Source organism: Ovis aries, chromosome 3 (genome assembly GCF_016772045.2).
Source record: "Ovis aries strain OAR_USU_Benz2616 breed Rambouillet chromosome 3, ARS-UI_Ramb_v3.0, whole genome shotgun sequence".
In the NCBI taxonomy this organism is placed as follows: domain Eukaryota; kingdom Metazoa; phylum Chordata; class Mammalia; order Artiodactyla; family Bovidae; genus Ovis; species Ovis aries.
The window spans coordinates 89875149-89947237 of NC_056056.1; the positions used below are offsets into that span (position 1 = coordinate 89875149).

Consider the following 72089-nt stretch of genomic DNA (forward strand, 5'->3'; position numbering starts at 1 on the left):
GCCTTTATCAAAAGAGGGTCATAAAATGTTCACAGGCCTCCAAGGCCAGAAGATAATGTGCACAACATCATTTGTGGGCAAGGTATGCACAAAAAAATCCTGGTTTTGAAAAGGGCAAAACTGCTGGAGTGTTTGGGCTGATTCTGCATGACTTTGCATCTTTCATTTCCCTCTATGTACAAGTCAAGGTATAAAAGTCCCTTTTGAAGATAAAGTAATGGGCCTCACTCACCGAAGCTTGGTCACCCCATGTCTTTCTTTTTTTTCTTTCTTTCTCTCTCTTACTCTCTTTTTCAGGCTGATCCCTTGGAGCATAGAGGCTCTCTGCGTTCACTCATCTGCCTGGGTTTCTAAGACCTGAACGGGAAGGCGTTCTGCGTCTTCACTCCCTTGGGAGACCAGGAGGGCACCTGCGGCCTCCGTGAACAGAGCAAGCTCCTTGTCTTGGGGCTTTATTGGCTTTCTGTGTAAACTAAGGAATATCAGCCTCTTTCTCTCCTCTATTTTCTGATCTACAACATTCTTTCTTTATCTCTCTCTAAATCATTTGCTGATGCCATTTCTCCTGAAGGTTCCCCTGGATCCTGCAGGGGCTGGACCCCAGCAGAAAAGCTCATGTAACTGCTGTCTTCAGAGTAATTTTTGATAAGTGTGAATGATTTTTAAAAACACTATCTTTACTTGCACTACTTGCACATTAGTAACCAAGATAAAGAGATCATTCCTTAGGTATTAACTAAAAGAGAGAGTGAAAGGAATGGATGTTGGAAGGAGGACCACAAAGCAGTAGCACTTGGGTTCCCAAAACTTCAACTTCCTAGTGTGATAAAAGTTCTTGATTTCACCACCAGAGCTTCTTGGGGCAAACACCACTGACTTCCTGAGAACACATACCCCTTAGTCCATGCTCATGCCAGTGTCTTGTCTGTACCATTCCTGAGACCAGAACCTCAGTATCACTTCTTGACAAAAATCAGAGTACACTTAACAGAGTAACCAATGCCCTCTATTGTCCTGCTTGGTGCCTGGTTTCCATTTCAGAAGCTAGTCATTTTGCAAAGGCAACAGCAGAAACTTCAAGTTGATAAATAGGTCATTTCTTGACAGCATTCTGCTTAGTTAGGGAAAATCTACTTCAAGCTTAGCTTGTATCCCATTATTACACCAGAGTCCCGTAATATATGGGAATTAGAATGTAATATCAGAGTTGAAAAATCACAATTAGAGTCAATGCACAAACTTTTAAATATCAGTTATCTATCCATGTGGAGAGGTGCTCACAGTATGGGAGGTATATGAGAAACGAATCTGAGAAGGTAAACAAAAGATGAACTCTCCCATTTTACTCTGTGAAATCCAGTGATAGCAAATCTAGAAAGGTTTGAAAAAGTTAAATTATAATTTTGACTTTCTAGTCTCTGCCATATATGCTATTGAACTTGAGAATTAAATTTCTATACTAAGCAAGCCCCATGTCCTCACACAGACATATTCCTGCGTCATAATTTAGCTTCCAAGTTTGTTGGTTTGGATCAGTTTCCAGAGTCTGCTGCTTTACAGATTATTAGCTCTATTCAGTGTCCTCAGCCTCTGGTCCTTGATGCAAGTCAAGTCTGACTGAGACACTTGTTCCTCTCATTTCTTTAAGATAGACTAGTAAATGCCACTCCAGTTCACTGGACAAGTTTCAACAAGTGTGAATCACAAGAAACGAATCTTAGATCTTTTCCTCTGTAAATTTATGTGTAGAAGATGAACAATGGATATTTATAAATCTATTTAGGATCATCTAAAGCAGGAGAAAAGGAAAGATATAAGCATCTGCATGCAGAGTTCTAAAGAATAGCAAGGAGAGATAAGAAAGCCTTCCTCGGTGATCAATGCAAATAGAGGAAAACAACAGAATGCAAAAGACTAGAGATCTCTTCAAGAATATTAGAGAAACAAAAGGAACATTTCATGCAAAGATGGGCTTGATAAAGGACAGAAATGGTATGGATCTAACAGAAGCAGAAGATATTAAAAGAGGTGGCAAGAATACACAGAAGACCTGTACAAAAAAGATCTTCATGACCAAGATAATCATAATGGTGTGATCATTCACCTAGAGCCAGACATCCTGGAATGTGAATTCAACTAGGCCTTAGAAAGCATCACCACAAACAAAACTAGTAGAGGTGATGGAATTCCAGTTGAGCTCTTTCAAATCCTGAAAGATGATGCTGTGAAAGTGCTGCACTCAACATGCCAGCAAATTTGGAAAACTCAGCAGTGGCCACAGGACTGAAAAAGGTCAGTTTTCATTCCAGTTCCAAAGAAAGACAATGCCAAAGAATGCTTGTACTACCACACAATTGCACTCATCTCACACGCTAGCAAAGTAATGCTCAAAATTCTCCAAGCCAGGCTTCAGCAACATGTGAACCGTGAACTTCCAGATGTTCAAGCTGGTTTTAGAAAAGGCGGAGGAACCAAAGATCAAATTGCCAACATCTGCTGGATCATTGAAAAAGCTAGAGAGTTCCAGAAAAACATCTACTTCTGTTTTATTGACTATGCCAAAGTCTTTGACTGTGTGGATCACATAAACTGTGGAAAATTCTGAAAGAGATGGGAATACCAGACAACCTGACCTGCCTCTTGAGAAACCTGTTCAGGTCGGGAAGCAATAGTTAGAACTGGACATGGAAAAACAGACTGGTTCCAAACAGGAAAAGGAGTACATCAAGGCTGTATATTGTCACTCTATTTAACTTCTATGCAGAGTACATCATGAGTAATGCTGGGCTGCAAGAAGCACAAGCTGGAATCAAGATTGCCGGGAGAAATAGCAATAACCTCAGATATGCAGATGACACCACCCTTATGGCAGAAAGTGAAGAGGAACTAAAAAGCCTCTTGATGAAAGTGAAAGAGGAGAGTGAAAAAGTTGGCTTCAAGCTCAACATTCAGAAAATTAAGATCATGGCATCTTGTCTCATCACTTCATGGGAAATAGGTGGGGAAACAGTGGAAACAGTATCAGACTTTATTTTTGGGGGCTCCAAAATCACTGCAGATGGTGACTGCAGCCATGAAATTAAAAGATGCTTACTTCTTGGAAGGAAAGTTATGACCAACCTAGAGAGTATATTCAAAAGCAGAGACATTCTTTTGCCAACAAAGGTCCGTCTAGTCAAGGCTATGGTTTTCCAGTGGTCATGTATGGACGTGAGAGTTGGACTGTGAAGAAAGCTGAGCGCTGAAGAATTGATGCTTTTGAACTGTGGTGTTGGAGAAGACTCTTGAGAGTCCCTTGGACTGCAAGGAGATCCAACCAGTCCATCCTAAAGGAGATCAGTCCTTGGTGCTCACTGGAAGGACTGATGCTAAAGCTGAAATTCCAATTTTTGGCCACCTCATGCGAAGAGTTGACTCATTGGAAAAGACTCTGATGCTGGGACGGACTGGGGGCAGGAGGAGAAGGGGATGATAGAGGATGAGATGGCTGGAGGGCATCACCTAATCGATGGACATAAGTTTGATTGAACTCTGGGAGTTGGTGATGGACAGGCAGGCCTGCTGTGCAGTAATTCATGGGGTTACATAGAGTCAGACACAACTGAGCAACTGAAGTGAACTGACTGAAGCACCTCATTATTGGTTGCAGTATTCAATGGAAGGACTGATGCTGATGCTGAAGCTCCAAGACTTTGGCCACCTGATGCAAAGAACTGACTTATTAGAAAAGATTCTGATGCTGGGAAAGATTGAAGGCAGGAGGAGGAGAAGGAGTCGACAGAGGATGAGATGGCTGGATGGCATGACCGACTTGATGGACGTGAGTTTGAGCAAGCTCTAGAAGTTGATGGACAGGGAAGCCTGGTATGCTGCAGTCCATGAGGTCACAGAGTTGGACATGACTGAGTGACTAAACTGAACTGAAGTACCTGATAGAAAAGAGCATGACTCTACCTACATCTACAGTCTCCATTTTAGTCTATTTATTCTCAGTGTAGAGAGAATAAATAGCAGACATTCAATAAATGTCATTCTACATATTTCTTCCTCTAGGTATTATCATGAAAAGGCATGAAAATCTGAACAGGAACATGGGTTATGTCTAGAAGGATCTGTATTAGCATTAAGCTACTGTATTTCTTTGACAATCTCTTTTCCTATATAAAAATCTGTATAAGAAATGATTGAAATCACTCCCAATCAGTCTCTTGCCCTATCCTATCTCTACCCTCCCCCTCAAAAAAAAGACTAAGCAAAAAGCAAAGCCCCCCATAGTTCATTCCTTTTAATTTAAAAATAGCCTATAAAAAATTGTTTCATCTCCTTTGGGAGGCTCATTTTAAGTGGCTATAATTTCAAACTAAAGCTAGAGAAATGAGAAAATATTTGAGTCGTAGAAACATTTAGATTGTCTTCTGACAATGGCCATTATTATGGGTTTTTTTAAAGTATAGTTGGTTCACCATATTATACAAGTTTCAGATGTATTCACAGTGATTCAGTTTTAAAGATTATACTCTATTGATAATTATTATAAAATATTGGCTCTTTCTTGTGATATACAATATATTTTTGTGGTTTATTTATTTTAAACATAGTAATTTGTACCTACTAATCCCCAACTCCTATATTGTCCTCTTCCCTTTTCCTTCTTCCCTTTTCCCACTGGTAACCACTAGTTTGTTGTTTATATCTGTGAGTCTGTTTCTTTTTTGTTATTTCACTAATTTATTTTCTTAGATTCCACATATAAGTAATAACATACAGTATTTGTCTTTCTCTGTCTGATTTACTCCACTGTGCATAATAACCTCCAAGTCCATCCACATTGTTGCAAATGGCAAAATTTCATTCTTCTTTTAGCTGAGTAGTATTCCATTTGTGTGTGTGTGTGTGTGTGTGTGTGTGATTCACCTTAATAATTCAACCCTCATTGGACTGCCCATGATAAGATAATCTAAAAGTCAGTTTCCATGTGAACTAGATCATTTTCCCAGTTTTGTGGAATTCTTTAAAGAAAATGAAAAAGATAAATGGAACTTTGTGCTACAATGGGGTAATCTTCAACTATTTAGTATTTTGGTTGCTCACAAGGTATTAGGATTAGATAGTTCTTTTGAAATGCATCCTTATGAATATTTCTATACTATTTATTCATCAGTATTCATTAATGGAGTCCATGATCATAATCCAAATAATTTTTAGGAAAGCAAGGAGTTGGAAGGTCATATCACTGCTAAAATGAAATCCTTCAAATTTTAAAAACTGTCAGTTTCAAATTTTAAAAATCTCAAAGAATATTTAAAAGAACCAGTAAAATATAAAGTAATAGGATTTTGGAGCTGCAAAAAGCCTTACATTTCTTTCATAAGAGGAAAATATGAAAGCACTTAGAAACTGTATCACACAAATCTATAAAATATGTATTGTCCTCATCTATTGGTATATAAAGTCTCACATTTGACAAGTAACAGAATAGATTGAGTGATTTACAAGATTCTTCAAAAGCCTTTTCAATGCTTGTCAAAAATAATTAGGACCATTAGCACCCGCCCTCAGGCAAATTCCCATTAACTAATCCACAATTACTGGTCAAGCTTCAGCAGTTTTTCTAGCCATTCTCATTTAACTCAACAGTTGCAATTATTACTAAACTAGCAGAGAGAATATAAGAATATGCATGGAACAGACTTTTTTTTTCCCCAAATTCCCCACAACTGCATATTTTTTCAAAAAGGAAATGAAAAAGAACACTTAAAATATATGCTATTTTTCTTAATCTGGCAAATAAAATTCTTCTAGGTTCTAATATATTTTATTTTATAACTGATAGCATTTAGCTATTTAAAAATATAGATCTAAAATTAACCCCACACTACAAGCTTTTAAGAGAATCTGGTCAGAAACAAACAAACAAAAATTGGCAAATTTTACCTTAAGAGCTCAGCCAAAGATGCTATTTGAGTAATGAGTGAAAATGTTACAATACTCCCTGGAGCAATAGTTCTCAAATGTATTTTTATTCACACATTTCTTTCTATGAAAGAAACTTTCCATAAAGCCAAGGAAAATAAATAAACAAGGAGTTTCTCCAATTGATATATAAGTAGGAAGTCCAGACAAGGCTCTTGGGGTCTCTGACAAGGGCTCCACTGAGTATAGTTTGAAAATCATCCTAGAGGATAAAACCCAAACTCCCTAAACAGATATTTTTGGCCCATTCTAATCCAACTTCCACGTTTCTTTTCAATCCGGAGACTTAACAAGCAAAGAGTGCTCTGTAATTAGGATATGAGAGCCAGTTTTTTTTCCAGTATCTGTGTAGGCAAATTAGCATATTAGAAATGTACAAATGCAACTGGGTGGCAACAGGGAGTGGTAGAAATAGAGTAATATTAGAGAACAGAAGATTGTTTTGAGTCTATTCCATGTGGTATAGAGTGAGTCTCTAAACTTCTGGACTTTAACCTAGTTGTCAAATATATGAATGGTATTAAGATATATACTTCTATCAGAGGGCCAGACAAAATCATTTCTTAGTATTTCTTCACATTCTAAGATAGACAATTCAATTCTATAAATTATTATTAAATGATAGTTTCATGATAAGGCACAAAAGCTACAAAAGCAAATATTATAAAAGACAAAGTCCTTATATTTGGAGAGAGTAAGGTGTGGCCACAGGACTGGAAAGGTCAGCTTTCATTCCAATCTCAAAGAAAGGCAATGCCAAAGAATGCTCAAACTACCACACAACTGCACTCATCTCACATGCTAGTAAAGTAATGCTCAAAATTCTCCAAGCCAGGCTTCAGCAATACGTGAACTGTGAACTTCCAGATGTTCAAGCACGTTTTAGAAAACACAGAGGAACCAGAGATCAAATTGCCAACATCCGCTGGATCATGGAAAAAGCTACAGAGTTCCAGAAAAACATCTACTTCTGTGTTATTGACTATGCCAAAGTCTTTGACTGTGTGGATCACATAAACAGGAAAATTCTGAAAGAGATGGGAATACCAGACAACCTGACCTGCCTCTTGAGAAACCTGTTCAGTTCGGGAAGCAATAGTTAGAACTGGATATGGAACAACAGACTGGTTCCAAATAGGAAAAGAAGTACATCAAGGCTGTATATTGTCACCCTGCTTATTTAACTTCTATGCAGAGTACATCATGAGTAATGCTGGGCTGCAAGAAGCACAAGCTGGAATCAAGATTGCTGGGAGAAATAGCAATAACCTCAGATATGCAGATGACACCACCCTTATGGCAGAAAGTGAAGACGAACTAAAAAACCTCTTGATGAAAGTGAAAGAGGAGAGTGAAAAAGTTGGCTTAAAGCTCAACATTCAGAAAATTAAGATCATGGCATCTCGTCTCATCACTTCATGGGAAATAGATGGGGGAAACAGTGGAAACAGTGTCAGACTTTATTTTTGGGGACTGCAAAATCACTGCAGATGATGACTGCAGCCATGAAATTAAAAAGACACTTACTCCTTGGAAGGAAAGTTATGACCAACCTAGATAGCATATTCAAAAGCAGAGACATTACTTTGCCAACAAAGGTCCATCTAGTCAAGGCTATGGTTTTTCCAGTAGTCATGTATGGATATGAGAGTTGGACTATGAAGAAAGCTGAGTGCTGAAGAATTGATGCTTTTGAACTGTGGTGTTGGAGAAGACTCTTGAAAGTCCCTTGGACTGCAAGGAGATCCAACCAGTCCATTCTAAATGAGATTAGTCCTGGGTGTTCATTGGAAGGACTGATGCTAAAACTGATGCTGAAACTCCAATTTTTTGGCCACCTCATGTGAAGAGTTGACTCATTGGAAAATACCGATGCTGGGAGGGATAGGGGGAAGGAGAAAAAGGGGATGACAGAGGATGAGATGGCTGGATGGCATCACCAACTCAATGGACTTGAGTTTGGGTAAACTCCGGCAGTTGGTGATGGACAGGTAGGCCTGGAGTCTGCGATTCACGGGGTCGCAAATATTTGGACATGACTGAGCAACTGAACTGATCTTAACTGACCGCATCACCGACTCAATGGACATGAGTTTGAGTAAACTCTGGGAGTTGGTGATGGACAGGGTGGCCTGCCTGGCATGCTGCGCGCTTCATGGGGTTGCAAAGAGTCAGATACAACTGACTGAACTGAACTGAAGGTTTAATGACAGAGACATATCTGTTATCAGTTTGTTCTTTTTCCTAAAAACTGATACTTGTTAATCCCCTTGTGTTAAGATGGCTCATTCTAGTGACAATCTAAAATCAGACCCCATTTTCCCTATCTTGTAAATGTATTTGGGACAACTGAATTTCTATATACTATGTTGGTCTTGGGGCTGTTTTGTTCTCTGATCCAGAGAACAATATCTGACACAGAAGAATCAATGTCTATGGTCTTAGATATACAGCTAGTCACAAAGTTACCTATGCAGTGGCAACAGATCAGTTTCAGGCACTGTAGTTGACTATCCAATCAGGGAAGAATACACTAAACACTCAAAGCAAAATATACTCCACAGGAGTTAATAAAGACTTTGAAGCCTGCCTGGAAGGGAAAAAGTGATATTTAAGTTGAAACCTAAAGTACAAGAAGAAGGTAGTTCAGTTGTGGGTGGGAGGTGGGGGGGGGGGAGGAAGAGTTGGGCAAGAAAAACCCTTCAAACCAGTCATGAGAAACATTTTCAGTAAAGACTCAAAAATGAAAAAAGGGAGGAGATGAGATTACATCCAGTAGTCATGTATGGATGTGAGAGTTGTACTATTAAGAAAGCTGAGCACCGAAGAATTGATGCTTTTGAACTGTGGTTTTGGAGAAGCCTCTTGAGGGTCTCTTGGACAGCAAGGAGATCAAACCAGTCAATCCTAAAGGAAATGAGTCCTGAATATTCATTGAAAGGACTGATGCTGAAACTGAAACTCCAATACTTTGGCCACCTGATGGGAAGAACTGACTCCTAAGAAAAGACCCTCATGCTGGAAAAGATTGAAGGCAGGAGGAAAAGGGGACAACAGAGGATGAGATGGCTGGATGGCATCACTGACTTGATGGACATGAGTTTGAGCAAGCTCTGGGAGTTGGCAATGGACAGGGAAGCCTGGTGGGCTGCAGTCCATGGGGTCACAGAGTCAGACACGACTGAATGACTTCACTTTCACTTTTCAGTTTCATGCATTGGAGAAGGAAATGACAACCCACTCCAGTGTTCTTGCCTGCAGAATCCCAGGGATGGGGGAGCCTGGTGGGCTGCTGTCTATAGGGTCTCACAGAGTCGGACATGACTGAAGCAACTTAGCAGCAGCAGCAGGGCTTAATTAAAGTCATAAAGTTAAGGAAATAAAACTTGAGCCCATACATAAAAATAAAAGTAAGGACTTTGAAATAAGAGTTCAATTCAGAATGGCTCAAGCATAAACCTGAGGAATCAAATCTAAAGCCTACCCTCTCTGCAATACTGGGCAGGATAAAGAGACTAAAGTCTTCACCAAGATGGTAGAAAGAAATTCAAAGTTTATATCAAACCCTGATATATTAATAAAAGCAGTACTGAATACAGATGATATCTTAATTTCATTACACAATATTTTCATTTACTCACAATTAATGCATTAACTCTCTACCAACTAATTGTTTTTACTGCCTCCCTATAAGTTTTAATTAAAGAAATTCTGAAATTTTCGTAGGGAGACCATTGCAGATATGATTCTTGTCCCAGAATGGAGAACTCCAAATTAGTGACACCCTTTATAGAATATTGCTTACTGCTTCTACAATGCCACTTTTTGTGTATTCTATGTACTAATTGGACTTCCCATGTGGCTTAGTGGCAAAGAATCTGCCCACCAATCCAGGAGATATGGATTCCATCTTGGATCAGGAAGATCCCCTGGAGAAGGAAATGGCAACCCACTCCAGTATTGCCTGGGAAATCCCATGGACAGAGGAACCTGGCAGGGCCATGGGGTCACAAAACAGCCAGACGTGACTTAGAGACTAAACAACAGCAAACAACAATAACAATGCACTAATTAACATCATCCTGTATACTCAATAACTTTTCAATAACTGCTTAGTAACAGCAGAACAGCTCATAACCACTATGGGTTTAGCCAGTCAGGATGCTAAGCATTTAATCATCTTGATTTGCGAAGATTGAAACCCTGTCAGTACAAAAAAAGAAAAATGATAAAAGGGTACTAAGCAGAAAGAGGCAAACTAATCTATCTGGTCTCCTTTAAAGTTGTATCCTCCCAGAAAATATCATTATAAATCAAGGTTAAATATGGAATTGAAAAGGTGTCACATGAAGAGGCTTCCCCAGAGGCTGCAATGCAGGAGCCGGAGCATGTATTCAATCCCTGTGTCAGGAAGATCACCTGGAAGACATGGCAACCCACTCCAGTATTCTTGCCTGGAAAACGCCATAGACAGAGGTGCCTAGCGGGCTACAGTAGATAGAGTCGCAAAGAATCAGACAAGACTGAAGCAATTTAGTATATACATGTGTGCGAGCACACACATACACACACACACACACACACACACACACACACAAAGAGAACAAAAAAGGAAAGAAGATCTGGCTTTGCTATCTCTTCCACAACTCCTGTTGGACTTTGTCATCTTAGACTCATCTATTAAATGAATTGATCCCTGGCATTTCTGAGCACAGGCACTGTATGGCTGACACTTGTTTACAGAAAATGATGATTTTTATCATGCACACACCAGCAGAGCAGAGAAAGGCACACAGCATTCACAGTCTGTCCTCTGTTTGCTTTCACTTATAGTATTTTAGGTGATCTTCCAATTAGTCCAGTAATCAACATGTCTTTACAGAGGGTCATATTGCAGACAGGTGCTCTGTACTATGGATGCTGTGGTGAACAGGAAGACATGATCCTTTCGATTATATTCTGAGTTTTTCCCATCAAATAGGTATGGGTTTATGAACTAGTAAAAAAAATTAAAAGTTTAACTTTTAAAACCCTCCCTTTCTACTATACCACATTTCTGGGTTTGTTGCTTTTGTTTAGTCACTAAGTCTTGTCTGACTCTTTGTTACTCCATTGACTGCAGAACTCCAGGCAGGCTTCCTACTTCACTGTCTCCCAGAGTTTGTTCAAATTCATGTCCATTGATTGAGTCAGTGATGCTATCTAACCATCTCATCCTCTGTCAACCCCTTCTCCTCTTGTCTTCAGTCTTTCCCAGCATCAGGGTCTTTTCTAAGGAGTCAGTTCTTTGCATCAGGTGGCCACAAGTATAGGAGCTTCAGCTTCAGCATCAGTCCCTCCAAAGAATATTCAGGACTGATTTCCTTTAGGATTCACTGGCTTGATCTCCTTGCAGTCCAAGGGATTCTTAAGAGTTTTCTCCAGCACCACAATTTGAAAGCACCAATTTTTCAGCACTCAGCCTTCTTGATGGTCCAACTCTCATATCCGTACATGACTACTGGAAAATCCATAGCTTTGTCATCAAAATGATGTCTATGCTTTTTAACACATTGTCTAGGTTTTTCACACCTTTTCTTCCAAGGAGCAAGCGCTTTTTAATTTCATGGCTGCGGTCATCATCCGCAGTGATTTTGGAGTCCTAGAAAATAAAATCTGTCACTGGTTCCACTTTTCCCCTACCTATTTGCCATGAAATGATGGGACCAGATGCATGAGCTCAGTTGTTTTTTTTTTTTTTAAGTTGATTTTCAAATCAGCTTTTTCACTCTCCTCTTTCACCCTCATCAAGTGGTTCTTTAGTTCCTCTTCACTTTCTGCCATTAGAGTGGTACTTTGTTGTGGCAAAGGGTCTTGGGTAGCTCAGTAAAGGTAAAAGCCATGTTATGCAGGGCCACCCATGACAGATGCATCATAATGAAGAGTTCTGACATTCTGCGTTACACAGACACAAAAGGTCTATATCCCTAAATAAGGGTTAAGAATCAAAGGCAGGAATTAGAAATATTTTTAGAGTAATTGTTTATCCTTTAATGATTTTGTGAGAATTATTAAAATGAGACCCTTATTGGGTCACCATGCTACAAGAACAATGGGTAAGGGGTTTTCCAAGATGACTCTAGAGAATCTATGAGGTGGAACAGTAGGCATTGACTGCTGTCAGCAGAGTAACAGGCTTGGCATCGCTGAACCATAAAGAGAGCTGCGTACTGTTTCTCTAAGTCTGCTGCACACTCCACCAGTCCCCAAAAAGCAATCTGATGTTAAATTAGAAAATGACAAAATTCTCCTTGCATTCCTCTTTCTTTTGTTCACAAAGTGGCCATGGAAGGAGTAAGTCAGTGATGAGTTGCCACAGAATGTTTCACCAGGTCACACCACTCCTTGAAAAAAAAATTGCTATAATGTGACACAATCACTATTCCAGTGACTGAAGCTAGAAGATTGCTGAGTATAATTTGCTGAACAACTGCTTCAGAAAATCAGGGTGCTTCTCCATGAGGACAAAATCACTTCTGATCTTCCAATTTGACTAAAAAGTATACAAGGCTTACTTCTATGGAAAGTACGTTGTGAAGCTTCGCAGAGGCCGAGCCTCCCTCCCTATCCTGGTTATGAAGTCAAGTTCCTCATCCTGATGCCTATTTCTTCCTTCAACTCACTTCAGCCTTATAAGTAGTCAGGGGCAAGAATTATTTTTCATGCTAAATGCTAACACAGTTAATGCAGCAGATGAGTCTGCTCCCTCACTATATACATGTTTGTGCACTTATTATATAACATTAAAAGCGTGTTAAATGTTTACTACTTTGCCAATCACAATTTTTATCTTTGCTATAAAATCCTTAAGGAAAAGCACTGCCTGCAGGGAAAAACATTTCTTATATTCAAGCAAATAGGCTTCCTTCAATGGCAAGATGGCACAATGGATGTTATTCTCTCACTTATCAAATTAGGCCTCTTCCTTTGAAGAGAAACCATCTACTCAAAGTAATATCCTCTAACACTCCTCAGCTTGAAGCAAATGTCCTCTCAACTGTGAGCTCTCTTTGCATAGAGAAAGTGACAGGGTCGAATAGAATAGGGCAAAGCAGCGATTATTTACAAAGTTTAAGAATAACTTCTTCAGCCCAAAAATGCTTCATCATAGAAAGCAGAGATTTTACTTAAGCATGGTCCCATTTGAAAATGCAGGTGAAAGTCTTGGACAACAAGGGATCTGTCTCTGTGACAGCACTGGGTGCAAAGAAAGGAGATGGATCTTCTCCAAGGTGCTGAAAAAAAGGTGCAACAGAAGAAAAACCTCATCCCATAGTTCCTCTTGTAACATAATCTATTCTTATGTCAATTGACTGACAAGTTGAAAAGAGGATTTTCCGCTGCTGGGTTGGTGTTTGGACTGAACACAAAGTAAGTTAGAGAAATTCCTGAAGAACTCCACCACCAGAGTTCATCAGCAATCAGGCCCAGCTTCATTTATTCCCTCCTAAATCCAAGAAAAGTATAAGTAAGTGATGCTTTAGCTACAGACTAGCAAGCATCTGATTGTTTTCCATTGGTTCAGAGCCCACCTACAAAGGTTTGTAGGTGGTTTGTCCTTAAAGACCATCAGAACTAAGGCTGTAATTTATAGCCCCATCCAATTATAAAATAAAACTAACCGTCTACCCCACAAATGACTGAGTTAAAAATTCCATCAGAGTGTCTTAAAATTTGCTGTAATACAAGAACCATTAGATGAAACAAAGATTCATGCCTGGATTGTCCTTTAATAAAGTTTCATTATTTCTTCACATTTATGAGAATCAAAGTTACAGTGAGAACTGACAGCTCTCAGGAGTTTTAACAAACTACTGTTCAATTCCTGAGGACCTCAGAGTCCTTTCCCCAGTCTCCCAGTGAATTATGAATTGGCTGACCTACACTAGTACAGCCTTCAACTTAAAAAAAAAAAATTAAAAGGCAGGAGAACTTGGGAATAAATCAGCCATCCCCTGAGGACACAGAACAGAGATGAAAACTCGCTGACTTCTTTGAGTTCTCCCAGTGCGACTAGGACAAAGAAGCAAAGAGAACAAAGGCTAAAGGACGTAATAAAAATGGTGGCTCTGAATTTTAAGCTGTCACACCGCAAAGCAAAACTGAGATTGGAGAGTGATCTGGTGTGATTTCCGTCATTGCAAAGGTTCTGAGTTGCCAGACAAGCCCTATACAGCAATTGGCTTTAACCAGTGGTGTGTATCAGAGTCACCTTTGGATATCTTTTAAAAACCTATTGTATTTTTGACCCGTATCACTGAAAGGTCATTGGGTCTGAAGTCACTGAAACTGGGGTAATTTTTCAGAGTTCCTTAGAGTACTTGGAGGCACTGATTAAGAACTACTGTGATAGAGGATGATTTCCAGAACAGTGCTTCTCAAACTTCAATGTGCTTGTAAATAATTCTAATATCACCCCCAAATCTCAGGCTCTTCATTAAAATATTCTGACTCAAGGGGTCTGAGATAGGGCTGAATTTCTACATTTATAACAAACTCCCTAGTGACGTCCATACTGCTGGTGTGGGGACCCCACTCTATGAGGCAAGTAAGTAAGCTTTATATCCCAACTTCAGGTCAGTGGCCATGGGGTAGATGTAGGCAGCCTGGGGTTGGTCCATGTACAGTTTATGGATCATCCACCACAAAAATCACCTGAAGTACTTATTAAAATTATTAAAGTATACTTATTAAAATTCCAGGGCCTCACCCCAAACACATCCAATCAGAGCCAGTTAAACAAGCTCCCTGTGTAGTCCTATATACACATTAAAATTTGAGAACCACTAAGAGTTAGAGAATGGATAATTAAAAGAACTATGAGCCCCATAATCATTCAATAATGAATCATAACTTTAAATGCATTATTAATTTAATGCATTTTAAGCCTCTAATTTCCAGTTAGAACTGGAAATAGAGGTAGGAGTTTGAAAACAATAGAATCACCCTGATACATAACTTATATATATATATATATATATGTATGTATATACATATGGGGCTTTCCTGGTGGCTCAGTGGTAAAGAATCCACCTACAATGCAGGAGACATAGGTGCAATCCCTGGGTTGGTAAGATCCCTTGGAGATGGAAATGGCAACCCATTCCACTATTCTTCCCTAAATATGTATATATATATACACACACATATATACATGACAAACAAAATCTGAAGTATATCATTAACTTGCCTATCTCTACATTGGCTATGCTATCACCTATGAAACTATCCCCAGAATTGTCATACCTTGGGGTCACTTATCAGCTATTTTGGTCTATTTTCCCAGCTGTTTTTCCTTTACCAACACCTACTAACTCACTTCTTTGTCTTACCTGAATATTCTATGTATTCTCTATCCCTGCCAGAGAAAAATAACCTTTAATTTCATCCAGAAAATACTGTTCTGTAACTGATATTCTGAACTCCAAATCTTTAAATGTTATTTCTGACACTAGAATATAAATTCACAAAATGGAAGAACCAAAATATTTTTCTTCTTGGAAGTAGTAATCAAAAGGACATCATTTTCTTGCTTATGAAAAAATTTTAAAAATCTGCATTTGCAAAAATTTGAGTATTAATAATTAAAAAATTTTAAATCAAGGTTGTACTAGGCATTAGAAAAACAGGGACCTAGAAATTATGTGTTTAACTGAGTAATACAGGACTTAAAATTTTTCTTCCCCCCATATACAAGCTGGAATTTTTAGGGTCATAGTTGCATGAAATTTCATTATTCTAAATAAATTAAATGTATATAATACATACACATATAATACATTATGTAAAATGTTCTATGTATCTTTAAAATACTTTTCATGTAACTGACTATTATGGACTTGAAAAATATCTTCTAACAGATAATTCCTCACAATTTAATATGGAAAAATGTTTGATGAGATGAGGCTATATCATGCTCATTCATTTGCTCTTACTTTTGGTCATCACATTTCCTGTGTTCATATGTCTTACTAATAATAACATCAGAGATTACTGTGACAAATGGCTAAGGATCAGAAAGCAGTCAATCGAGTCTATGAGGATGAGGGGCATTATGAGTTGCCCATGACTGCATCAGTAAATTACTATAAATTTGGTAGCCTACATCAACACAAATATTATCTTACGTTTATAAACTTAAGGAGTCCAAGACGGATCTTACAGACTAAAATCAAAATGTTGACAAAGCTGTATTTCTTTTGGAACAAATTAAATTTTAAAACAAATAAAACACTCCGCAAATCCTAGTCTTAAAATGAGGGACTTCTAGATGCAGGGGACTGTCTGGATGGTAGTCCCAGCTGAAGCATTCATGTTTCCTTTAGGATATATTTTATGGGGAACTGTTAGCAGCAAAACAAAATTCTTATAAAGTCCTGTCCATTCTTCAATATTCTGACTCAAGCATAGAAATATTCTCTCTTAAGATCCCATAGCACCGTTGGGTCAAACTTAGAACATTAAAGATTGATTTTATAAAATTTTTAGGACTTTTAAAGTACTAAAAACAAAGAACATCTAAATATTTAAATAATTTGCCTTAGATGATCTTGTTTGATCTCTAAAGTTTATATCAGAAATTTGATTTTTGCCCCCTCCTAGATCCTGGTAAATATTAAGTAGGCAATCATCGTGGCCGTCACTCAAGAGCTCACATCTAGACATGTGCTCTTCTCAAAGACACATAAGGCACTGCTGCCAATGTACCTGTCAAGTCCTCCTTCAAGTTCCCTGAGTAAACTTGTGCCTTCACAAGGTGAGAGACACCCGGAACTATCATTCTCAACTTCCCTACCTTCTAGCTATAACAGTCCCTCCACCACCACCATGCACATACTAATACATAAGTCTCTCACATCCAGTAAGTTCTTAGGCCTACAAACTGACATCAAGATCAACAAGCTAGTCTTAATCAAGTTTGGCAAGGACTGGTTAATCAAGATTTTGGTACAAAATAAACAGTATAACTTTAAAGCAGCCCCTATAGAGAATGAGCACATATTCACTTTTGCTCTTTAGATTCCTTTTTCTCTTATTTTCTTAGAGCAGGTGCTGCTGCTGCTGCTGCTGCTAAGTCACGTCAGTCGTGTCTGACTCTGTGTGACCCCATAGACGCAGCCCACAAGTCTCCCCTGTCCCTGAGAGAAGGTGCAAAAGTTCTCAAAAATCGAAACTGCTATAATGTAACTCCTGCCTCTCTCACTAGCCACTTATATCATCAATGGAGATGGAAGCACAATTGGAATTTGTGAGGGCCTTGCATTCAAAAGAACAAATTTCCCCAGGGCAGTAGACCTCTACATCGACTGCACATTGGAATCAATGTACAGTCTAGTTGCTTCCCAAATCATTCTAAACTTCAGCCAAGGTAGACAGCAACTAAGCAGGAGCAGGACTGGCCTACCATTGCATATTGCCAAGTTAGTTGAATAATTTTTTTTAATGAAAGGTCATTCTTAAGTATTGTAGAATGTTTAGCAGCATCCCTTCCCACTTCTCAGTAGATAGCAGTAGATTGGCTATACAGTTCAGTCACTCAGTCATGTCTGACTCTTTGTGACCCCATGGACTGCAGCATGCTAGACTTCCCTGCCCATCACTAACTCCCGGAGCTTGCTCAAACTCATGTCCATCAGTTGGTGATACCATCCAACCAGCTCATCCTCTATCGACCACTTCTCCTCCTGCCTTCAATCTTTCCCAGCATCAGGTTTTTTTCAAATGAGTCTGTTCTTCGCATCAGGTGGCCAAAGTATTGGAGTTTCAGCTTCAGCATCAGTCCTTCCAATGAATATTCAGGACTTATTTCCTTTAGGATGGACTGGTTGGATCTCCTTGCAGTCCAAGGGACTCTCAAGAGTCTTCTCCAACACCACAGTTCAAAAGCATCAATTATTCAGCACTCAGCTTTCTTTATAGTCCAACTCTCACATACATCCATGACTACTGGAAAAACCATAACTTTGACTATATGGACCTTTCTTGGCAAAGTAATGTCTCTGCTTTTTAATATGCTGTCTGCTGCTGCTACTGCTAAGTCATTTCAGTCATGTCCGACTCTGTGCGACCCCATAGATGGAAGGCCACGAGGCTCCCCCATCCCTGGGATTCTCCAGGCAAGAACACTGGAGTGGGTTGCCATTTCCTTCTCGAAATATGCTGTCTAGGTTGGTCATAACTTTTCTTCCCAAGGAGCAAGCATTTTTTTAATTTCATGGCTGCAGTCACAACCTGCAGTGATTTTAGAGCCCAAGAAAAGAAAGTCTGTCACTGTTTCCACTGTTTCCCCATCTATTTGCCATGAAGTGATGGGACCAGATGACATGATCTTTGTTTTTGGAATGTTGAATTTAAGCCAGTTTTTTCACTCTCTTCTTTCACTTTCATCAAGAGGCCCTTTAGTTCTTTTTCATTTTCTGCCATAAGGGTGGTATCATCTGCTTATCTGAGGTTACTGATATATCTCCCAGCAAACTTGATTTCAGCTTGTGCTTCATCCAGCCCGGCACCTCACATGATGTACTCTGCATATAAGTTAAATAAGCAGGGTAACAATATACAGCATTGACATTCTCCTTTCCTGATTTGGAACTAGTCTGTTGTTCCAGGTCTGGTTCTAACCACTGCTTCTTGACCTGCATACAGATTTCACAGGAGGCAGGTCGGGTGGTCTGGTATTCCCATCTCTTGAAAAATTTTCCACAGTTTTTTGTGATCCTCACAGTCAAAGGCTTTGGTGTAATCAATGAAGCAGAAGTAGATGTTTTACTGGCACTCTCTTGCTCTTTTGATGATCCAACAGATGTTGGTAATTTGATCTCTGGTTACTCTGCCTTTTCTAAAAATAGCTTGAACATCTGGAAGTTCATGGTTCATGTACCGTTGAAACCTGGCTTGGAGAATTTTGAGCATTACTTTACTAGCATGTGAGATGAATGCAATTGTGTGGTAGTTTGAACATTCTTTGGCATTGCCTTTCTTGGGATTGGAATGAAAACGGACCTTTTCCAGTCCTGTGGCCACTGCTGAGTTTTCCAAGTTTGCTGGCATATTGAGTGCAGTACTTTCACAGCATCATCTTTTAGGATTTGAAAAAGCTCAACTGGAATTGCATCACCTCCACTAGCTTTGTTTGTCATGATGCTTCCTAAGGCCCAGTTGACTTTGCATTCCAGGATATCTGGCTCTAGATGAGTGATCACACCATCATGCTTGTCTGGGTCATGAAGATCTTTTTTTCATGATCTTTTTTTATGAAGATTGTCTCTCCCTGTACAGACAAGCAAAGATATCTCCAGACATTGCTGAATTTCCTCTAAGGGGTAAAACTGCCTCCAACTGAGATCCATTGCCTTCTTCAGTCTTGATTCTTCTGCGTTCAGATGCAGGCAGTAAATAAGCATCTGATAGGGAGTAAGGTTACTGCCCTCATGTCAAAATGTCCAGGTTAGAATCTAAGTTTTCAACCTACCAGTTGTGTGAACTGGGACAAATTTCTTAATCTCCCTGAGACAGTTATGCATTGGAGCTGATAAGTGCACATAACTTACAAGGTTACTGTGGTATGAGCTAGCACCAGTAAAGCCCCTTAAAGAATACAGTAAGTACTCACTGAATGTTAGCTTCTACTGTTACTGGTAATAGTCTTTCCAAAGTTTCACATCCATAAGGGAAACACACAATGCTGAGACTCTCTCTATAGGTTTTTACTGTAGTTTGGACAGTGTGAGGCAAGTCAGAGTCCTGGAAGATGATGGCTTAGTATCAAGCCTGCTCTGTCTCATAGCCCAGATGGTAGCAGTTTTTGATCAGCTGATTACATGGCCAGTCAATGAAAAAGACAGGCAAGTCCCTATTTGGCTATCAGTTCCTTGAATATAGAGAAATGACTATATTCAATGACTTTCCTAACCTCCTTTATACAGATGAGTGCACACACACACATAGTCTCCACCATACCATTTCTTTCTTTGACTTATGAACAATATAGACTCATTCATACAATCAAAAACAATGTATTGAATACAGCTGAGATTCACCTAGGCAAAGCATTCAAATATCTATGGAATCACATATAATAATTGCTATTATTTATCACATATATATAAACCTCCATTTTCCCAGAGATTTTTGAATTTTAAAATCTAAAATATGCCTATGTCCACATTCTAAACAACAAATAACTTTAGTATATAGTTGCTTGATTATAATAAATCCTATCCTTTAAATTACCATCCTGATTGAGATTTAAATGGAACACAAGAAAACTCCTGTGTTTCATTTCTACACAAACAGACACAATTAACCAACTCGAGTGGGTAGTCTATCCCTTCTCCAGTGGATCTTCTTACCTAGGAATCGAACCAGGGTCTCCTACATTGCAGGCTGATTCCTTGCCAGCTGAGCTACCAAGGAAGCCCAATTAACTTCTAGTTACCAAATATATGTTCTGGTATTACCACATGAAGCAACTTTCTGATTCTCTGGACATCAGCTGAGTGTCCTGTAAGTTAACCCAATTCTGACATTAAGTACCTGGAGACAGAATTAGGTCCCACAGGTTAAGGGCTCAACCCTATAAAATTGCTCTCAACTCCAGACACCAATCACAACTTCATATTACTACCTGTGCTTCTGATGCCTCAGCTATAAACTAGGACTCCCCATCACCCTGTCCTTGGATTCAATCATTTGCTAGAATGGTTCACAGATGTCAACAAAATGATTTACTTACTAGATTAGTGGTTTACTATAAACGAGGACTCAGGAACAGCCATATGGAAGTGGTTCACAGGGCAAGGGATGGAGGAAGGTGCACAGAGTTTCATGCTCTTTCCAGGCATGTTACCAAGCCTCAGCACAAATACATGTTCACCAACCTAGAAGCTATTGAAATCTTGTTCTTTTTGGTTATTATGGAGGCTTCATTACATAGACATGATTTATTAAATCAGTTGCCATTGGTGACTGATTCAACCTCAACAACTGCAACAGTAATTATCCAAGAGAAATAATAATCAGGGAAACATAAAACACTGAACAACAATTGCATATAAGTAGTAGGGATGAAGATCATGGCTTAAAAATTCTAGAAGTCTTATCTTAACCTGGAAGTAAAATGTAAATTAACTTTAGACTTTCATAAACAGGCATGTTAAAACAGCTAGAGTAATCACTTAAAAAATAAAACAGAACACATACTTCCAAACAAACAGAAGGAGAAAACTAATGGGAAAACAACAAGGAACCTCAATTAATGAAATAATGATGAGAAAGGAGAGGTGAAAAAAAGAAATAGAATGTATCATATATAAAGAAAGTATCAAATCAAAGGGAACTCATTATCAAAAGTGTATTTTAAAACTAAGATCAAAGAAGACCTTTAGAAATTATATTCCTTCAGAGGAAGAACAAAAAGAAAAAAATTATACAAAAAGAAAATAATTATAGAAATTCAGAATCATACATGGCTGTTTACATACAAAACATAAGTTAAAGTCTATGAATTACTAAAAACTAAGAAAGAAATACTTCTCTTAGAATTTCTGAATGTTCCCATAAATTTTTGAATCAGTTAATACAGATTATTGCTAAAATGTTTTACTTTGAATGTACAGAATTCTTTCTTCTATTCAAGAGCTTGATATTTAATCATAGAGATGACTCAAAGACCACAATTTCTATAAATAATGTAATTCTGTAAAACATCTAACTCATTCTAAGATCAAATATAGCATAGGTCTCTTTGATTATGTTTTAATACAAATAGTTCTCCAGGGTAACAGTGTATAATTTGATACAAAGAATGTTTTTTAACCCCCTTGTATCTCCAATCATACACTTGAATAATATTTCAGAAAAAAAAGAATCTCTTCTCTGGCACTTTTTTCTATTTCTCCTTGGACAAGAAATATGCTGAGTGTTTTAAAACATGACTATTTCTGTACACTCTGGGTTAAAAGCAGAGGTTATCTTTTCCAAATTAGAAGGAAGGAGATTTACTATTGCTCTTAAAAAAAAAAAGAAATTCATTTCCTAGCATGCATCAGTATCTACTATACTGTTTGAAATTTACAAATACCAACACATGTGCCATATCTGTGACTTTCAAACTTGTGTGTTTATAAAAATTTATATGATATTTCTTCATCGTATAGCTTTCTGATGCCTACCTCCAGAAACTCTGATGAGGGGAAATGACACAAAGAAAGGGAGCTGCATATTTAATGACACCCTCTGCGTCTAAAGTGCTAGTCAGCTGCAGCATCAGCACCATTTAGAGCTTGTTAGAAATGTAGAATTTCAGGCTCCAACCCAGACCTTGAGTCAGAATCTAAATTTTATCAAGATTCCCAGATTATTCATACACATATTGAAGATTGAGCAGCAATGTTTTAAACATAGGAGTCCTTGGTTGTAATTCAGATAAGGACTAGAAAGAATTTATAAAGTCTGATGAATTTAACTTATTCTAGAATAAATATTCTTAAACTGAAACATATTTTAGAACAGAATTTAAGTCATTTTCTTCAACTATACATGGCATGGAAACATTGCTCTCACTGTAGTTAAATCGTGAATTAGGGACTTGAAACAATAATAGGCTTTGCTGTAAGTAATGGAGAATTGGAAAATAGAGACAGGAGTTTCTCTCTCAAGTAAAAGCAGTCCACACATTAGAAGACCAGAGTTGTTATTTCAGCTTCATGCTGACATCAATGACCCTGGATCTTATCCTTTTCCCTCATCTAAATGGTTTCTACATCTCCAGTGATCAGGTCCAAGTTCCAGCAAGTGGACCAAAGAAAGCGAGCAAAGACAAAAAGGCATGCCCTCCCTTTCAAAGTGTGTTTATGAAAAATTCACACAACATTTTGCTTCCATTTCGGTGGCCAGATCTTAGACATATCCTTATAATCAATGGACAAGGAATGACAGAAATGTAAACTTCAGTCTGGAAATACTACCATCCTCAATATACCAGAGATTCTATTAATTAGGGAAGAAGGAGAGAATGGATGTTGGGACAGGCAACTAACATGCTTTAAGCCTAAGCATGTCTAGAGGCAACCTCCAATTCAAAACATCTGACATGTAAAACAACTTGTGGCCTGCTCTACTGTTTGAGAAGATATTGTGAAATTTAATGCTTTGAAGAAAGTTGTGAGGTGCATCATGGGAAAGAAAAAAAAAGAAAATATGGAAGGGCCCTTCCAGAGGCACCTTCTGCATGGTGGCACTTTCTGGAAATATAAAGAGCATAGCTTACATGCTTTGCAGTGGTCCTAACCCAGTGACCCACTTATTAGCCCACCTGTGCAGAATCCATCTCTGATTTGGCCTGATGTTTTGCTTTTTTTCCCCACTTTTATAGCAAGTGTTTAAAAGTCCACAATTAGTAATTCAAACATCCTAGTTTTAAAATATTAATAGCTATGGAGTGGTTATAGGCTACCAGTCATTCATTAGTGTGAATTGGCTTAATTATCTTAATTTCCTAGTGACTGACAAACATCAGCTTCTTTGTAGAAAGGAAACTATAACACATGGCTAAGTGAGGTAAGGAAATCACTTTAGAGGACCAAACCATTGTTCTGTTTCTCAGTTGAAATGGTAAAAAGGCATAGCCTCAAAATTATTAGAGACCAGAAGGAAAGGGGCTTGACAGTATTGGAGTGGGGTGCAGAGAGAAAGGTAGATTGATGGAAAATTAAAAGTTAACTATTTCTAAAATTTGCCTGAAATTGTCAGGGTACCACGAATTGGTAAGGAAAAAAAAAATCCCCTTCTCTCTTTGGTAATAACATAACACTCTTAGTTACCAGGGTACACGACATAGTGTTCTCAGCTAATATTAAAAGCACCCGTGTGTGTGTGTGTGTGTGTGTGTGTGTGTGTGTGCACGTGCGCGTGCGCTTGCGCAGGCGCGTGCCCTTTTCAGTCATGTCCAACTCTTTGTGACCCCATGGACCATAGCTCACTTGGCTCCTTTGTCCATGGAATTTTCCAGGCAAGAATATTGGAGTGGGTTGCCATTTCCTACTTTAGGGGATCTTCCCAACCCAGGGATTAAATCCCATCTCTTGAGTTTCCTGCATTGGTAGGTAGATTCTTTACCATTAGCACTACCTGGGAAGTCTCTTGTGTGGGTCAATTGGCAGTTCAGTATATTTTTAATGATAAGTTACAGATAAACTAGCATATATTGTATTTTATAGAAAATGCATAGAGTCCCAAGCAACTGAAGGGGAAATAAAATTTTTCTTCATAGTGTGTATCTAAATTAGGAATTACCAAATCCAACATTTCCAAACCAACATATTGTTGCTGTTGTTGTAGTCATTGCTGTTGAAGAACTCTTTTACATACACAGTCATCTGTAGAACAATATAAAACATAAAAAGAAGAAAGCAGCTCTGCCTGAATCAGAACCCATGAATCCCGATCTCCAGCTCTCTCTGAAGTCCCCAAATACAAGGCAGACCTTCAAAACCACTGTTCTGAAGGAAGAAGGAACAGTATCTCAAAATAACACAAGGGCTCAGATTTCTTAGTAAGAAATATAAATATTTCCCTCACATCTGCAACATCTGTAAAATACATTGTAGGTGGATCAAAGGCATGGTTGCTGCTGCTGTTGGTATTCACTTAAGAATGAACTACTAGTGTACAGACTGAATAGAATTTTAAACTTTGAAAGAATTTTCACTTATACTAGTCATGAATAATACACATCTTTTATGAGGAAGATAGCACAGGTACTACTGTGATCATCTTATTGATAAGGAAATTGAAATTTGCATAATTTAAGTGACTTTAAGTAGTGACATTGCCAGAAAGTGATGGAGGTAGAACAAGAATTCAGATCTTTGGACTTCTCAACTCTGGCTCCTCTTTATAATCACCAGAGAAACTAATTTTAAAAATCAAGGACTTAGGGAGAATGGCAGTGGGATACTTATTAAATATCCCATAATCTTTCCCCACTCCAACCAAATCTGAAAGAACAAATCTAAACAGCCACCAGCAACAGCCGCAACAAAACTAGGAGTAAACAGAAACCAAAAATATGAGTAAAAAAGTGAGGAAAACCAGCAGTTGCAAATATACACGTGAGCCCCATGTGTGGGGAGGGAGAAAAAGAAGGCAGAGCAGTGTCTAATGGCTCTAAGAACCATAGTGCCCCAAAGTACCAAAACACTCGCTGTGATGCCAATCTGGAAGCAGAAGCTAGGAGGGCTGTTACTGTTGTCACCTGAATGTGGGGCAGTGGGGACCATTGTAAGATTAGATGTAGCACAAGTCATCTGAGCCCTGAATTTTCAAAATGAATAAAAGGAAGCTCCCATGCAAGATAAAAGCCCACCTTAAGAATACCAATTGAGCAGGCAGGTACAATAGAACAAAGGAAAAAGAAATTTCAGATAAAAATGGAAGAAGGGTGCAGAGAAGTCAGATCTCAAAACTACTATTTTTTTTTTATCATTTTGTGGAATCAATAGAAAAGGTAGTTATAAATCTAGTTTGAATCTAGAAAAGCTATTCTGTTTAAATATAGGGAAACATTCTCTTAAACATAAGCAAATAAGAAAGTATTATTAAGTTCCATACAAAGTTACTCTTAAAAAAGTAAGGAGCTGAATATAATAAGGCTCTCTATAAATATACATTCACAAAACTCTATCTTAATATTTTTGTAAAAAAAAGTAAAACTTTTTTAAAAAATTATAGAAGCTATGAAAGAGCATAAAAGAGAATTAGAAACATGTAGAAATGAGTTTACTGGGAAATGGAAGCTATGCAAGAAGAGGGGACATAACTCAGAAATGAACATGAATAGAAGAAATATCATTTTAGAAAAGACTAAAATTGAAATGATTCTAAAGTAAATGAACAAAATACATATGTCTTAAGAGAAAGAGAAAGTGGAAAGCAGGGAAGTTTTAAAAATAATAAATACAAATAAGATTCAAAATATTCTTTTTTTTAACTTTTTATTTTTACTTTATTTTACTTTGTAATACTATATTGGTTTTGCCATACATTGACATGAATCCACCACGGGTGTACATGCGATCCCAAACATGAACCCCCCTCCCACTTCCCTCTTGAGAAAAGAGACAGCTATAGAAGATAAGCAAAGAAGATTTGACATATTGTTATGAGTCCTTGAAGAAAGTTAAAGCAAAGAAAAAAAAAGTAGTACAAAAAGCTACAAATCAGGAAAACTTCTCTGAAGTTAAAATAATAATAAAATAAAAATGCTTGAAATTTTGATTGAAAAGTCATGCCACATGTATGGGAAAGTCATCATGGACAGTCATGATGTATTCTAGTAAAATAATTGTACTTCAAAGAAAAAAGGAGTCTTGTACATATAAGTGTGCCCCACTTTCCAAAATCACCTCTAAGAAAAAGAAAATCAGGTTGTCATCAGACATTTTGACTTTGTGTCAGAAGAAAATGAAGCAAAATATGTAACATACTTATGGAAAAGGAAATGTGAACCAGTGTGTATTAGTCAGACAAACATAACTTCAGGTAAAAAGTGCACAACTATTACTAACCTGCCAAACAAAGAGGAAAACAACAGCTGTCACAAGCCTCACAAAAACAGAGAATAGCACTTCCTCCACTGAAGAAATCTTCAGACAACCAAAACGATGAGAAACTTTGATGCAAGATCTGGCAGTGGATATTAAATATAAATTTATCTGTAGAACTCAGATAAAGTGATAATTACAATGAGAAAAGTATCATATGTGACGATACAGTTTCTGACTATAATAAAATGGGACATAGATGAACAAAAACAGGGCCATATATAAAAAGAGAATGAGCTTACTGATTGCCTTTTGATACTATTTGGGAGTGAAGCTATATTATTCCAAATACATGCTGGAGAAAGGGAGCAAGGAAGAAGTTACTAGTAATGTTCTTGATTTCTAGTAGTAGGGAACAGATGAAAAATAGAAGAATAAGAAGGAATGAACCATTCACAGACACTACAGCAGATGAATCTCAAAATAATAATACTGAGGGCAAGAAGCCAGAAAAAATGGCTCAGTTTTCAAAAATGTCTCAGAATGCATGACTCAATTAATATAAAATTCTAGAAAATTTAACTAATGTATAATAATAAGAAGCCAATAAGTCGTTGAGTGGAGACAGATGGAGGTGGTGGCAATGAAGGAACAGGAGGTAGAGATTATGCAGATCGCAAAGGAGCAGGAGGAAAGTCTTTGGGTGATAGATGGGTTCATTTTCTTCCTTGTGCTGATGAGTTCACAAGGTATACATATATAAAAATGTATTGAATTGTAAACTTTAGATTGTATATGTATTTTTTACATGTCAGTTATACCTCAATTGGAGAAGGAAATGGTAACCCACTCAAGTATTCTTGCCTGGAGAATCCATGGACAGAAGAGCCTGGCAGGCTACTGTCCATGGGATCGCAAGAGTTAGACACGACTTAGCAACTAAACTACTACTACTACTATACCTCAATAAAGCTAAATTTAAAAGGTAAGAGAAAGGGCTCTACTCAGTAGCAGTAAGTCATGAGTAATTAAACACCAACAAAATGACTTTTATTTTGCTCCTGAACCAAATATTAGGGCAGTTCTGGAAATTAAAAGATGCTTACTCCTTGGAAGGAAAGATGACCAACCTAGAGAGCATATTAAAAAGCAGAGACATTACTTTGCCAACAAAGGTCCGTCTAGTCAAGGCTATGGTTCTTCCAGTAATCATGTATGGATGTGAGAGTTGGACTGTGAAGAAAGCTGAGCACCAAAGAATTGATGCTTTTGAACTGTAGTGTTGGACAAGACTCTTGGGAGTCCCTTGGACTGCAAGGAGATCCAACCAGTCCATCCTAAAGGAGATCAGTCCTGGGTGTTCTTTGGAAGGATTGATGCTAAAGATGAAATTCCAGTACTTTGGCCACCTCATGCGAAGAGTTGACTCATTGGGAAAGACTCTGATGCTGGGAGGGATTGGGGGCAGGAGGAGAAGGGACGACCGAGGATGAGATGGCTGGATGGCATCACTGACTCGATGGATATGAGTTTGAGTGAAGTCCGGGAGTTGGTGATGGACAGAGAGGCCTGGCGTGCTGCGATTCATGGGGTTGCAAAGAGTCGGACACGACTGAGCGACTGAACTGAACTGAACTGAAATTAACTTATCTCTACTCCAATTTTTGTCAGCTGGAGAAATGCAACCGTCTGAAGGCTCATTAACAAGTCTGGTGGTTAATATTGTCTGTCAGCTGAGACCCTACCAGAGGTTGTTGGTCAGAAAGCCTATAGGCAACTTCTTCCTGGAACCTGGACTTCCTGAGAGGTGGCTGGTTCCAAGGGTGAGCATTCATGAGAAAGCTCAGTAGAAGCTGCACCACTTTTCATGACCTAACTTCCAGAAGTCACATGGTATCACTTCTGCCTCATTCTGTTTACTGAAGTACACACAAAGGTCTACCCAATTTCAATGGAAGGAAAATAGACTTCCTCCTGATGGAAAGTGACAAGTTTCTAGAAGCACACACGGCATTGGAAACATGTTTGTGCCCACTTTTTTGGAAAATTCAATGTGCCGTAATGGGATAAATAAATGAGCACTGATATTAATATAATTAGGAACTGAGAGCTTGGGGCATGAAATAAAGAAGATTCAGATGTAAAGTGATTATTAAAGAAAAAAAGCACACTTCTGAATTTTAAAATATTTACATATTTCCCAGCTTGCAAGAGTCAGACACGACTTAGCAACTAAACTACTACTACCACTAAAAATGAGCAATTCACTAAGAATAAGCATTTTTAGAATTCAGGTTTGCATCTCTAAATAGATTTCTACATAAAAGGATCTAGGACTCCTTTGAGAAGTGGCTTTTTCCAGGACTGTTAAATATAAACCTTTAGCTGTACCTTAAACTTAGTCCAGTATGTCAATTATATCTTAATGAACTTGAAGAAAAAAAAAAAAAGATGAGCTTCCATACCAGAAAGCAAGAATGCTACCAGTGACTACTAGGATAGTGTCCAAGGGTCTCAGAATTTAAAATGAAGAGGCTACTCTAGCCATTGTTGAGACAATATAAGAATAAATAAGAAAAATAATTACAAAACAATAAAGTATATCAAATATTTTTAAATTCACACGTTTATAATAATACTATAAAAACACACCCAATGTTAGAAAACCACTTCATTATTTGAAAACTGGTAAATAAAGGAGAATGAATCAAGCCTTTTTTTCTTTCTTTACTGTATAAATTATATCTCACAGGAAACAAATAGTTGATGATGGAAAGTTTCTCATTATAGAAATATTCCAGCTAGTAACTAAAGAATAAATAAGTGTAATCAAATAAAGACATTTCATAAACTTTAATTTTAAAAAACGAGTTTAAGTGTTGATAATCAAAGGATACTAATATCACCAAAAGAGGAACAACCAGAAATGTTTTGCCTAATGATTGATGTAACCAACAACATCTATGAAATAGTCTTTCTAAAGTGATCCAATCTAAATTATCTCAAATCCATAACTCTAAATAGCAATTTACAGGAAATACAGGGAACAGAGGAATTCATTCATCGAAGTCACGTACAGACATACTCATACCTCATCATGACATGGGAGAAAATCATACAGGCTGTCATCTAAATGACTGATGGATTTCAGAAGTCATAAATCTTATGAGAAAACTGATAGAGTCTTCATGCATAAGAATATAGTATATATACAAATACAAATATCCTAAAATAATATATATCCTGCCCATAAGAATGGCTAGAATGCATTGAAATGTGTTCTATTGGGTTTTCCTTCTGTGCTTAGTTGTTTACAGAGCTGTTTAGAAAAGGATATATTAGTGTGGTAAAAGTGGTAATCATTCAGTGGTGTCCAAGTCTTTGCAACCCCCTAGAGTAGCCTGCCGGGCTGCTCTGTCCATGGGATTTCCCAGTCAAGAATACTGGAGTGAGTAGCCATTGTCTCCTCCAGGGGATCTTCCAAATTCAGGCATCAAACCCAGGGTCTCCCACTTTTCAGCCACATTCTTTATAGTCTTAGCCATTAGGGAAGCCCAAGTGTGGTATTCAAGTGCAAAGTTATTCAATGACAAGGTCACTGAGGCATTTGCAGTGACTGAAGAAAATATGCAAAAAGCTTGCATCTGGGGCATTTTTAGCTACAAATAATTCAGCTAAAGTACTCTTCATCATTTTCTATAGTAATGGTATTTGGTTAATAGCATAGTGTATTATTTAAAAGCCCATCTTGATTAAATGCCTTGCACGATGGTTGAAATTGAGAAACACTTAGGATGTGGAATGACTCAATACATCATACTCACGGAGAAAATAAATGCACTCTGTTTTTCTTATTGTACAATTTTAAGATATATTAATATTGCTCTCCCTACTAACCAAAATGAATAAAACCCTGAATCTCAACAAACCATCTTTTATTAACACTATTATTCAAAATCACTCCAGCAGGTTATAGCACAGGAACAATTTTTCCCCAAAAAGCATCTAAAATATAGTATTGAGAAGACAGTCCTCAAAATATAGAATATCATATATTGCAGTCCTTAGTCAGCTAGAAATAAGGTTTTTTTTTTCCCCCGGAAAACTTATCAACTATTGCTGATGCATGTGTCAAAGACTGGTTGAGAACTTATTTTTTATAGAGATAATCAAATAGGCACAATATCAATCAAAATCTCAGAAGCAGGCACATATCCAGTAAATATCTAAGTGACAGATTCAGAGCATTGACACCCAGGGATCCAGCTCTTTCCAGGAGCTGGTGACCATCTCATTTCAGAAGGCTAGAGAGTACTTGGGTCTGATATTTAGTTCAACTCTCATCCATTTTCCCAATTTCAGTGCCCTTAACTAACAAAAACACTGATGCATCTCTCCATATGATATTCAAAATCTCACTTGGAGAAATGAACAGAATCTTGATTTTCCTTCAAGGACCTCTGCAGAACTCTTCATGAAAGCTGTACTTTTTAGGTAAACTGTGTCATCAGCAGCTCTGTTTTTCTCTACAAAAAAGAGCATATTAATAGTGGACAGTGCTTTATTTCCTTGAACTCCAACATCTGCATCTGTAAAAGAGGACTCAGATTACCTGTCCTACAGGAATAATTGAAGGTTAAAAAGAGACATGCCATGCCCTACACATAAGTGCTCAGTCAATATTAACTCCCCAATTTACCCACCATGATTAGAACTATCCCTAGAGGAAATGAGCACAATCCTTGTTATCAAAGTGAAAAAGTGAAAGTTAGTCACTCAGTCATGTTCAACTCTTTGCAAGCCATGGACTCTATAGCCTACCAGGTTCCTCTGTCCATGGGATTCTCCAGGCAAGAATACTTCAGTGGGTTGCCATTTCCTTCTCCCAAGGATCTCCCCAACTCAGGGATGAAACCTGGGTCTCCTGCATAGCAGGCAGATTCTTTACTGTCTGAGCCACCAGGGAAGCCCAATCAAATGCCTTGTTAATTTAGAAAGCATCCCTCTAAACAGGAACATTATTTTCTTGAGATACTATGAGGTGATTCCAGAGTCACTAAGAAGAAAAAAAGCAAGGTCTGTGGTCAAATTAGTTTGGAAAATGCTGGGTTAAAACCTGTCTTCATGACTACTAGAAGTTGTTCAACTGCTAATGTACACTCTGGCTCCTTGAATGGAACACAAAGTGTGCTACTTTTCCCAACATTTTGGTCAGTAACCTTTATCAGGAACACTTATTTACACATGAAGAAACTAATATTCTGTAGAACACACTATGGCAACTATGGGTCCTGAGAATCAGACTGACAAGACCAGCAGGCAATCATAGTTGCCTCAAAGGATAACAATGCTTTCCTTCAATTTTTTTCTGTGCATGGGATTACTCTTAGGCAATATGAAGATGAAACACCTTCAGCAAGTAATTCACTATAGAGTTACTGAGCGATTTTTTTATTTTTCACTATCGAGTTACTGAGCAATTTTTTATTTTACATATGGATAACTAAAAGTAAGCTGTCCAATCTTGTGAACAATACTGTGTATAATTAAAGCATCTACTGCTTGACAAATAAACATGACTTCTAAAGGTACAGTGGTCATTTTGGTCAGAAATATAATTAGCTTGACAAAAAAGGAATTCGATGTTTTCCATACTTTTAACAGACTGTTTAAAAGCAGGTTTGGAGAAACTTAGGGTCACAGAAATTCAAATTTTGTATGCACTGATTCAGATGCATAATAAATAGTCATTCTGGAAAGGCAACTTTTATTTGGTTTAACAAATACCTGCTGCATACCTCCTATATATATATAAGGTACATGTGCGTGTTCAGTCACTCAGTCATGTCTGACTCTTTTTGATCCCATGGACTGTAGCCCACCAGGCTCTTTTGTCCATAGGATTAGATCCTTGCCAGGATCTGTCCAGGCAAGAACACTGGAATGGGTTTCCATTTCCTCCTCCAGGGATCTTCCTGACCCAGGGGTCAAACCCACGTCTCCAGCATCTCCTGCACTGGCAGGCAGATTCTTTACCACCAAGCCACCTGAAAAGTCCCACATGTATAAGGTACTGGTTAATAAGGGCATCCCAGGTGGAGCAGTGGTAAAGAATCCACCTGCCAATGCAGAAGACACAGGAGACTCAGGTTTCATCCCTGGGTCAGGAAGATCCCTGAGTAGAAATGGAACCCACTCCAGTGTTCTTGCCTGGAAAAAATTCCGTGGACAGAGGCGCCTGGAGAGCTACATTCCAGGGGATCACACAGAGTCAGACATGACTGAGTAACTGAACACACACACTGGTTAGCAAACCAATAATGCTGAGAGAAGGCATGCATCCTTTTGAATAACAAACTATAATCAGTCTAGACTGTGAATTTATATACTGAACAAAAGCTTGTTCTGCCCTTTCAGGTAATCACTCTCTTTGAGCCTCTTCCATGCCTAGGATTGTGATATGGTATAACATTTTAATTTCAATTCAGCTTAGCAATACCATTGTAAATACCATTTTAACTAGTGCTCAGATGGAACAGAATATGTGTCCATTGCCAAAGCAACCACTTAGTGCATGGTCTTGCAGTTCAGTTCCAGAGCAGCTGTGATCTACTTTGGAAGAAATGGTGAAATAGAAGTGATTTGGAATGGAGTGGCTTCCAGTCCATACACTAAAATGGTTGACATTCAAATTAACCATGCCCAGATGATCCCAAGTATACTCAGGAGGCTGAATCCATCCGAGCTCTATAGATGACTCTGGAACCCATGGCAGGCAGAATTCCAAGGTTGTCTCCAAGATTCTTACCCTCTGTCCACACATTATACATTCTCTTCCCCTTGGTCATGGGTGAGTCTGAATAGGACTGATTTCACTCCCATGATTAGGTTATATCATATGACATAGGTGAAGGGATTTTTCCAGATGTAATTAAGGTCCAAGAAAGAAATGCAAAAAGGCAAAATGGTTGTCTGAGGAGTTCTTACATCAGCTGAGAAAAGAAGAGAAGCAAAAGGCAAAGGAGAAAAGGAAAGATATACCCATTTAAATGCAGAGTTCCATAGAATAGCAAGAAGAGATTAAAAAAAGCCTTCCCCCATGATCAAGGCAAAGAAATTTTTAAAAAAGAAAAAGGAAAAAGGGAAAGACTAGAAATCTCTTCAGGAATATTAGAGATACCAAGGGAACAGTTCATGAGAAGATGGGCACAATAAAGGACAGAAATGGTATGAACCTAACAGAAACAGAAGATATTAAGAAGAGGTGGCAAGACACACAGAAGAATTATACAAGAAAGATCATCATGACCCAGATAACCACAAAGTGTGATCACCCACCTAGAGCCAGACATCCTGGAATGCAAGTCAAGTGAGCCTTAGGAAGCATCACTACAAACAAAGCTAGTGGAGATGATGGAATTTCAGTTGAGTTATTTCAAATCATAAAGATAATGCTGTGAAATTGCTGCACTCAATATGCCAGCAAATTTGGAAAACTCAGCAGTGGCCACAGGACTTGAAAAGGCCAGTTTTCATTCCAGTCCCTAAGAAAGGCAATGCCAAAGATTACCCAAACCACCGCACAACTGCACTCATCTCACACGCTAGTAAAGCAATGCTCAAAATTCTTCACACCAGGCTTCAACAGTACTTGAACCATGAACTTCCAGATGTTCAAGCCGGGTTTACAAAAGGCAGAGGAACCATAGATTAAATTGCCAACATCCGCTGGATCATCGAAAAAGCAAGAGAGTTTCAGAAACATGTTTACTTCTGCTCTAATGACTATGCCAAAGCCTTTGAATGTGTGGGTCACAACAAACTGTGGAAGATTCTTAAAGAGATGAGAATATCAGATCACCTTACCTGCCTCCTGAGAAATCTGTATGGAGGAAAAGAAACAACAGTTAGAACTGGACAAGGAAGAAAATCTGGTTCCAAATTGGGAAAGGAGTACATCAAGGCTGTATATTATCATCCTGCTTATATGCAGAATACATCATGTGAGATGCTGGGCTGGATGAAACCCAAGTTGGAATAAGAGTGCTAGGAGAAATATCAATAATCTCAGATATGCAGATGACACCACCTTGATGGCAGAAAGTGAAGAAGAACTAAAGAGCCTCTTGATGAAAATGAAAGGAGAGTGAAAAGGTTGGCTTAAAACTCAGTTCAGTTCAGTTCAGTTCAGTTCAGTCGCTCAGTCATGTCCGACTCTTTGCGACCCCATGAATCACAGCATGCCAGGCCTCCCTGTTCATCACCATCTCCCGGAGTTCACTCAGACTCACGTCCATCGAGTCAGTGATGCCATCCAGCCATCTCATCCTCTGTCGTCCCCTTCTCCTCCTGCCCCCAATCCCTCCCAGCATCAGAGTGTTTTCCAAAGAGTCAACTCTTCACATGAGGTAGCCAAAGTACTGGAGTTTCAGCTTTAGCATCATTCCTTCCAAAAAAATCCCAGGGTTGATCTCCTTCAGAATGGACTGGTTGGATGTCCTTGCAGTCCAAGGGACTCTCAAGAGTCTTCTCCAACACCACAGTTCAAAAGCATCAATTCTTTGGCACTCAGCCTTCTTCACAGTTCAACTCTCACATCCATACATGACCACAGGAAAAACCATTGTCTTGACTAGACGGACCTTAGTAGGCAAAGTAATGTCTCTGCTTTTGAATATGCTATCTAGGTTGGTCATAACTTTTCTTCCAAGGAGTAAGTGTCTTTTAATTTCATGGCTGCAGTCACCATCTGCAGTGATTTTGGAGCCCAAGAAACTTAAACTTAAAACTCAGCATTCAGAAAACTAATATCATGTCATCTGGTCCCATCACTTCATGGCAAATAGACGGGGAAACAATGGAAACAGTGACAGACTTTCTTTTCCTGGCTCCAAAATCACTGCAGATGGTGACTACAGCCATGAAATTAAAAGACGCTTGCTCCCTGGAAGAAAAGCTATGACCAAACTAGACAGCATATTAAAAAGCAGAGACATTAGTTTGCCAACAAAGGCCCTTTTGGTCAAAGCCATGGTTTTTCCAGTAGTCATGTATGGATGTGAGAGTTGGACTATAAAGAAAGCTGAGTGCTAAAGAATTGATGCTTTTATACTGTGGTGTTGGAGAAGACTCTTGAGAGTCCCTTGGACTGCTAAGAGATCAAACCAGTCCATCCTAAAGAAAATGTGTCCTGAATATTCATTGGAATGAGTGATGCTATAGCTGAAACCCCAATACTCTGGCCACCTGATGTGAAGAACTGACTCATTTGAAAAGACCCTGATGCTGGGAAAGATTGAAGGCAGGAGGAGAAGGGGATGACAGAGGATGAGATGGTTGGATAGCATCACCAACTTGACGGATGTGAATTTGAGCAAGCTCCAGGAGTTGGTGAAGGACAAGGAAGCCTGGCGTGTTGCAGTCCATGGTGTCACAAAGAGTCGGATAGGACTGAGTGACTGAACTGACTGAATTAAGGTCCTAAGTAAGTTGTGACTGAATTAATCAAAAGAGGGCTTGTCCTAGGTAGCCCATTGTGAGCCCATTAAAAAGGAATGGATCTTTCCTAAAGGAATTGATTGGAAATGAAAGAGATTCTCTTGCTAGCCTTAGAGAAGTAAACTGCCATATTGTGGAGGGGGTGAATTGGCATTTTAAATGGCAAAATAGCACCTTAGTTATATACAGGCTTTGAAGCCTGATTGCTTGGCACTGAAGCTTGTTTCCATATATGACCCCGGACAAGTTAATTGTTCCCTCTGAGCCTCAGGTTCCTCAATTATAAACTCGGGTAACACATGTCTGGCCTGCCATGTAAGCTTGTTGTGAGAATTATACATATGAACATAGATGGAGCACTTGGAAGAGTGGCTCCCACATTAAGTTCCTTATAAATGGAAACTGTTCTTATTTTGTGTTCCTAAGTGCCATTGTGAGGACACAACCAGATATTATATCACCATGCCAGGAGAAGTCTCCTTTGAGCACCAAGACCTCTTTATCATCCACCTCAAATCTAAATTCTGGAGTTCCTCAGGACTCTGTAAAGGGTTTTCTCGTCTTTAGCTTGGTTATTTTCTTTCCTAAATGATCTCATCCTTTACTATGACTATATATCATTTATGTGTCATCAACTCCAAAATGTATTTCTCATACACAGATCATTGCTCTCATCTTTAAACATACACATATACCATTACCTATCTGATATATCCACTTTGATGGCTCATAGGTATCTCAAATGTAGCATGCCCACACCTAAATCCTTAGCAGCCCAACCCTTTTTCAGTCTCTTTTCCTCAGGGCTTTCCCTTCTTAGTAAATGGTATGATGGTCCATCCTAGAGGCTCAATTCAGAAATCTGGGAAAATTTAGAATTTATTTCTCTCCACAATATATCATATTCAATTCATTAAAAATTTTCTCCAAAAGATAACATAATCCATTAATTTCTCTTTTCATCATAACATACCTGCAAGACTGTTCCAAATCCTTTTAAAATGATATGTAGCCATTTAATTATTATTTTCATGTACCAAGTCTGTCTTCCCCTGCAAGACTGCTCTGATCACTTTTACAACCACTTTGTACTCTACCACTAGCAAAATGCCAATCCCACAACAGATATTGAGAAAATATTTGTTGAATGAATGAATGAATGAATGATCATAGTTCTCCCCCATGACCATGTTCTGGTGAAAACAACAGAATTAACCACTCAGACTGAAAGCAGAAACAGCAAAACTACTAGAATATTAATGTCATAAAAAGTTTGAGATTCATATTTTCCCACATTTCAACTCCAGATATAAGAAGATTGCTTACAATCTGAACCACAGAGCTTCACATCTGATCGCATTTTCTGTTGCCATCACCAGTGGCTATCGTGTCTTGAATCCTTCTCTTCCTGGAAATAGCTATACTTAATAGTTCTACTTATACCAGGTAAATGCTTGATACTTAGAGCAAAGGCACAAATTCTACTTATGTATTAATCAATAGTCATATCCTTTGTTGTTATTGTGAGGAATCATTCCAGACCCTAAAATGGTTATGTCCAATATCCTGTGCCAAACTCACTATTTTTTCTCATCCCCAGGCTTCTATATTTGACCTTCATCATTACACTTTGCTGAGGTAGGTCTCCTAGCAAATATCATGAAAAAGGTTGGAAGTGCAATCTAAGCAAGACTTTAAAGTTCCAAATCTACATGAACCATTTTTATTTATACCCAAACCAAGGAACAAGGGCTTCCACACAGATCATTTCTGTGGTAAGTCATGCCCACAACTAAATCCTTAGCAACATGACCCTTCTTCAATCTCTGATGAAACCTCTTACCCACAGGCATCTTCCTCAATAATATCCCATAAAGCCTCTCCTCACCAGGACCATGTCCTGAGTTTCTTTTATTGAAAATAAAATTCTCATTTCAGCCCTCATTGCCCTCTAGCTAACACTCTCTCTCTTTCCCACCAACCTAAATTTTCCCTCTGATCTATCTGTCCATTTCCTTTCCTTCTACAGGAGTTAACCTAAAGAATATTTTTAATACACTCACTGTACTTTATTAATCCAGCCTGAAAGAAGCCTTCAATATTATGTTGTTGTTCAGTCACTCACTCGTGTCTGATTCTTTACAACCCCATGGACTGTAAAACACCAAGCTTCCCTGTCCTTCACCATCTACAGGAGCATATTCAAACTCATGTCTATCAAGTCAGTGATGCCATCCAACCATCTCATCCTCTGTCATCCCCTTTTCCTCCTGCCTTCAATCTTTCTCTTTTCCAATGAGTCGACTCTTCACATCAGGTAGCCAAAGTATTGGAGCTTCAGATTCAGCATCAGTCCTTCCAATGAATATTCAGGACTGATTTCTTTTAGGACTGACTGGTTTGATCTCCTTGCAGTCCAAGGGCCTCTCATGAGTCTTCTCCAACACCACAGTTCAAAAGCATAAATTCTTTGACACTCAGCCTTCTTTATGTTCCAACCCTTACATCTATACATGACTACTGGAAAAACTATAGCTTTGACTAGATGGACCTTTGTCAGCAAAGCGATGTCTCTGGTTTTTAATATACTATCTAGGTTGCTCATAGCCTTTCTTCCAAGGAGCAAGTGTCTTTTAATTTCATGGCTGTAGTCACTGTCTGCAGTGATTTTGAAGCCTAAAAGAAGAAAGTCTGCCACTGTTTCCATTGCTTCCCCATCTATTTGCCATTAAGTGATGGGACCGGATGCCATGATCTTAGTTTTTTAAATGTTACGTTTTAAGACAACTTTTTCATTCTCCTCTTTCACCTTCATCAAGAGGCTCTTTAGTTCCTCTTCATTTTCTGCCATAAGTGTGGTGTCATCTGCATATCTGAGGTTATTGATATTTCTCCTGGCAATCCTGGCTTGTGTTTCATCCAGCCTGGCATTTGACACGATGTACTCTCCATGTAAGTTATATAAGCAGGGTGAGAATAGACAGCCTTGACATAGTCCTTTCCCAATTTTTATCTAGTCCGTTGTTCCATGTCCAGTTCTAACAGCTGCTTCTTGACCTGCATACAGGTTTTTCAGGAGGCACGTAAGGTAGTCTGGTATTCCTATCTCTTTAAGAATTTTCCAGTGTGTTGTGATCTATACAGTCAAAGGAGAAGTCAATGAAGGAGAACTAGCTTTTTTTGTGATCCAACAAATGTTGGCAATTTGATCTCTGGTTCCTCTGACTTTTCTAAAACCAGCTTGCACATCTGGAAGGTTTCAGTTCACATACTGTTGAAGCCTAGCTTGGAGGAAGTTGAGCATTACTTTGCTAGCATGTGAAATGAGTGCAATTGTGAATAGTTTGAACGTTCTTTGGTATTGCCCTTCTTTAGGATTGGAATGAAAACTGACTTTTCTCAGTCCTGTAGCCACTGCTGCGTTTTCAAATTTGCTGGCATATTGAGTGCAGCAAATTTCACAGCATTATCTCTCAGGATTTGAAATAGCTCAACTGGAATTCCATCACCTCCACTAGCTTTGTTCTTTCTCATATTGTTCATCTGTGTATTCTTGCCACCTCTTCTTAATATCTTCTGTTTCTGTTAGGTCCATACAATTTCTGTCCTTTATTGTGCCCATCTCTGAATGAAATGCTCGCTCGGTATCTCTATAATTTTCCCTGATGAGATCTCTAGTCTTTCCCATTCTATTATTTTCCTCTGTTTCTTTGCATTGATCACTTAGGAAGGCTTTCTTATCTCTCCTTGCTATTCTTTGGAACTCTGCTTTTTTTCCTTTTTCCTTTGCCTTTCACTTCTCTTCTATTCTCAGCTATGTGTAAGTCCTCCTCAAACAACCATTTTGCCTTTTTGCGTTTCTTTTTCTCAGGGATAGTTTTGATCACCTGCACAATACATAAGCAATTTGTGCCTCCTGTACAATGTTATGAACCTCCGTCCATAGTTCTTCAGGCACTCTATCAGATCTAATCCCTTGAATCTGTTTGTCACTTCCACTGTATAGTCATAAGGGATTTGACTTAGGTCATACCTGAATAGCCTAGTGGTTTTCCCTATGTTCTTCAATTTGAGTTTGAATTTTGTAATAAGGAGTTCATGATCTAAGCCACAGTCAGCTCCTGGTCATGATTTTGGTGACTGTATAGAGCCACTCCATATTTAGCTGCATATTGATTGAATATAATCAATCTGATTTCAGTATTGACCATCTGGTGACATCTGTATGTAGAATTATTCTCTTATCTTGTGGAAGAGAATGTTTGCTATGACCACCGCATTCTCTTGGCAAAACTGTTAGCCTTTGTCCTGCTTCATTATGTGCTCCAAAGCCAAACTTGCCTGTTACTCCAGGTATCTCTTGACTTCCTACTTTTGTATTCCAGTCCCCTCTGATTAAAAAGACATCTTTTTTTGCTGTTAGTTTTAGAAGGTCTTGTGGGTTCAATATTATAGGTATCCTTTAATTTTCATATCACTCTTAACAAATCTGAAATTTACATGCTTATTACGTGATTATCTGATTAAAGCCTTTCTTCCCCATGAAAACTCATTTTTTTTTCACTATTATTTTTCCCATACCTAGCACAGTGTATATGTCACATGGAATATGCTTGGTGAATAGTCAGTTCTTGCACTAGAATGTTAAATGAATAAATGCCTGTTTATTCACTGTTAGGAATCCATTTATTTAAGTTAAGTTACTGGGTTTCCCAATCAAAATGTGATTGACCCTTATATTTAGTCCGTGCATTCTAGAACAAGCACATAAAGAATTTCCTTATGGGAAAAAGCCTTTAAGAAAGGACTTGGCACCATGTTGAGCTTAGAAAAGACCTAAACGCTAATGCAAGACCAACTATCAACATCATGTAGCTGAAAGACTGGAAAAGCATGGGTTTTGGACTCAGCCAAACATGGATTTGAAGTTGGACTTCGTCACTACCTAGGTGATCTGTCATAAGAATTAAAAGAATTCCATTTGGAAAATACTCGGCATAAAATAACGACGATAAATATTTGTTTTTTATCCATATAATCCCTATAATCCTCCAGCTACATTGTAACTTTTTCTGAGAAGAATGCTGCCCATTAAATCGCTTATCTGAATATCCACTGAGGATAAAAGTAAACATGAAAATGTATTTTGGCCACTTCAATTATTTTGCTCTTTCTTTGAAAATCTTTTCCAGTCTCAAATTTATTTCAGTAAGCTAGTCATCACAGAATCCTTGGGATGGTTGCTATTGGATCTGGTTTAAAAGCAATGAACTGAAACAAAGTATCATGATAAAAGTATGCAAATTGACCCAAACTTAAATCAAACTAATAGGAAGACTTTTCATCCACTGCCAGCTAATTTACTTCATGCTTCTGGATATCGATTCTACTTCGAGTGGTGGGAAATCTGTCATGCTTAAGATGCCATCTGTTCCAACTGCCAATGAAAGTTACTTCTGTCTTCCAAGGTCTGTTGGCCAACAGCTCATCTCTTATTTCCCATAGTTTTTTGAAAGCTTCATTAGGTTCCTAGTCAACACTAGACAAGAAATCCAATCTATTTATTTTCATTACTTCTAACAATTGACTAATTTATACTTTCAGTCAGGAGCTTCCCCTCAACCACAGACACAAAAATCAATGAAGAAGGGAGTGTGGGGACATGTGAATTTTGTGGAAAAGATATTGGAATTGCAGACAAAGAACAAGTATAGAAGTCTCCATGAGGCTACAGAGCAAAGAAGGGATTAAACAGCAAATATCAGTTTGTTAGAGGAAACAGTCAGCAAAATTTCAAAGGAAAGTATGTTTCTGGAAAAATTAGGCCAAGCAATCTTCCCCACGAAACTATGGAAATTCTGTTTCTTGGAACACTACAGACGTGTCAAATGCTGTGGCCTGTGCTGTAGTAATTGAATACTCATTTGTATTGATTCACGCATGAATTGGTGATGCACTTTTCATACTGATATTATGGAACCAAATGAATAAGGGGTTTAAAGAAATCAACTAAGAATGAACTAAGTCTAACTCTAAATAGTCAAGTCCAGCAAACATTTTAATGGTTGAGAAATTTTTTAATTATGTGAACCCACTTATTTCTTTAACATAAATTCACTTGATTTAAAATTTTTCAGTCTATTCAGGATACACATGATGTTCCAGTTTTGAACAATGTTCACTGATTCCTCAGAATACAAAGAAAAATAAAACACGTTTCTGATCCATGGGTTTTAGACTTTCCACCTTTCCATTGTATCTGTCAATATAAAATTGACAGTATAACTAGCTAATAATACCTAGATTAACTGTGGTTGGTGAATTTTTTTTACATATACTTGGAAGAGTGAAAAACAATTCACCTAGTGTTAAAGCTTTGGGGTTTTTTTGGAGCCCAGGTCGAAACAGGAAGAAGTAGATTTGAGGAATGTATAATAAATCAAAGTTAAGACATGCAAAGAACCCAGCCATTTACTTAAACAAGGTGTTCATTCTCTTTGGAATAAATAAATGTTCAGCAGTATATGTTCTAGAATGCCTTCTCTGGACACATATCTGCTATTTTAAGTCTCTGAGCTCATTCCCTGTAATATTTCCATGTTTCAAAAGTATGAGAGAGGGACTAATCTGAAAAGTACTCTCAATGACTTTTCTTCAGTCAATTCATTCATATGTAACTAATTTTTATTTATTTATAATGTAATAAACATTCACTATAGAAAGCTGAAGAAAATTCTATTCACTCACCTTCTTCCTCACAGAAATAAGATCTTGCTGAATGCATATAAATCCTTTTCTGTACATACAGACATATATACATAATATTTACTGACAAAATTGAGAATAGATAGGAGAATGGCATTGTAACATGCATTTTTTCAATGTATCTTGAGAACTTTCCTCTCACACTAAATGTTTAAATGCTGAGTAAGATTTTATATATTTTCATATACTCATCAACAAATATTTACTATAAGATAGTGAAAACTACAAAAAAGAACTTGGAGCTCTAGTTCTTTGTTCTCCTAGCAAACTCATTTTCTGCTGTACCTTACTAACTCTACAGTGTGCTCATGTGAATGAATGACACTCTCTGCTCAAAGCAAGTAAGGAGCCCTGCTCTTCAGTTCCATGGTGATCTCATATGGCTTATGGTAGAAATCTGTCAGGGGTTTATACCAACCTGCCAATGCCAAGAGGCACCCAATGTCTCCTTTGGGGACTGACCAGAAATGGGCAAAGTGTGTGGACTAAACTCTCCTTTTTCAGTCAAACTTTCCAGTCTCTTTGACTATTTCATAAATTCTTGGGAATTAGAACTACTAACCCATCTGTCAGATCATAGACTTTCAAAGGACCTTTGATCTATGCTGTTACTGTATACTGTTGCTGCTGCTGCTGCTAAGTTGCTTCAGTCATGTCTGACTCTGTGCAACCCCATAGACGGCAGCCCACTAGGCTCCTCTGTCCCTGGGATTCTCCAGGCAAGGATACTTAAGTGGGTTGCCACTTCCTTTCCAATGCATGAAAGTGAAAAATGAGAGTGATGTTACTCAGTTGTGCCCAACTCTTAGCAACCCCATGGACTGCAGCCTGCCAGGCTCCTCCATCCATGGGATTTTCCAGGCAAGAGTACTAGAGTGGGTTGCCATTGCCTTCTCTGACTGTATACTGTTACTTAGGTCCCAAACTTGGATTGGTAGTCAGGAAGTGCCTAGCTTCACTAAGAGTCGAAAGTTCAGAAGCTAGATGGAGCTCTAGCTTCAAGAGCATCTCTTAGGTTAAAGTTTACTCAGATTGGAAATACAATGATTTTCTTCCTTTGGCACCGCTAGCTCTTAGTGGACCAGAGGAGACTTTTCAGTGGCTTTTGTCCCAACTCCTTGGATATTCTTTCCATGGAATCTGTGGGAATGAAATGGAAGGACTGGCCCTAATAACTCGAGGACAAAAATCACTTTTTCCTCACTGGCCGGTGTTAGGGACCAAACGACGGACTCTAGGACCTGAGTCATGTTTACCAAAAAGAGACAGGATATGCGCTCATCCTGCCTGGCCAATCATGTAACGCCAGCTACTCCTGTAACTGAGACAAAAAAACTGCCTGTATATAAGCCGCCATACTCCTTTGTTCAGGGCTCTTGTCGGATTCCCTTGTGTGGGATGAGACTTGGGCCCTAGCGCGCTAGGAATAAACAAACTCCCTTCTTGCGTTTGCAATACTGTGGTGGACTTGCTCTCTCGGTCGGTCGGAGATACGGGCTCGGTGCATAACATCTGGGGGCTCGTCCGGGATCTCTGTCCCGCCGGGGAGGACAACTCTCCTGGTAGAAGGGAGTAACCTCGTTAGGAGATAAGAGCTCTGAGCACCGGTTCTAATGTTGCAGAAGCCCAGATTAAGTCCGGGGCCCAGTACCGTACTGGGGAGGCATTTGGGTGTAAAGTGCAGAGGCAAGTCCAGGGTAAGGCCGGGGCCCAGTTTCATGCTGGGGAGGCGGCTGGCTCTGGTTACTGGATTAAGTCAGTGTAAGGCCAGGGCCCGGTTTCGTGCTGGGGAGGCAGCTGGCTCTGTGAACATCCTGCAGGTAAGATTGAGTGCATTGTTGGTGGCCACCTTGTGTTTGTTATCTGTTTGTCTATTTGTGGTGTCTGCGTTGCTCTTTGTGTGCTCTGTTGGCTCCCAGTGTACTTTTCTGTGATCATGGGACAAACAGCTTCTACTCCTTTATCTCTTATGATTAACCACTTCTCTGATTTCAAGTCTAGAGCACAGAATCTATCATTGCTGGTGAAGAAAAGCAAGTTAGTAACTTTTTGTTCTGCTGAGTGGCCTGCTTTTGATGTCAGCTGGCCACAAGAAGGCACCTTCAGCCTGCCTACTATTCGAGCGGTCAAAGAGAAGATGCTCACCCCCTACCCTTCGGGACACCCAGCCAGACCAAAGTCCATACATTTTGGTCTGACAGGACCTGGTGGAAAACCCCCTGGCCTGGCTAAAACCTTTTGTTTTTCAGCCCCTCACTTCCCTTCCCTCTTCCCCGCCCTTGCTTCCACAGGTTCCACAGGTTTCATCAAGAGAAGCCAGAAAGAGAACCAAGCCTTCAGCTCCTCCCAGAAAAAGGGGCCCCGCCTAGGGAACTCAGGGAAAGGCGAAAAAAAAATGGCCGGCATAGCGGAAGAAGACCCGGAGGTTCCCTCCTCCACCGTTCATGCGTTTCCGGTCCGGGCAGGGCCAGCCAGAGAGGGTGGAGAACGGACATATCAGTATTGGCCCTTCTCCACTAGTGATTTGTACAATTGGAAAACCCAGACTCCCTCCTTCTCTAAAAAACCGCAGGGTCTCATTGATCTTTTAGAGTCTATCCTGTTTACTCACAATCTCACTTGGGATGATTGTCAGCAACTGTTACAGGTACTTTTTACTACAGAGGAGCGTGAATGGATCCTGTCAAAAGCCCTAAAAAATGTGCCAGGGATGGATGGGAGGCCCACAATACAGCCTAACCTCATTGAAGAGGGGTTCCCCTTGGTGCGACCCAACTGGGACTTTGAACGTGCTGCGGGTAGGGAGCGTCTCTGAGTGTACCATCAGACTCTCATGGCTGGCCTTAGAGCGGCCACCAAAAAGCCAACTAATTTGGCCAAAATAAATTCAGTGAGGCAAGAGCCAAATGAGAGCCCAGCAGCCTTCCTAAAAAGGATAATAGAAGCTTTTAGACAGTATACCCCTATGGACCCACAGGCAGATGGGTCACGAGTGGCAGTTATGTTAGCATTTGTAAATCAAGCAGCCCCCAATATTAAAAAAAAGTTACAAAAGATAGAGAGGTTAAGTGAACAATCCTTGCAAGATCTAGTGAGGGCAGCCGAGAGAGTTTTTAATCACAGAGAGACCCCAGAAGAGAGAGAGGACCACGTTAAAAGAAAAAAAAGAAAATTTAGAGCTAAGAAAACCGTAAAAATCAAAAAGAGCTGGCCCAGATATTTTTTGCTGGGGTTGAAAACAAAAACAGGTTCCAGAAAGGAAAAAAAACTGGACTCAAAAACTGAAAAAAAAAAACGACAAGGTGTAAGCTTAAAAAAAAAAAAAAAAACAATGTGCATTTTGTAAAAAGTTTGGACATTGAAAAGATAAATGCCCCCAAAAAAAATCTAAAAGAGGGGCCCAAAAACCCCAGAAACGAGACTCCCTCCCTAGATAGTCATATCCTCTACGCAGGTGAGGATAGCGACTAGGGGGGTCAGGACTCAAAGCCCTGCCCCAAGTCCTGGGTAACTATAAATGTGGAGGGGAAACTGGTTGGCTTCATGGTGGACACGGGAGCCCAATACTCAGTCTTAAACCAAAACGATGGACCTATGTCTAAAAAAGTAGCTGGGTGCAGGGAGCAACCAGGACTAAACGATACAGATGGACTACAAAACGGCAAGTGAACTTAGGGGTCCACCAGGTGACCCATTCTTTTCTGGTGATACCTGAGTGTCCAGCACCCTTGTTGGAAAGGGATTTACTATCTAAAGTAAATGCCCAAATTCATTTCAACCACAGACAAGTGTCGGTTCTAGATGGGACCAGGGGTCCTCTTCAGGTCCTGTCTCTGGCATTAAAAGATGAATACAGACTCTACTTGCCAGAGGCCCCAGCGACAATAAGCCCCAAAGTACAACCATGGGTTCAAAGATACCCTCAGGCCTGGGCTAAAACAGCAGGAATGGGACTAGCCAAACAGAGGCCCCCTATCATTGTGGAACTGAAAGCCAGTGCTTCCCCGGTGAGGGTACGACAGTATCCCATGAGTCAAGAGGCTCAACAAGGAATTACTCCTCATATACAATGCCTCATAGACGCTGGGGTCCTAAAAAGGTGCCGGTCCCCATGGAACACTCCCCTGTTGCCTGTGAAAAAGCCTGGGGGAACTGATTTTAGACTGGTTCAAGATCTACGAGAAGTCAACAAACGGGTGAATGATATTCATCCTATGGTTCCTAACCCTTATACATTGCTAAGCAACTTGCCTCCAAACTACATTTGGTACACTGTTTTAGATTTAAAAGATGCCTTTTTCAGTTTGTCTCTTGCCCCCACAAGCCAAGAGATCTTTGCCTTCGAATGGCGGGAAGACGGTGGTCAGACCCCTGTGCAGCTGACATGGACTCGCTTACCACAGGGTTTCAAAAACTCGCCCACGTTATTTAATGAGGCCCTGGACGAAGACCTCCATGAGTATCGGGTTGACCACCCTACCATTGTTTTATTACAATATGTTGATGACCTTATGCTGGCGGCGGCTACAGAGAAAGAGTGCCAAGAGGCAACAGGTGACCTTCTCCAAACCTTGGGGACTTTAGGTTACAGGGCTAGTGCCAAAAAGGCCCAGATTGCCAAGCAAGAGGTTACGTACCTCGGTTATAAGATAAAACAGGGCCAGAGGTGGCTAACACAGGCTATGAAAGAAACCATCCTCCAGATCCCTGAGCCGGCTAACCCTAGACAAGTGAGAAAATAACTGTGGGATATTGCCGGTTATGGATCTTGGGGTTTGCAGAAAAGGCCAGGCCCCTATATGAAGGGACCAAAGAAAACAAGGACTGAAAATGGACTGAGCCAATGAAAGAGGCCTTCCAAGAGCTCAGGCGAGCCTTGCTAGAAGCTCCTGCCCTTGCCCTCCCTGATCCATCTAAGCCTTTCCAATTATTTGTAGATGAAAAGCGGGGGATAGAAAAGGGGTACTAACACAGAGATGGGGACCATGGAAGCGACCTGTAGCTTACCTTTCCAAGAGACTGGGCCCAGTGGCAGCCGGATGGCCACCTTGCCTCCGTATCATCTCAGCCACCACGCTCTTAGTCCACGATGCTAATAAACTGACTTATGGACAGAGACTCTTGGTCTACACTCCTCATGCCATAGAGAGAGTTTTAAAGCAACCCCCAGGTAAATGGATTTCTAACGCCCGCTTGACGCACTACCAGGCCTTGCTACTTGACACCCCACGGATTCATTTCCAAACGCCCTGCACTCTAAATCCGGCCACACTTTTGCCCAATCCGGAGGAAAATAGCCCCCTCCATGATTGTGATGAGATACTGGCCGGGTTAACAGCAATGCGAAAGGACTTAACCGATACTCCACTGGATAACAGTGAGCTAAAATGGTTCACAGATGGCAGCAGTTATGTAAAAGATGGACAGAGACGGGCGGGAGCCACAGTAGTAGATGACTCTGGACAGACGATATGGGCAGAGGCCCTTCCCCCGGATACCTCAGCACAAAAGGCAGAGTCAATTGCCCTGATTCAAGCATTAGAGAGAGCCAAAGGGAAAAAAATAACTATTTTCACTGACAGTCGCTATGCTTTTGGCACGGGACACATCTAGGGCCCAATATATCGGGAATGGGGGTTTTTGACAGCTGAAGGAAAAGAAATTAAAAACTTGCCTGAAATCCGTAGACTTTTAGAGGCTGTACAGATGCCTCGGGCTGTGTCAATAGTACACGTACCTGGACATCAGAAGGGTGACAGCCCCACGGCATGAGGGAATCGTGCCGCAGACCTGGCAGCTCGAAAAGTAGCTGATAAAGATTTCATCACCCCTGTGTTGGAGATCGGACTTCCACCTCCAGGTATGGGAACTCTGCCCCCAACCCCTGAGTATTCATCCACAGGCCTTGCTTGGATCCAAAAACACACCAACCTTCAAAAAGGTGAAGATGGATGGTACCGAGACTCAGACGGCTACTTGATACTCCCTGCTCAGTTGGGACGGCAACTATGTGAGCATTTACACTTGTCTACTTATCTGGGAGAAAAGAAGACTCTGATGCTCTTTCTTTTTTTTTTTTTTTAGTTTTTATTTTTAAATTTTAAAATCTTTAATTCTTACATGCGTTCCCAAACATGAACCCCCTCCCACCTCCCTCCCCATAACATCTCTCTGGGTCATCCCCATGCACCAGCCCCAAGCATGCTGTATCCTGCGTCAGACATAGACTGGCGATTCAATTCTTACATGATAGTATACATGTTAGAATGCCATTCTCCCAAATCATCCCACCCTCTCCCTCTCCCTCTGAGTCCAAAGTCCGTTATACACATCTATGTCTTTTTTCCTGTCTTGCATACAGGGTCGTCATTGCCATCTTCCTAAATTCCATATATATGTGTTAGTATACTGTATTGGTGTTTTTCTTTCTGGCTTACTTCACTCTGTATAATCGGCTCCAGTTTCATTCATCTCATCAGAACTGATTCAAATGAATTCTTTTTAACGGCTGAGTAATACTCCATTGTGTATATGTACCACAGCTTTCTTATCCATTCATCTGCTGATGGACATCTAGGTTGTTTCCATGTCCTGGCTATTATAAACAGTGCTGTGATGAACATTGGGGTGCATGTGTCTCTTTCCATTCTGGTTTCCTTGGTGTGTATGCCCAGCGGTGGGATTGCTGGGTCATAAGGTAGTTCTATTTGCAATTTTTAAGGAATCTCCACACTGTTCTCCATAGTGGCTGTACTAGTTTGCATTCCCACCAACAGTGTAGGAGGGTTCCCTTTTCTCCACACCCTCTCCAGCATTTATTGCTTGCAGATTTTTGGATCGCAGACAAAAGAGACCATAGCAAAAATCTGATGCTCTTTCAAACTGCGCGTCTGCGATTTCCCCGGCACCAGACAACTGTAAAGAACATAGTGCATGCTTGTAAGGCGTGTCAACAGATGAGGCCAGGAAAAGGACAACATGCAGGACTGAGGTATCGGGGAGAAGGACCAGGGCAACACTGGGAAATAGATTTCACCAAGGTAAGGCCAGGCAAATATGGTTACCGGTACTTGTTAGTGTTGGTGGATACCTTCTCAGGGTGGGTGGAAGCTTTTCCTACAAAGGGAGAAACCGCGATGATAGTGACAAAAAAAATTTTAAAAGAAATAGTTCCCACGTTTGGCCTGCCAGTGACCATCGGCTCTGATAATGGACCTGCTTTTGTGAGTCAAATAGTTCAGAGCCTTGCCCTAGCTCTGGGGACCAAATGGAAGTTACATTGTGAATACAGTCCACAGAGCTCAGGGCAAGTAGAAAGAATAAATCAGACTCTAAAAAAACACTTTAAATTGACTATAGAGACTGGCAGGGACTGGGTGACCCTCCTTCCCTTCGCCCTCTTCTGTGCGCGTAATACTCCTTATCAACTTAATCTGACCCCATTTGAAATTCTGTATGGGAGACCTCCCCCTGTATGTCCAATATTTGAAGGGAAAAAACTACCACCTCCCACACTGGGGCAATTCCAAGAGGCCTTGATGGCCTTAAGCAAGGTGCACTCTCATGTCTGGAAACTGCTCCGGGAAATACATGTGGGTCAAAATAAGGGAACTATTCCCTCACATGACATTGGCCCAGGAGACTGGGTATGGGTCAAAAGGCACCAAACCAAGGCACTAGAACCCAAATGAAAGGGTCCTTATGTTGTTCTTCTTACCACCCCAACTGCCCTAAAGGTCAACGGTATCGGGCCTTGCGTGCATTGCAACCAGGTACGCCCAGCTGCTTCAGCAGAGCAGGAAGACACTAAGAAAAAATGGAAAGCATCTCTGCACCCGTCCAACCCCCTGAGGCTAAAGCTTCGAAGGCGCCAACAGGACCAGGACAACCCGGCTGGGCCGTCTTGTGGATGACCCTGTTACTCTGCTCCAGAGTTGCCAGCGTGAACCCGCATCAACCCGTCAAAATCACCTGGAAGCTGCAAAATGGACTAACACGAGAGGTGCTAAACTCCACTACCGCAATACATCCACCAAACACATGGTGGCCAGACTTGTACTTTGACCTTAAGCTGATGGTAAATGTGCCTTGGGCTAGGGGTTATCTCCGAGAACAAGGGTTCTGGGCATGCCCAGGCACACCCAGACATGACTGAAAGACCTGTGGGGGGGCACAAGCCTCTTATTGTAAAACTTGGGATTGTGTTACTTCTAATGATGGACCTCGGCGCTGGGAAGTAGGAAATCAAGATTTACTTAATTTTTCATTTGCCAAGCCCCTCCCTAGGGTCCTCGGAGATCCAACTTTTAGCTGTGAAAGTTGCAATTATGCACAAGTCAGAATAAGTTTCAACCCAGAAAAAAGCAAAAAAGAGGGGACCTGGATCTCTGGCCTATCTTGGGGGCTACAGACGAGGGAATCAGGAGGGTTTGGGGTTGATGGGAAAGGGATTATAGTAGTGAGCCAGGTCTTAGAGCCAATTCTTGTACACAGTATCGGGCCCACCAAAGTAGCAAAGCTGGCTGTAACCCCCCGCCTAACGACTTCCATGCCAACATCTTTGGCAGTGAGCCCCGAAGCAGAAGCGCTCACTGAAATAGATCCCCTATGGAAGCTGGTTAGGGCAGCTTATGCCACCCTGAATCAGACCCATCCTGAGGCAACTAAATCTTGTTGGTTATGTTACAACTTAATTCCCCCTTATTACGAAGCAGTAGGCCTCAACGCCTCTTACGACTTGGCCAACAGCACCGATCCTCCTCAGTGTCAGTGGGGGAACTGAAAGGTGGGTCTTACGATGAAAGAGGTATGGGGAAAGGGCTTGTGCATGGGCACGGTGTTACCAGCAAAGTCTCCACTTTGTGTGCATATCGTCGAGCCTGATGATTTGCCTGTAGCTAAATGGTTAATACCTCAAATGGGGGGATGGTGGGTCTGTTCACACACGGGGCTAACTCCATGCCTGCATAGCTCAATCTTTGACCCCAAAAAAGAATTCTGTGTTATGGTGGCTGTCGTGCCAAAGATTCTGTACCGACCAGAGAAAGCAATATATGATTATTGGGCCCAAAAATTAACTCTAAATCCTCCAAAAAAAACTTATAAAGTTAAGAGGGAACCTCTTACCGCCATAACCATAGCAACTATGTTCGGTCTTGGAATAGCCGGGGCTGGAACCAGAATAATAGCTCTGTCCCTGCAAAGCCAAGGATTTAACTCCCTGAGAGTGGCCACAGATGAAGACATTACCTGTATAGAGCAATCTATTAGTCATTTAGAATCGTCTCTAACTTCTCTATCTGAAGTAGTTCTGCAAAACAGGAGGGGATTAGATCTCCTCTTTCTGAAACAAGGGGGACTCTGTGCTGCCCTAAGAGAAGAGTGCTGTTTCTATGCTGATCATACAGGAATAGTTAGAGAATCTATGGCCAAAGTGAGAGAAGGACTAGCCCAATGTAAACGAGAACGTGAGGCTCAACAGGGATGGTTTGAATCTTGGTTTCAACAATCCCCTTGGCTGACTACCTTAATCTCCACCTTGCTGGGACCCCTGCTAGTACTTCTACTGATGCTTACCTTTGGCCCATGCATTATCAATAGACTTGTAGCCTTTGTAAAGGAACGCATAAATACTGTACAGCTGTTTGTGCTTCGACAACAATATCAAACTGTGTCTCAGGACCGAGAGGAAGATTCCTCTATATGATCTAAGGACAGGGGGGAATGTTAGGGACCAAACGACGGTCTCTAGGACCTGAGTCATGTTTACCAAAAAGAGACAGGACATGCACTCATCCTGCCTGGCCAATCATGTAACGCCAGCTACTCCTGTAACTGAGACAAAAAACCGCCTGTATATAAGCCGCCATACTCCTTTGTTCGGGGCTCTTGTTGGATTCCCTTGTGTGGGATGAGACTTGGGCCCTAGCACGCTAGGAATAAACAAACTCCCTTCTTGCGTTTGCAATACTGTGGTGGACTTGCTCTCTCGATCGGTTCGGAGATATGGGCTTGGAGCATAACAGCCAGCCCTTCACCATCTCTTTTGTTATTGCTTATACTGGTGTGGTGATGCTAGGAAGGAACATCTCGGTTTTATGTTCATACCCATCTTATTGCGGTTAAGAATATACTCAGGGTCGTGTGCAGGCACTAAGGTGATGAATGTTTTCCCCCAGCGATCTTAGCTTGGGAGGCATTCCGGAAGGTTATTCTGATTGCACCCCAGGTGGCATCAGAGGCAAGCAAGATTTTAAGGGTAAGGAAGTGGACATCAGTCTGGGATGCCATCGGGTATACCCCTGGTGCATCTCCACCCCACCTCTGTGGTAGAACCGGTAGGGACGAGTATGGCACCTGTATTGGTAAGGGACAGACTAAGTCCGACCAGGGAAGGAAAGCTTCGGTGTAAAGTCTGTCTACACCCCTATCTAGAGCAGGGAGGGGTGCCTGTGGTAGAAAGAGGTGCTGGTCTCTTCTTTTCTCTCTTACAGATGGGAGCTAACAATTGTAGCCTCACTCCTTTGAACTGTATCCTGAAAAACTGGGATATATTTGGTCCCCAGAGCTTAAAGAAGACATTCCTGATCTTCCTATGTGACACTGCATGGCCACAGTATCCACTGGAGAATGGCAAACAGTGGCTGGTTGGAGAGTCTTTTAATTATAATACTGTTTTACAATTAGACCGGTTCTGTAGAAAACAAGGGAAATGGGTAGAAGTAGCATATGTGTTGGTGATATGCCAGATTTATGTCCTAAGGGTATACATTTGGACGTGAAACCTTCAGCTCCCTCCTGTTCTCCTGCTTTGCCTCCCCCGTACCTGGGGCTCCAAACTGAGCAAACTGAAAGTCAGGGACTGCCCCCGCCCCCCTGCCCAGGAAGGGTTACCTCGGTCTCAGTAAAAACCCAAACTGAGATTCAAACAACCCAAGTAGAGGTCCAAACAACCCCTGTCTCAGTATGACCTCAGACTACTCTGGTTTCAATAGAAACTCAGATAGAGAAGCAGAGCAGTAAGAGAAGCTCAGATAGCAAAAACTAAGGGGTGAGATGAGATGGAGGACAGGAAAAAAAAGAGATACAGAAAAGTAGGTTTCTCCAATCTATCCCTGGGATCATATGCACAGAATAGCCAGAGAGGCTGAGGAACAGCCACAGAAGCTGTTGCCTCTTCATGAAGCACCCACCAGGAGAAATAATCAGTCTATGAGAGTTAATAAGCCCTTTTCTTATCAAGAAATACAAAGAATCAAGGAGGATCTGGGAAACTATTCAGAGGATCCAGAAAAATATATTAGAGCTTTTAAAGGTGTTACTCTGCTTTATGACCTTACTTGGAAGGATGTGATGTATATCTTGGGACAAACGCTGACTCCTGGCTCAAAAAGTCGAGTTTTGGGAAAGCCGTTGCTTATGGAGATGAATGGCTTGGTAATAAATCAGTAGGGAAGAGGGAGAACGAGATAGCCGCCCTCCCCACTGGGAATGAGGAGCTCCCAAGTATAGAACCAGACTGGGACTATAACACGACTGAAGCAAGATGGGATCAGCGTCATTTTGTCAGATGTATTCTTGAAGGACTCAGGCAAGTGTGTGCTAAGACTTTAAACTCCACCCGGGTGCCTTTTCCCAATAAAATCTCTTGCTCTGTCAGCAGATGTGTCTCCTCGGACAATTCATTTCCAAGTGTTAAACAAGAGCCCAGTTTCGGGCCCTGGAAGGGGTCCGCCTTTCTGCAACATAAGGATTAGGTACCACGGGGTGTAAAGAAACTATAGCCTCATTTATTATTCATAAATCTTGAACTATTCTCCATTTACCATTTGATATCTTTATACCCGCCCCTGGCTCCATATTCAGTCTGGAAAGGACCACACTGGAGAAGAAACTGCCCCCAGAGGCGTAGGTTTCAGGAGTCAGATTGTCAAGACAATCAGGACTGAAGGTGCCCATGGGTCCCCACACAAGCTCCCATCCTAATTATACCTGAGGAAACCTCGGTATTAATAACTGTCGGGGGTGGACAATCCATTAATTTCCTTTTAGATACTGGGGCAACTTACTCTGTGCTTACTGAAGCCCTTGGCCTACTTTCTTCCCAATCTACTTCTGTAGGGGGACTGTCTGGACCAAGGAAAAGGTATTACTTCAAAATTGTTCTTTAAGCTGTAACTGGGACTCTGTGCTATTTTCACATGAGTTTCTGATCACACCAGAGTCTCCCTCACCCCTTTTGAGGAGGAATATACTTCTGGGTGAACTCCGGGAGTTGGTGATGGACAGGGAGGCTTGGCGTGCTGCAATTCATGGGATCACAAAGAGTCGGACATGACTGAGCAACTGAACTGAACTGAACTGATACTGAGCACGGTCCATGCCTATGTTTTCATGAATATGGAGCCCTCCCTTTCTTTCCCTTTAACTGAACAAAATGTAAATCCTAGAGTGTGGACTAATGGAAAATCTGTGGGTCGAGCACAAAATGCTGTTACTGTAGTTGTCAAGCTCAAAGACACTTATTTCCACATAATAAGCAGTATCCACTGAAACCTGAGGTTAAGGATCGGTTAAAACCAATCATTGATAATTTAAAGTAGGGGCTATTAATTCCCTGTAACAGTCCATGCAACATTCCTGTTTTGGGGTATAAAGAAATCAAATGGTAAATGGAGAATAGTTCAAGATTTATGAATAATAAATGAGGCTGTAGTTTCTTTACACCCCGTGGTACCTAATCCTTATGTTGCAGAAAGGCGGACCCCTTCCAGGGCCCGAAACTGGGCTCTTGTCTAACACTCGGAAATGAATTGTCCAAGGAGATACATCTGCTGACAGAGCAAGAGATTTTATTGGGAAAAGGCACCCGGGTGGAGAGCAGTAGGGTAAGGGAACCCAGGATAACTGCTCTGCTTTGTGGCTCACAATGTCAGGTTTTATGGTGATGGGATTAGTTTCTGGGTGGTCTTTGACCAGTCATTCTAATTCAGAGTCTTTCCTGGTGGCGCATGCATCGCTCAGCCAAGATGGATGCTAGCGAGAAGAATTCTGGGAAGTGGACAGACACGCAGTGATTCCTTTAGACCTTTCCCGAACTCTTCCGGTTGATGGTGGCTTATTAGTTCCATATTCCTTATCAGGATCTCCTGTCATAAAACAACTCATGCAAATAGTTACTATGGTACCTGGCCAGGGCGGGCGGTTTCAATCAGTGTGCTTCCCCTAACACTTATACCCTATTGTCTGAAATTCCTGAACTAGCCAAATATGTCTCAGTAACTGATTTAAAAGATGCCTTCTATTCGGTGCCTTTGGCAGAGGAAAGTCAATTTCTATTTGCCTTTGAAGACTCTATGCAGCCAGCTTCTCAGTTAACCTGGACAGTTTTGCCCCAGGGATTTCATGACAGCCCTCACCTATTTGAGCAAAGTTTATCTTACAGAACCTGCAGAACTTTAACAGCTCTGAAGCAGTGGTGCTACAATATGTAGATGCTATTCTGCTCTGTGCTGAGACAGAGGAAGCTTGTTCACAAGGCTCAGAAAATTTCTTAAACTTTCTGACAGGCTGCAGTTACAAGGCATCAAGAAAAAAGGCTCAGTTTTGTCAACAATCTGTTAGATATCTGGGCCTAATTATACCAGAAGGGACTAGGGCCATAGGCCCTGAGAGAATTAAACCTATACTAAATCATCCCCTACCTATGACTTTAAGACAATTGAGAGGATTTTTAGGAATCACAGGCTACTGCCTCATTTGGATTCCAGATTATGGGGAACTTGCCCGGCCTTTATATGAACTTATAACTGAGATGCAGCAGGCCCAAACCAACAAACTGGTTTGATCTCCAGATACTCAAAAGGCTTTTAAGGCTCTTCAGACTGCTCTCCTGCAAGCTCCTGCTTTGAGCTTGCCCACAGGGTCAGAATTCAATTTGTTGGTCACTGAAAGAAAAGGTATAGCCTTGGGAGTTTTGACACAACCCCAAGGGCCCCACCAGCAACCTATTGCTTATTTAAGTAGAGAATTAGATGTAATTTCTCGTGGCTGGCCACACTGCCTAAGAGTAATTTTGGCAATGGTTTTATTAACACCTGCAGCCTTAAAAATAATTAATGGACAATATCTTATTGTACTGACTTCTCATGATGTGAGTGGAATCTTAAACTCTAAGGCTAATACTTGGATGACAGACAGTAGCTTCTTAAATATCAGTCATTGTTAGAAGGACCAGTAACTAAGCTTAAAGTCTGTAGAAATTTAAATCCTGCCACTTTCCTTCCTGAGAAGAAAAATGAAACACCTGATCGCGGTTGTTCCCAATTTCTCACTTTAAACTATGCAGTTCGGGAAGATCTAATGGATACCCCATTAGACAATCCTGACATGGAAATATTTACAGATGGCAGCTCTTTTGTTCGGGATGGGAAGTGTAAGCAGGTTATGCCCTAGTGATGGCTAAACAGGTTTTAGAAGCAAAATATCTCCCCAGGGAACCAGTGCTCAGTTAGCAGAGCTTGTGGCTCTGACCCAAGCTCTAGAGTTAAGCAAAGGGCAGCGAGTAAATATCTACCCTGATTGTAAGTATGCTTATTTGACTTTATATACTCCTGCTGCAATATGGAAAGAAAGACATTTTAAAACAGCAACAGGAGAACCCATTAAGCATTTCAGAGAGATTGAGAGACTTTTAACTGCTATATATTGTCCTAAAGAAGTAGCTGTTATGCATTGCAAAGGGCACAGCAGGGATGGAAGTTAAGTAGCCTAAGGTAATCAGCTGGGTGACTGTCAAGCCAGAAAAGTGGCACTTTATGAAACCCTTTCACTACAGATGCCTTTGATCTGGACAGGTCCTGTGGAACTGGAAAAAAACAATATACTGAGAAAGAATTAGAAAGATATGAGAAAAGAGAAGCCAAGACTCCTGAAAAAGGACTTCTAGTATTTACTGCCTCTATATGCTGAGAACAAATAGAGCCATCTCCAGAAGTTAGCCAACAATTTAATTATAATGATTGGAAACAATTGGGATTTTTGCCTCAGGAAATATGCAATGTAGTCATTCCCGTGTTTTCCAACCCCAGTTCAGGACCTCCCTTTGCCTGGCCTGGCACTCATTGGGACTGGATATCTCAGTCACGCTGGTTTGCTCCAAATGGGACCCATTGGATATGTGGCTCTTATCTATGGGCATGGCTCCCCTTGGCTAGATAGGGAGATGCACCCTAGGTCTGGCTTTTACTCACTGCTTCATACTTTCAGCGCTTCCAGAAAAGCCTGCTAATTTACCACACCTTAAAACTTGGTGGGCAAGGTTTGTATTTCACTGGTATGATTATTTGGCTGCAGTGTTTGTTCTGTCTTTGGGAACTACAGATGTTATGCTATGAGTGGATGCTTTGACTAATTTTACTCAACAGGCATTACAAGATTCCCAGAAAGCTATTTTGGCTCTTAATGCTGAACAAGTACAAATTAGAAAGGTGGTTTTACAAAACAGATTGACCTTAGATATTCTGACAGCTGCACAAGGAGGAAATTGTGCCATTATTCATACCCAGTGCTATACATACATACCTGTTATGAGAAATAATGTTACTCATTTTACTAAACACATGAACAAGGTGACTGAGGCTATGGATACTCCTGAAGCCTCAACTGCCACACTTTGGGAGAAGTTGACTAGTTCCCCATGGTGGAAAACTATCTTAATTACAATAATTCTGATTGTTCTATTTTTGCTGTTTGCTCCCTGCATCTGTAACTGTGTAGCTGGATTTGCTTCTAGTCGCATGAAGGCTTTTAAGTTAAAAATGGTTGTCCAAGCTCCTACAAGTGCCACAGCTTCCTCAAACTATTACTTAGGGCCCCTGGGTCAGAGACCTTCAATGTGAGGGTTAGGAGAATATGTTACCTCAACAATTTAGGGACAATGCCCCTTACAGCTCAGAAGAAGTTATGGAACAAGAACGACACCCGTTTCCCTTGGCAACATAATTCTCCTAAAAGAAAAGGGGGGAATGAAAGAGTCAGTTCTTAGGCAGGTTGATAAGAAGTCTGGGGGTCCCCAAGGAGAGAGGGGTCTGGAATTCTCAAGGAGGAGGAAAGGACAAGCTTTTTTTCCTCCTCTAAATTCCTTAGTCTTTAGTCACATAAAACATTTTCATCTTTAAGGCTCTTTAAACTGATGAATGCACAACAAACAACTCAGTTTGAAATCTGTACTAAGGATTATGTAGTAACAATGTATTCTGCTTGAGGACAGTTTCTCCTTCCTGAAAACATTCTGGTTAATCCTGCAACAGTCAGAAAACTAAGATCATGGCATCTGGTCCCATCACTTCATGGGAAATAGATGGGGAAACAGTGGAAACAGTGTCAGACTTTATTTTTGGGGGCTCCAAAATCACTGCAGATGTTGACTGCAGCCATGAAATTAAAAGATGCTTACTTCTTGGAAGGAAAGTTATGACCAACCTAGATAGCATATTACAAAGCAGAGACATTACTTTGCCAACAAAGGTCCGTCTAGTCAAGGCTATGGTTTTTCCAGTGGTCATGTATGGATGTGAGAATTGGACTATAAAGAAAGCTGAGCACTGAAGAATTGATGCTTTTGAACTGTGGTGTTGGAGAAGACTCTTGAGAGTCCCTTGGACTGCAAGGAGATCCAACCAGTCCATCCTAAAGGAGATCAGTCCTGGGTATTCATTGGAGGGACTGATGCTGAAGCTGAAACTCCAATACTTTGGCCACCTGATGCGAAGAGCTGACTCATTTGAAAAGACCCTGATGCTGGGAGGGATTGAGGGCAGGAGGAGAAGGGGATGGCAGAGGATGAGATAGTTGGATGGCATCACCAACACAATGGACATGGGTTTAAGTGGACTCTTGGAGTTCGTAATGTACAGGGAGGCCTGGTGTGATGCAGTTCATGGGGTCGCAAAGAGTCGGACATGACTGAAAGACTGAACTGAATAATTAAAAAGTATATAACTCCCTTGTTAACACTAGGCAAGGGGGCACTCTTTCTGCTCTCTTCTGATGTCTATGCCAGACCGTTTCTCTATCTCTTTTTACTTCAATAAACCTTTATTACACAAAAGCTCTGAGCAATCAAGCCTTGTCTCTGGCCCCGGATTGAATTCTTCTGCTACAGAGACCAAGAATCCCGGCATCTTTCATTATTTAGCAACAACCTTTCATGCTGATCTGGTCACTGGCCAGTAGTACCCTGTAGCATTCTAAAGAAAACAAAGCACTGTCCAGATAACCATAGGACAACCAAACATTACCTAGGTTCCCCACCCTTGGTTTACAAGTTAGTTTTCTGGGTGAAAAGATTGACTGGTTAGAAAATATGAAGCTAACTGCAAAATTCACATGTGTCCAGTATCCTATTATAAAAACAAATTAGTGATCCTGAATAGGAAAAACTCACAAAGTCAAACTTATTTATTCGAATCTGTACCTCAGAGAAATGACTGACCAAAAAAATAAACTTAAAGAGGAAAAATCTACATTTTGTCCTACATTTCCTCAGCCTAGAAAAGTTTTGCATTTCTTAATTAAATGGAGTGTTTTCCAAGATGGGCCATGAGTAGAAGGACCTTCCTAATATCAGCAATGAATTACCAAGACATCCAAAAGAATAGATGGCCTGTAATTGGATGGCAAAGGAAACTCAAAAATTCTGGGATTATTTACTATTATTTTGTCTGTCATAGGATCAGTTAGTCTATACACATAGAAAGCATTTTCTAAATGCTTGTTGAACTGAAAAGAAAAGAGATTATGAAGCTAATCAAACACAAAGAGATTTGCATTTTTATTTATCAAAACTTTGGTTTCTGTCAAATACAAACTAAACTTTATGCAATTGGAGTTGTGACTCTCACGTAATCATCTGAGCTATAAATACCATGGATTGTATATTTTATGGATCCCTTTCTTTTAAAATTGTGGACCCTTGCATGCAAGTAAAATTTTCTTATCCCTCCCCCCAAATCGTGTAGGAGTTAGTTTGTTTTAAGTAGGAGCAATATGTCAACTTCATATTGCATTTTTAAATATAATAAGAATATGCTACTTAACTTGATAATTGCTGGTTTTGAACATTTTTTCTCCTATATAGTCAAACTGATGTGAAAATGACAATAATCAGAACAGAAGAAGACAAAACTGGAAAGAGAAGAGGATTGGAGAGGATATATTCAATTTACAATTTTATTTTTAAAGAGAGTCTTTAAAACTCAAAATGTTTAAGGAAATATAAGTTTAAATTTGATTAATAATTGCTTGCCCAAACTCTTTCCTTGATATTGCTGACTTGTTTCACTCTTTTCCTTATGTTTATTTCTTTCTAAATTTTCCTTTATGCATTAATACAATATAGTTCTCTCTTAACAACCATATTCAGTTGGTCCCAGTTTCTAACGATGTCTCCCACATGGAGGCCTTCAGTTGCAGACTCTCTTGTATTAACCTAGTTTAGGCCCTCAGCACTAGCTGTCATCTGTGTGTGTGTGTGTGTGTGTGTGTGTCTGTGTGTGTGTGTGTGTGTGTGTGTACTTAGCTGTTCCCCATTGATGATAGCCTACCAGGCTCCTCTGTCCATGGGATTCTCCAGGCAAGAATACTGGAGTAGGTAGCCATTCCTTTCTCCAGGTGTGATCTTCCTCACCCAGGGATCAAACCCAGGTCTCCTGCATTGCAGGCAGGTTCTCTACTGTCTGAACCACCAGGGAAGCTCCTTATATAATATATTATATATGTTTCATTTCCACAACTGCTTCTTTAATATCAGGTACTTGACCATTATTTAATCAACTGTAGACCCAAATATGCTATATACATAATAAGTGTTCAATAATTATTTGTTGAGTTAGAGGTATAAGAGACTATAAAATCTACTATACTAACCTAATGCTTGAGTGCACATTTAGATACAAATATTAGACTTTCCAGGTGGTGCTAGTAGTAAAGAATCACTTGTCAATTCAGGAGACTTTTAAGAGACATATGTTCGATTCCTGGATTGGGAAGATTCCCTGGCAGAGGGCATGGCAACCCACTCCAGTATTCTTTTCTGGAGAATCCCATGGACAGAGAAGCCTGGCAGGCTCCAGTCCATAGGGTAGCACAGAGTCAGACTCAACTGAAGCAACTTAGCACACATGGATATAAATTTCTGGGTATATCAGAAATTTGATTGACTAAAGAAGACTCAGAAATATTTGCAATAGGCCAAGTTGTTATTTTACAGTAAGATTAAAAACATTATCTGGAAAATGAATAAAATGGAAATCTTGTCTTCATTGATCCAAATCACGATTCCCCAAGCAATCAAGAAATCGTGTCATAAAAAATTAAGCACTTTTGTTTCACTCAATTAATAACTAGAGCAAATATTAATCAGACTACTGCATATATTTCAAGAGCTAACTGAAACTGGTATAAGCAACTGGATAGGTATTTGTTTGTTTAATTTATTTAAGTGATGGTTACTCATAGCCATACCCCATGGGTTCTGGAATCAAAATCCTTAGATCCAAATGTCTGCTCTACCACTTAGTAGCTGTGTCATTTTGAACAAGCAATTTTTTTTTTAATCTCACTAAATCTTACTTATTTCACATGAAAACCATGGTAAGATTACATATATAGTTGACCCTTGAACAATGCAGGGGTTAGGGATGAAAATCCAAGTATAACTTTACAGTCTCCTCCTTTACTCCCCTGCCCCTCCCCCCCAACCACCACACCACGGCAGTTCTACAACCGAAGATTCAACCAACCACGGATGGTGTAATACATATCCATTTTTCAAAATGGCATATAAGTGGTCTCGTATAGTTCAAACTCATGTTGTCCAAAGATCAACTGTAGTTTTGAGGATTAAAGGAACTATAAATGTAAACAACTTAAGGTGTATGGACCAAAGAAGGTTTTAGTAAATGATAATTTTTATCAAAACCTGTTTTTATTTATTTCAGTATTTGTTTTTCCTTTCCAACTTTACTTCTTCCTGGCTGTCATGTGACTTCTACTCAAATTGCCATTTTAAGAAATAAACTTCTAGACAACACACTGGCCTCCCTGGACAATACTTTCACCACAGCTGGGATTATTACTGTTTAGAGAATCAGACACATTAATACAAAATTATAATACCAAGCATGGTACTGTGAAGAAGAAAAAGCAGTAGCAATGGATTACTCTTGAGCAGCTTAACAGTTAAGGGTAGTAGTAGCTTGAAGAAGGAAAATTTTAAGGGAAAATTGTGATAGGATAAAGGTACTTTAGTCATGGAGGGAAAGCAGCAAATGGAGAGGGTTGGTGGAAAAGAAGGGGAAATCTTAAGAGAGGGGAATGAATTAAAGGCAAAGTGCAGGAAACGGCTGCTAGAGTAAAATTCTGGTAAATATGGGAACGAATGGAATCAGAAGAACAAATAAGTGGATCAGTTCTAGAAAGAAGACAGACATATTCCCAGAAATGAGAGGAAAAGAGCTAATAAATGAAGATATGGAGAAAACATTAGTTGGAGAAAGAAGTTGAAGAACTAACTTGCCAGATAAAATATGAGACACCTAGTCAAATTTGAATTTCACATGAACACTGAATACTTTTTTAGTAAACGTATCTTCTAAATATCATGTAGGAGATACCCATACTTTTGAAAATGATTGATTGTTTATTTGAAGTTCAATTTTAATTAGGTTCTTTATTTTTCTTGCCTAACATGACAACTCTATAAAGGGGTACACTTTTTTATGATCAGTGAAACCAGCTATATGAAAATTTATCCAGATAAAGACTTTTGAAGACATGGATACATAAGAAATTGAAATGAATGTAACAGCCATGGCAAAGAAAAGCTTTGTGATCTATTCAGGATAAAATTTTTAAACAGGTGAGAAACACTGATTTTTTAAGTCAAATGTTGATCATGCCTGGTGTTAAGAAATTAATTCAAATACTGAAGGTTTTTTGCAATTTTATTTTCCAGTAGGTCAGCATCTAGCATTACTCTTCATTCTTATTCTCCACATTTAATTTCCCTCAGTTAAGAGATCAGAATCAGTTCCTTCAGCATCCCTGACATCTAAGAAAATATAATTCTTTTGGTCATAACCCCAAGTCCAAGCAGCCTATTTAACTACTCTCCAGAGTATGCTGTGCTCTGATTCAAAGGCTTTCCAGTGTTCTTCTAAAAATCACTTTCTGCACTGTTTCTTAATGCATTATTTCATTCTGCCTGGAAATTTTCCTTTTCATCAGGTGGCCACTTTGAAACCTTTCTAACTACCTACCTGATTCTGCTGATTCTGGTTAATTAACAGTTTCTAGTCTGACCAGTCCCTGGCATCTCTATATTCATAAATGTTCCCTCTTGCATCCTCATCCATTGCATCACATATTCTGAAAGCCCAGGTTTTAAAAATCATATCTCCTCACATCTCCATCCCTAGGATCATCACTTCCATGTCTGGCTCAAGGAATTAGTTTCTTCAATATTTACTGGCTACCCAGTCACCATATCTCAGGATGTCAAACCACCAGTCAGTAACAGCTTTGTCATATTTTAAATTTTCCATTTAACCTCAAAAGCGACATATTTAATAGATAAATTTCAGAAACTATAGATGTAGAATGAGGAGATATACTGAAACTCTCAAATCACATCATAGGATATCTCCTTACTGGGACTATTTGACATGTAACACCCTAATTATAAATGAACTATCAGGATAGGCTACCCACTCCAGTATTCTTGGACTTTCCTGGTGGCTCACTTGGCAAAGAATCCACCTGCAATGCGGGAGACCTGGGTTCAATCCCTGGGTTGGGAAGATCCCCTGGAGAAGGTAACGGCTACCCACACCAGTATTCTGGCCTGGAGAATTTCATGGACTGTATAGTCCATGCGGTTGCAAATAGTCGGACACAACTGAGCAACTTTCACTATCAAGGCAGGTAGCCCTTGAGAGGTTGAATTCTGAGAAGACTTTTAAGTCCAATTTGGTTTAAAAGCACTTGATTCAACCTACCCAAGAGTTCATTTTTTCCTTGATATCTTCTGGTAACTTTGTATTAACATTAATGATACTCAATCCCATAACATATAATTGAACTATTCATGATGCTTTAATCTTCTCTTTAGATTACTAGGGGCTTCCCTTGTGGCTCAGCTGGTAAAGAATCTGCCTGCAATGCGAGAGACCTGGGTTCAGTCCCTGGGTTGGGAAGATCCCCTGGAGAAGGGAATGGCTACCCACAACAGTATCCTTGCCTGGAGAATTTCATGGACTGTATTATATGGACTGAGTCACAAAGACTCAGACACGACTGAGCAACTTTCAGTTTCACTTTGGATTAGTAGAAAGTGATGATTCGTCCAAAAAAAATCAAACTTTTATTATATCAGGCTTTGAAAAAAAATCATAAATTTTCAAGTCATTTGAATTCTGTCCTCTTTATCTTTACACTTTTCATCTGAATGCCAAACTCAGAGACATGCAGTTAAGTAATACCTATTTTAGAATGCATTTTAAATCAAATGTCAATAATGCCAGGTGGCAAAATTTCATTTCCTCAAGCTTTTTGAGAGGAAATACATAATTTGTAATTGTATAAAATACATCCAATTTAACATATCTAAAATATTGTCTATAACTTAAAATCAGAACCTTAGAAAATTTTGTGTGAAAAGCAGCATGAAGTGCCACCAGGTTCTCATGTCCTGCATCCACATCCATCAAGAGTGGTGTTACTCCAGTTACACATAGGTGTCCTACCATTTAAATGACATTTTCTTGATGTGGAAGAAATACATTTTTAATTTCAAGTTATTTTTTTCTTGTGTGTGCAGGGTGGAATATGAAAGAGAATATGGTATCAGTTCATATTCATATATACTAGAATATAATATAGGTTATTTGTTTAATATGAAACTATAGTTGTATTTAAGTGAAATAAGCTATCATCAGTAGGCAGCTGCAAGAGCTCCAACATCATAAAAGCACTTGTAAGAAAACTGGCATTGTCAGGGATGAGGGACCTGGGTTTTACTCCCAGTTTACTGTTATTTCATTATGCAGCCTTAAGCAAGTTCATTTATTTTTTATGGACCTCAATATTCTCAAATATAAAATAAGGACTTGGGTTAAATCCATGGATTTTAAACATGGTTTTAAACTTAAGAAAGCTAGTTTAAAACAAAATCTTACCAAGAAATAAAAACAAATATGATAAAAGAAAAACATTTTTGGTTGAATAGTGGGGATGAAAGGGGACAGCCCCAAATCACCCTCAAACTTTCTTTTGATAATGCTTAATTCTCACTCCTGGGAAACGCCCACACACCTTTATTATTACATATATTTTTATTCCTATTTCAACTACAGCACTAAGTAAACTCTCAAATCATCCCATTTTTAGTAGGTAGTTATTATATTAGATGCAAATATACTACAATAAAGATAATATCTGATACTACACTGAGTTAATATAAACTTAATATTGGTTCAGGACTCAATGTTGGGGCCAAAATAAAACCCTGCATATGACCTATAAATATGAGAACTGATTGCCATTTTAGTTAAGGAAAATTTTGAGTTGGTCAGATACACAGCAAATGAAACTAAAGAGAAGGCAAAGCAGACTTTGTCAAGAAAAGACCACAAGGGAGCATCGTGAGAAAAAAGTAGGCTTATCCCTAACTTTTGTGGGGTCCATGAAACTATAAATTCAGGCCCACATATCACATGCCTTAATATTTAAGAGCTACTAAACAACAGGTTTGGGGGCTTCCCAGATGGCTCAGAGGTAATGAATCCACCTGCCAAGCAGGAGATGCAGGTTCAATTCCTGGGTCTGGAAGATCCCCTGAAGAAGGAAATGGCAACCCACTCCAGTATTATTGCCTGAGAAATCCCATGGATAAAGGAGCCTGGTGCACTCCAGTTCATGGCGTCACAAAAAGTCAGACAGGGCTTAGCAAATAATCAACAAGAGCAATCAACAGTTTAAGTCAAAATTATGTAAATCATTACTTTTTTCCCCACAGGTGAGAATTTTCTCAACAAATGCTAGAAACAGTAGTAATTTTTAATAACAACCACGTCGGTGGTGGGAAGAAACTATGACCTTCTGCCTAGTGTCCGTAACCCTCATTACTACAAATGTGTCTACACATATTAAATCCCTTGATCCCCATATTACTTAGAGGGGATCTGTTTTCCTGATCAAATCTGGATGGATATGCTATTTTGTATGGAAAATATTCTAGGATAATAGAATCTTAAGAATAGGAACTAGAATTGGTTCTTTTCTTGATTAAAGACAGTAATGACACTACAATGATTATACAAGTTTGGAGAATTGAGAGGACTCAAAAGACTTTTCAGGGTACACTCACCTAAAGTATATGAAAAGAGAAATCATGTGGTAGAAGGAAAAAAGTGAGCATAGGAAGCATAAGGGCTGAGAGATTTCCAGGCACAGTTTCCCAGGTTCCTGCTTCAGCAGCACAGGAGGAACTTCATTTCTGGATTCTGAACCTCCACAACGATCTGGATATGAGTGAGTATTTTAATTAGCTTCCGGAGAGATCAGGCAAGAGTTTCCAGAGGGGTCTTATACACCCTATGCATTACATAGACAAAGCCCAGCTATAGATCTGGCTAAACCTTGGGTAAGTTATCAATATGTATATCCCTGAAAACTATTTTTAAAAGCTGATCCTCACCTGCATCAAGAGAATTTTGAGCTTTTAATAGCAAATAAAAGATCACTCATCTCACACACTAGCAAAGTAATGCTCAAAATTCTCCAAGACAGACTTCAACAATACATGAACCATGAACTTCCAGGTGTTCAAGTCGGATTTAGAAAAGGCAGAGGAACCATACATCAAATTGCCAACATCTGCTGGATCATTGCAAAAGCAAGAAATTCCAAAAAAAATCTATTTCTGCTTTATTGACTATGCCAAAGCATTTTACTGTGTGGATCACAATAAATTATGGAAAATTATAAAAGAGATGGGAATAACAGACCACCTGAGCTGCTTCTTGAGAAACCTGTATGCAGCTCAGGAAGCAAGAGTTAGAACTGGACATGGAACAACAGACTGGTTCCAAATAGGGAAAGGAGTACCTCAAGACTGTATATTGTCACCCTGATTATTTAACTTATATGCAGGTACTCTGCATATGAGAAACACTGGGCTGGATGAAGCACAAGCTGGAATCAAGATTGCCGAGAGAAATATCAATAACTTCAGATATGCAGATGACAGCACCCTTAAGGCAGAAAGTAAAGAAGAACTAAAGAGTCTCTTGATAAAAGTGAAAGAGGAGAGTGAAAAGGTTGCCTTAAAACTCAACATTCAGAAAACGAAGATCATGACATCTAGTCCCATCACTTCATGACAAATAGATGGAGAAACAATGAAAACAGTGACAGACTTTATTTTGGGGGGGCTCCAAAATCACTGCAGATGGTGACTGCAGCCATGAAATTAAAAGACGCTTGCTCTTTGGAAGAAAAGCTATGACCAACCTAGACAGCCTATTAAAAAGCAGAGACATTACTTTGCCAACAAAAGGCCATCTAGTCAAAGTTATGGTTTTTCAGTAGTCATGTATGGGTGTGAGAGTTGGACTATAAAAAAAGCTGAGTGTCAAAGAATTGATGCTTTCAAGCTGTGGTACTGGAGAAGCCTCTTGAGAGTCCCTTGGATTGCAAGGAGATACAACCAGTCAGTCCTAAAGGAAATCAGTCCTGAATATTCATTGGAAGGACTGATGCTAAAGCTGAAACTCCAATACTTTGGCTACCTGATGCGAAGGGTAGACTCATTGGAAAAGACCTTGAGGCTGGGGAAAGATTGAAGGGGGAAGGAGAAGGGGATGACAGAGGATGACATGGTTGGATGGCATTACCGACACGATGGACATGAGTTGAGTAGGCTCTGGGAGTTGGTGATGGACAGGGAAGCCTGCCATATGCTGCAGTCCATGGGGTTACAAAGAGTTGGACGTGATTGAGCAACTGAACTGAACTGACTGAAAGATCTCTAGTTAGCCTTCTTCCTCTTAATCTTGCCTAAGTATCAATACCAGACTTTCAGATTTCCCAGAGGTAAGCAGAGGTATGTTCCAGTCCAGCTATAACATAACTGTATCTTACAAAGACCCTATTGGCACTGGTTAATAAGATACTGGTAGTCCATGACAAGCAGTAGTAACATCAAAAGAAAAACTGCATTTCTGGAGAGACTGTAGAGATTCATGTCACTATCAGGACTTGAAAGATGTGGGCGAGGTTATACCTATCACATACCCATTCCACTTACCTATTTGGACTATGCAGAAGCAAGATGCATCTTAGAGAATTATAGTAGATTATAATAAATTAATCCAAAGACAGCTGCTGCTCCAGGAAATCAACACAACCTCTATCACTTGATGTGTAGCTATAGATCTGATTTTTTTCTCTCTCTCTCCCTCTATTCCTTTAACAATGAATAGTGTACTGCTACTCCTTATTTTAGGAATATACTAACTTTACAGCTTACTGCTTTAATCTAGGCTATAAAGAATTTGGTTATTTGGCCATTCTATAGATCATGACAGCAGTTCAACTCACTGAATGCTGATTGACTGGGTGAACAAAAAGTAGGTTCTATATCATCAGAGCCACCAGGGAAACCCCAAGAAATACTCTAGATTAGTATTATTCTAAATGTAGTCTCCAGTGGAAAATTTTATGCTGCTAATTTTCAATGAGTTAAGCAGAGAAATTTAGACTAAGAATTTATGTTTTATAGCAAGCAATTTGATAGCATGATTTTATGCTTGTGCTGTGTTTAGCCACTCAGTCATGTCCAACTCTTTGCAACCCCATGGACTGTAGCCCTCCAGGCTCCTCTGTCCATGGGGATTATCCAGACAGGAATACTGCAGTAAGTTGCCATGCCCTCCTCTAGGGGATCTTGCCAACCCAGTGATTGAACCCAGGTCTCCCACATTGCAGGCAGATTATTCACCATCTGAGCCACCAAGGAAAACCATAATTTTATGCTTATTGAACCTAATATTTAAAATTAAACTTTTACTTCCTGTCTTTATCATCTTATTTTTAGTTATTCAAATGGATTGCAAATTAAAAAAGAAAAAAAAAAACCATACCACAGATAATTAGGGAAGTATTGCCCCAAAACAGCAATCAAACTACCAAGAAACTGTCTTCATACAACTTGTGAACCTAGAACACTTTTTTCCATTTTAAAATAATAGTGAGTTTGGAAGTTTACCTTCCTCTGCAATTTTCTGGAAGAGTTTGAGGAGGATAGGTGTTAGCTCTTCTCGAAATTTTTGGTAGAATTCAGCTGTGAAGCCATCTGGACCTGGGCTTTTGTTTGCTGGAAGATTTCTGATTACAGTATCAATTTCCGTGCTTGTGATGGGTCTGTTAAGATTTTCTATTTCTTCCTGGTTCAGTTTTGGAAAATTGTACTTTTCTAAGAATTTGTCCATTTCTTCCACGTTGTCCATTTTATTGGCATACAACTGCTGATAGTAGTCTCTTATGATCCTTTGTATTTCTGTGTTGTCTGTTGTGATCTCTCCATTTTCATTTCTAATTTTATTGATTTGATTTTTCTCTCTTTGCTTCTTGATGAGTCTGGCTAATGGTTTGTCAATTTTATTTATCCTTTCAAAGAACCAGCTTTTGGCTTTGTTGATTTTTGCTATGGTCTCTTTTGTTTCTTTTGCATTTATTTCTGCCCTAATTTTTAAGATTTCTTTCCTTCTACTAACTCTGGGGTTCTCCAACTCTTCCTTTTCTAGTTGCTTTAGTTGTAGAGTTAGGTTGTTTATTTGACTTTTTTCTTGTTTCTTGAGGTATGCCTGTATTGCTATGAACTTTCCTCTTAGCACTGCTTTTATAGTGTCCCACAGGTTTTGGGTTGTTGTGTTTTCATTTTCATTAGTTTCTATGCATATTTTGATTTCTTTTTTGATTTCTTCTGTGATTTGTTGGTTATCACCCTAATACCAAAACCTGACAAAGATGTCACAAAAAAAGAAAACTACAGGCCAATATCTCTGATGAACATAGATGCAAAAATCCTCAACAAAATTCTAGCAATCAGAATCCAACAACACATTAAAAAGATCATACACCATGACCAAGTGGGCTTTATCCCAGGGATGCAAGGATTCTTCAATATCCGCAAATCAATCAATGTAATTCACCACATTAACAAATTGAAAAATAAAAACCATATGATTATCTCAATAGATGCAGAGAAGGCCTTTGACAAAATTCAACATCCATTTATGATAAAAACTCTCCAGAAAGCAGGAATAGAAGGAACATACCTCAACATAATAAAAGCTATCTATGACAAACCCACAGCAAACATTATCCTCAATGGTGAAAAATTAAAAGCATTTCCCCTAAAGTCAGGAACAAGACAAGGGTGTCCACTTTCACCGCTACTATTCAACATAGTTCTGGAAGTTTTGGCCACAGCAATCAGAGCAGAAAAAGAAATAAAAGGAATCCAAATTGGAAAAGAAGTAAAACTCTCACTGTTTGCAGATGACATGATCCTCTACATGGAAAACCCTAAAGACTCCACCAGAAAATTACTAGAGCTCATCAATGAATATAGTAAAGTTGCAGGATATAAAATCAACACACAGAAATCCCTTGCATTCCTATACACGAATAATGAGAAAGTAGAAAAGAAATTAAGGAAACAATTCCATTCACCATTGCAACGAAAAGAATAAAATACTTAGGAATATATCTACCTAAAGAAACTAAAGACCTATATATAGAAAACTATAAAACACTGATGAAAGAAATCAAAGAGGACACTAATAGATGGAGAAATATACCATGTTCATGGATTGGAAGAATCAATATAGTGAAAATGAGTATACTACCCAAAGCAATTTACAAATTCAATGCAATCCCTATCAAACTACCAGCCACATTTTTCACAGAACTAGAACAAATAATTTCAAGATTTGTATGGAAATACAAAAAACCTCGAATAGCCAAAGCAATCTTGAGAAAGAAGAATGGAACTGGAGGAATCAACTTGCCTGACTCCAGGCTCTACTACAAAGCCACAGTCATCAAGACAGTATGGTACTGGCACAAAGACAGACATATAGATCAATGGAACAAAATAGAAAGCCCAGAGATAAATCCACACACATATGGACACCTTATCTTTGA

The 72089-nt window shown here is 39.7% G+C and overlaps 1 protein-coding gene across 1 annotated transcript; it reads left to right on the plus strand.

Annotated features, from left to right (window-relative positions):
- The first annotated feature begins 16713 nt into the window (after nt 1-16713).
- LOC132659527 (uncharacterized) lies at nt 16714-51163 on the plus strand. The gene is made up of 5 exons (XM_060413658.1): nt 16714-16768; nt 17219-17380; nt 44441-44579; nt 46429-47489; nt 51105-51163. The coding sequence occupies exons 1-5, from the start codon at nt 16714-16716 to the stop codon at nt 51161-51163; spliced, it is 1476 nt and encodes a 491-aa protein (XP_060269641.1).
- The last annotated feature ends 20926 nt before the right edge of the window (nt 51164-72089 follow it).

Coding starts and splice junctions, on each gene's coding strand:
- LOC132659527 (XM_060413658.1), top strand. CDS start 16,714: ATGTACCTGTCAAGTCCTCCTTCAAGTTCCCTGAGTAAACTTGTGCCT. Junction 16,769..17,218: donor TAAACTTGTGCCTTCACAAG/GTGAGAGACACC, acceptor CTCTCTCACTAG/CCACTTATATCATCAATGGA. Junction 44,580..46,428: donor GGTTACTGGATTAAGTCAGT/GTAAGGCCAGGG, acceptor CTAAAAAAGTAG/CTGGGTGCAGGGAGCAACCA.